Below are 72,089 nucleotides of genomic sequence, written 5' to 3'. Positions count from 1 at the left end.
TTTTCAAACTCACCTGTTTGGATGACTGACAGCACCTCCTTCGTTTTTTTTCTTCACCCCTTCTACATTGTCCTCCTTTCATGCCCCTTCTCATTCTCGGATTTAAAAGGAAGTCACGTGAAGTGACGTCAGGTGAGTAAGGTGTATGGGGCAAGAAAGGCATGCCTTGCCAAACACTGGTGCCCTGAGGCGGCTGCATGAGCAGGGGGATTGCATGGTGGCAATCCCCTCTGCCACAAATCAGGCCTTTCTTGTTGCCCGTCATTACGCCCTCTTTTCAGAACCTCTAAGCTTGATTAACTGTCTGACCTGGCAGATCGAACTCCAAATGCACTACCAGTCAACATTTTCATCCATTAGGGAAGCTGACGGACATTCAGAAGGAGGTTTGTCATCAACAGACACTACTCTCTTGCTGAAATGAGAAAACTACTCCTACACTTGAGTTTTTCCACAAAGCACTGTCCTTGTAAGCTGTGGCTCAACATCACAACAGTTTCCGCAGCATTTTTCCTGAGCAGGAAACAAAATTTCACAGCTGCATATTGTTCTCTTCAATTGGCCATCACAAAAAAACAATCAAGGGCAAAGCGGCTTTTAGGAAAACATTCACTGTGACCAGAGAGAACTTCCCCAGCTTTGTCACTGCGTGCACTAACTCAGAGTGAGCTGCTGGATGCTCGCCTAGTGGGAGACTGTGTACTATGAAAGTGCCGCTTAGCTGACCTTTTTTCCATTTTGGGAGGACAACCCCCTGGGAAATAACACTGCTCAATTCCACATCTGCTATTCTAATTGTGTATTCCACATCTCCTATAAAAAAAAACCCATGTTGATAGACTTTGTTCAACACAAACTTGCTATATTTAAAATCAAAATGAATATGTTGAAATTAATTTCCAATCCCCATCAACGTCTTAATCAATAAGCATCTTAATATTTTCTTTTCCTGGCTTTATAAATCCTCTGACATTTTCCACAGCAATAATTTCAGTATCCAAGCTGCTAGCAAATTTTATTTTTATTTTAAAATGTCTCTTAGATTTACTCAGGTACTCTTACTTCCATAGTAAACCAAGCTCAACTCATTGCCATAGAGTCAATTCTGACACAAAGTAGTAGGTCACAATTTTTTAATTCTGTGTATTATAACAACTTCCTGATTCTTTTTGTGTGTCTTTGTTTTCCATGCCAATCCATTCTGATTTAGACTCAGCCTCCTACAATATAATTATTCTCTTGTGGCCCTATTAATCTGGAGGGCGCATATCTTCCCTAAACTCTGTTCATTTTTTTATCTTAAAAATTAAAACTCGGTTATTGCTCCATTCTTTCCCCCATCCATTCCATTTTAAACCTCTGATGTAGTCTCTCAAATAAGTATTCCACTGTGTGACTTTCATTCGTATCTTTATTCATGTTATTTCAGGGCCATGCATTTTCTTTTTAATATTAGTCCAAACTGTGCACATTCACAAGGCCCACCTTTAAGGTAAGAAGAAGCCCGAGTGGTGTGCTGGTTGAGTTTGCGAACGCTAACAGAAACGTTCAAACCTACTGGCCACGCAATGGAAGATAGAAGTGGTGGGTTGCTTCTCTAAAGATGACAACCTTGGAAACCCCTTAGGAAATGGCTACTTTGTCCTGTAGTTTTACCATGAGTTGAAATTCAGCTTGACAGAATTTCAGCTGTTTGTTTGGTTGGTTTTGAGGGGGGCGGGGGTGAGGATGCTAAGACCAAACTATCTGCCTCTATGAAAACACTTTTTGACCATTTAGTTTCCCAGTTTTCTAATTTCTGCCTGAATTTCCATTGCATTTATAATCTAACCTATGTAGTATTCCCATGTATTGCTGCATTATTAGTTCATGTAGATTTCTTTGGATCCTTTACAATGTCAATGCATTATACGTAATACGTACGATGTATTCATACATACACATGCAACATACATATGCAAAAGGAGTCTTGATTAACTGGTAAATATGCATTGCCTAAATTCTCAATATAAAATATCACAGACTTTTCCAAGGATAATTTCAGACTTTTGGCCTGTGGCCCTTGTGTTATTTTAAGCTGTTTAGTATTCTGTTCCCCAAATATAATACTAGCGGGAAATGACCTACAGTATCTGTGTGTACAGCTCACGAGTCAGGAAACACATGACGAAATTTCCCATGGGAGGGAGAGCAGGAGTAAATACCCAGGTCTGGGATTTAGTTAGTAAAGAAGGAGAGAAAGAAGGTGGTCTAACCAGTGCTGTGTTACACATCTGCCTGCCTCGCTAGGCTGTCGGCATTAAATTACAAAGAACATGCTACGCACATTACTAACCATGAGACGCTTCCAGTGTTCATTCGATATGTAATAATTTTTCTAACTAAACAGTTTGTGAAATGCATTATAAGTATAGGCAATGCAGAAAAAGACCACAAAACCCACTGTTAACAGGATTTTTATCGCTTGTGCAAATCAGCAGAGAAATCCCCATTTCGATTGAGGGCGATAATGTTTAACACCTGAACTCCGATTGCACAGGTGATCACACCTGTTAGCATTCCAGGAGCGACCTTTACCTAGCCATTTCTACCAAACTCCTATATAACCTTTCTTTTTCTGCTGAAAGTGTAAGAATTTGTGCTTTTATTTGTTTTTAATATAATTCATGTCTTGTTTTAATTCGAATTAGAGTTTTGGCTACTTCTTTTATTATTGACTGTGTTGTTAGATAATTAAAGACACATTGTTATTAGATACACCTTAATATATATAAATGGAAGGTCTCGTGATGAAGTTAATAAATCGTCCACTAAGGTGATACAAAGCGAACTAGCAGTGCTTGGCTGCTGTATTAAAGTTTGAACTCTGAACATCCTGGTGTGCAGAAGGCTATGGATGGCAGTGAAAGACCAAACCCAGGTATAGAGTCCCCACACAGATTAATCCTCCATTGAATGCTTTCTAATTCTTAACCTCAGATTAAGATGCTCGTGCCCTCAGGGAGAGTCCTTGGGGACTGGATGGTTTTCACTTCTCTCTGGCCCTGCAGGACCTTCTCTCTTGGGTCTTGCGTAGATGTGTCCTTGATGGAGGGTACCATACTTGGATGGGACAGGATGTTGCTTAGTCATGAGTCATGCCTTATCAGTCCAGTCCTGTCTAAAGGTCTGGCAATATACTTCTGAAGAAACCATTCTTGAAAATCCTGTGGAACACAAATTTGACTCTGATATTCATAGGGTGACCATGAGTCATAAATGTTTTATTGTCTGTTTGTTTTGTTTTTTGTTTAATAAAGAAAAATATACCTTAACTCAATATACGAGGGGATAGTACATTTCTGTGAATATTTATTTTATAATACATTTTATTTACATGGCGTGTACGTATGAGTTGGTTATAGCACCCTGGCACCTCTGCCAACACCAAGGAATGTGGATTGAGCTTGAGTAGAACAGCTATTTGTCTGAACTAGTGGCCTCGATCTGACCTTTTCTAAGTACTGGGAACTCTTTAAAATACTTCCTTAAAGGTCACTGTAAGAGTCTTCAGGTCCTTTGCACATTTTTAAAAGAATAAATAGTAGCTGTTGCCAGTGCACCATGGCTGGCCTTTGCTGCACTTTTGACAGTCACTGTGTTAGTTTTACTAGGCAAGAGAAACAAATCCATGGACACCCATATGTGTATAAGAAAGATATTTATATACTAGGGCAATTGAACATTGAGAAAACATCCCAACCCAGTCTAGTTCAAGATCATAAATCTGATATTAGCCCATATGTCTGATACCAATCTATAAAGTCCTTTCAGACTCACTAAACACATGCAATGAAGCCAAATGCAGGACACTCACAAGCCAGTGGGTAGAAAGTCTTTGGATCCAGTGGCGTTGTAAACATCTCAGCACTGGCAGGGTTCTCTCTGTGGCTTCTCCGGCTTCAGAGGTCTGGTTGCATCCATGTGGCTTGTCTTCTGTGGTGTCTCCCAGAGAGTGGCACAGAGAGAGGTGTCTTCTGCCTCCAAGGAAGAAGTAACAGATTTCCCAGAATTCTCAGGAGAAGGCCATGCCCACAGAAGTCTCATTGGCTATCTCCAGATTGAAAGCCTAGACTCCACCCCTACAATCTTAATCCTTAAATTGACATCAGATTAGATGAATACCACAGTCACTTTGATTAATTTTGTTCCCACCAAGTCACAAAATTAAATCACTTACGGTCTTTGACATCTATGAATTGTTTTCTGTAGCTTCCTGACCACTCAAAGCTTTGAATAACATTTACACTGAAATTAAGATGGTAACAGTCAGAGTCACCGTAACACAATGGTTTTGGGGTTTCTGAACCATGTAGGCTAGCTTTGTCACAATAACCCTGCAAACAAAATACTTGTTCCCTTTTTAATCTTTATAATAAATTTCACACTTATTGTGCATTGCATATATTATCTACATGTTTACTCATGAGAGCTTTTCTAAGATTATTTTTAAGCTTGCAGAACAGGAGTTTATAGTATATGTACTGAAGACTTAAAATCATTGTTTTAGGGAGGTCAAGGAGTAAAGAGAATGGATTATTAGCAGGCTTTTAGGGGTGATATTTTAGGATGATGTGAGAAATTTGAATGGAGATAAAGACTATATATGAAGGGCCGGTTTCTCAGTGACTAGATGAAGTACTCTTTGAGTTTTGAATTAAAAATAAATACTAAGACTCTATCAACAATCTTAAATAACCTACTTATTTTTAAGCCATTCAATGTACCATTGGAACCCTCTGTGCCTTGTTTAGGAGCCCTGGCGGTGGCTTAGTGGTTACAAGTTTGGCAGCTAACTACAGCGCAAGCAATTCAAAACCACCAGCCACGCCAGGGGAGGAAGATCAGCTTTCTATTCAAGGACAGAGTTACAATCTCGGTAAACACAATGGGGCAGTTCTACCCTGTCCTCTAAGGTTGCTATGAGTTGGCATTTACTAGCTGGTGGTGAGTTTGGTTTAGCATTCTTTTGCTGCCTCCTATGGCCCACTCCTTTTTTTAAAAAACTATAATAATTTTCCTTCTGTAGTCTTCTACACTCAGCTGAGTTGTGTCTTCAACATGACTTTAAATTAAGTAAAATGACTCTGCTGAAAATGTATGGATAGCTTTTAGGTCCAATTTTAAGAGCGGTTCTCAACCTGTAGGTCACGACGCCATTGCGGGGGTCAAATGATGCTTTCACAGGGGTTGCCTGATTCATAACAGTAACAAAATGACAGTTTTGACGTAGCAACGAAAATAATTTTATGGATGGGGGGGTCACCACCATGTGAGGGACTGTATGAAAGTGTCACAGCATTAGGTAGGTTGAGAACCACTGCTTTAGAAGAAAGGGAATCCCAGCACGCTTCATGGTGCTCATGCAAACCCTGTGCATGAAACAAGAAACAGCTTTGTGAAGAGGACAGGGACTAATGCATGGTTTAAAATCAAGACAGATGTGCATCAGGGTTGTATCATCTCACCATGCATAATAAATCTGTATGCTGAGCAAATAATCAGAGAAGTTGGATCACATGAAGAAGGATTTGACACCATAATTGGAGGAAGCTTATTAGCAAGCTATGATATGCACATAATGCAATTCCGCTTGTAGAACATGAGGAGGACTTGAAACACTTGCTTATAAAGATCACGATTTCAGGCTTCAGTTTGGATTGCAACTCAATGTAAAGAAGCCAAAAATTCTCATAAATGGACTTATAGGTAACAACATGATAGAGAAAAGGTTGAAGTTGTCACATAGCTCATTTTACTTAGACCTACAGCCAATGCTCATGGAGGAGGAGTCAAGCGATCAAAGGACTTTGGATTAAATCTGTTGCACACGACACGATCTCTTTCAGAAACTGAATAGCGAAGATGTTATTGGAGGACCAAGGTGCACCTGATGCAAGGCAGGGTATTTTCATTCTGCCCATATGCCTGTGAAAGTTGGGCTCTGTATAAGAAAGACTGAAGAAGAATCAATGTCTTATAATTTTGGTGGTGACAGAGAATATTGAAAGTAGCGTGTACTACCAAAAGAACAACCCCCAAAATTGTCTTTGAAGTAGTTCACCAAGAATGCTCGTTAGTAGCAAGGATGCCAAGACTTTGTCTAATGTATGTGGAGACATCATTGGGAGAGCCCAGACCCTGCAGAAGGGTGTTGTGCTCCGTAAGAGAGAGAGACCTTGAGGACAGAGAAAGACCTCAAGTTGGGTGGTTTGACAGAGTGGCCACAAGAGCGCAAACACAAGAACAATTGTGAGGATGGTGCACAACCTGGCAGTATTCTGTCATGTCCATAGATCACTGTGGGTCAGAATGGACGGGACATAAAACAATAGGGGCCTTGATGACATAGGGACGATGCATTGAGCTGCTAACCAGCAATTCAAACCTATCAGCTGCTCCATGGGAGAAAGATGAATAGTTTTGTTCCTTTAATGGTTTACAATATCAGAAACACAAAGGGACAGTTCTATTCTGTCCTACAAAGTAACCAGGAATCACAATCTACTCAAATTCAGGGGCTTGTTTTGGTTTATATTCATCCCTCAGGGTTAAAAACATATAATCCTCTGTATATGACATGTGCCCTTAACCTATTATGAAACCTTCCCTAATTCTTTAATACAAACTTTATGTAAATTTACAATCTTCTTAAACTATTTCTAGCAGAACTCCTGAAATCCAATCAATCAAATTCTGGTCCTCCAGTAACTCCGGTCTCTTCTGAGAACTTTGACTATCCACTTCTATACGTCATACTGATTTGTCTGAAGCTGCTGTTTTTATAGTAAATAGCTTGGGGTTATTGTATTATTTTTTCTATATACTTATAAAACATGTCTGAATGCCTTTATATCATTTATATCTTATCCAGATATAAAAATGAAACTCACCTTCGGTAGCCTCTGTTGCACTTACTTTTCTCCCATTTATTCATACCTGAGGAGCAAGACTACCAAGTTTGCAGACCAAGTTTGGCCTGACCTAAGCCATGTGTTTTCAACCACCTCAGAAGCATCTGAAAGCTAGACAATGAATAAGAAATCCCAAAGAAGAATTGGTGCAATTGAATTTTAGCATCTGAGAAGAATATTGAAAATACCACAGACTTCCAGAAGAACAAATATATCTGTCTTGGACTAAGTTCCTCAAAGCAGGGATGGGGACACTTTGTCTCGCGTCCTTTGGAAATGTTAGCAGGAGAAAGCAGCTCCTGGAAGGAGCACAAAGCTTGCCCTCAGTAAGATGAGCTGCCCCAGTGGCTGCCACAGCAGGCGAACCTCACACAGCTTCTGACGGAGAAGTGTTCTTTCCTGTACGGCTGCTCTGAGCAGGAACCAATTCATTCAGTGGCACCTAGCCACAACATGCTTCACAGGTGTCTTTTTATATTGTATAGAAAAAAATGTTAATCGAATCTGGTAGAGTGGTTTGTTTTCTTCATTTTCCGTAAGAGTAATTTCCAGTATTATTTTCAGTTCTCTAATATAATCATTTAAGTTTCGTGTGAATGAAAAGCTGATCTCTCCTCTGAAAGTACCATACTATTTAGTTTTAACTTTGTGTAAGTAAGTTGAATAGAATTGGTAACTATGTGTTACACTGATACCGTGATCATCCGACAATCATTGTTATGTAGGGCAGTGTTGTCTTCTAGTCTCTTTTTATCTAATCTCATACTTTTTTCTTCCTTTTAAACACTTTGCTTTTACAGATGTGTTCACTATAGGCCTCATGTAAAATAATTCTTTTTAGGATAAAAGAATATCAGAACTATATCTGATAGGCAGATTTCAAAGATGTATTATCAGCCCAGGTAGCTGCGTGCTTCTCTGTATAGTTTTCAAAAGAAGTCTCTGTTTGCTGCTTCTGTTTGCTCGTCTCTACGGTGTGAACTCCCTGCACCTGAGCATTGTCCCACCAATTCACTGACACTGTTTCCAGATGATAATCCAAGAAGTTATGGTTTCTAAATACAACTGTCCCTTTTCAGGTTTTACCCAGCACCATAAGGACTGAATTCTCCCCGTCCATGCCTGCTAGACCTTTTGGCTTCTTTTCCTGAGTCTTCACTAAGAAACCTAGTCTTACTACTGCAGGCTCCCTTGTATATTCCCTTGTCTTCATTTTGCTCATGTATGAAAAGACACCTCTTTGTTAAATGAGCTCTCTTCAGCCAGCATGTTTTTCCCCTTCGTCCTTGTGAACAGACACACTAGCTGTTCTGATTCACTTGTTCACGATCTACTACCCGGACTCTTAGAATGATCTTTGAAAAGGCCTTCTTGCCTGACTCTTTCTTTCTCAAGTTACCCTTCATGTTGTCACAAAAGTCTTCTTCTTTCAACACAGTTGTCATTCCACCACAGATCTGGTGTAACTTTCCAGCCACAAAAATCCCAGCCCTCTGCCTCGACACTCCTTTCTTTCTAATCATGTCGTTCTGCCTTCTGTTCTCTGAAAGATCTGATCCTTTAAGACCCCTTATTTTCATTTCTTCTGTTAATACACCTCATACTTGTTTAAATTCAGGATTCAGATAAAATACCTCTTGCCTATAAAAATGTCCTTATTGAACTCGTGAGAAATTATCAAACCATCACTCCTATTTCTGCTGCTTTGTACTATGTTTGCACATTTATTATTTCACATATTGAACTCTGTTTGCTCTCTGATGACTCTATACTTTTGGTGTTACCTAAAGGTATATTTTGTTTGGCTAGCATACGAGTAGCTTTAAGGTACTAGGTTTTCCGTCTATAAATCTTCAGGGTCTAACACATTTCATATATTCAATATATTCATGTATTCCATAAATGATTGCTGATGACTTATAAGTGTTATTTAGATAATACCCTTTAAAGAGATTGTGCACAAATCAAACCCAAACCCACTGCCATTGAATCAATCCTGACTCTTAGGGGGCCTATAGTTTCTAAGCCTATAAAGCCTTACAGGAGCAAGTAGTCTCATCTTACTACCTCAGAGGAACCGTTGGCTCTGAGTTGCCAATCTAGAGATTATCAGTCCAAGACCTAATCTACAACACCACTGGAACTTGTCTCTCACTACCAACCGGTCAATTCCAACTCAGAGCGACCCTATCAGACAGGATAAAACTGTCCATGTGAGTTTCTGAGACTGCTCGTCATGTAGATACAAAGCCTCATCTGTCTCCCTCAGGGCAACTGGTGGATTAGACCTGCTGATCTTGTGGGTAGCAGCCCAACACATAACCAACTACATCACCAGGGTGCTACAGCTCATTCTCAATATATATCCATCACCTCGGCTAGTGATATATTAAAGAATAGCTTATCTGTTTAAAAAGATCCACATGAATTATTCTTTTTCTTAAAAGTTATCTGCAAAGTAGTCTGATAAACAGTTCTCAGTTTACATTACTAAGGGAACCTGGTGGTGCAGTGGTCTGATAACCAAAAGGTCAGCAGTTCAAACCTACCAGCTGTTTCAAGGGAGAAATGTAGCATTCTGCCTAAAAATCAACCTAAGAACCCATACTATCATTGAGTCAATTCTGACTTACAGTGACCCTATCTAGGATTTCTGAATCTGCAAATTTTACAGAACCAAGCAGCCTCATCTTTCTCATACAGAGTGGTGGTGGGCTTTCACTAGCCTTTAGGTTAGTAGTCCAACAGTTGGTCAGTAGCACTACCCAAGCTCGAGTACAGCTTTGAAACTCCTATGGGGTAGTTGTACTTTGTCCTATAGGATCTAGGGAATTTACTAGGGGGAATGGGTTTTGATTTGCTAAGATTACCCAGATTTCAATTATTTTTGTTCCCTCATATTCAGTCCTTGTATGAATAAAGGGTTTTTTGAGAAATAAATATAAAATACTGAATAGAAGAATTTTGTAGCTGTGAAATGGGCATGAGTATGATATGTTTTTTTAAAGACCCTAAAGAACCCTTTGCTATCAAGTGGATTCTGAGTCATGACAACCCCAAGTGTTACGCAGTGGAGCCATTCTGTAGGGTCACCTTGGCGATCATATTTTATGGGAGGAACCCTAGTAACACAGTTGTTAAGTGCTCAGCCAAAATTTGCCAGCAGCTCAGAGAAAGCACGATGTGACAGTCTTCTTCCATAAAGACTGCAGCCTGGGAAACCCCGTGGGGCAATGCTACCATGTCCTATAGGGTGGCAGCCATGTGTCAGAACGGAATGACAAGGGGTTCAACCTTTTCCATCAGTAAATTCCAAGGTGCTTCTTCCACGGAGTTACTGTGTAGGTCCCACAACACCCTGTTTGCTTTAACTCAGAAACACTATCATCAAGGCGATTCCAACTCATGGTGACCCTAGAGGACAGGGTAGAAGTGGTCCCATGAGTTTCCAGACTGGAGGGAAAAGCCTTGTCTTTCAACCAAGGAACCACTGATGATGTTGAATGGCTGCTATTGCTCACAGGGCTCCCCTTTGCTCCACTCAGGCACCCCTAAATATAATAACCTCCTTCCTGCAACAGAACAAAACAAAACAGCTACCAAGAACATTTAAAATCTTCTCTACTCGTTTTCTCCACCCCCTTGCTATTTGCAATATCAAAGATTAAACCTGGCAATTTTCTCTTCCTAATTGTATTGTAGGCAAAACAGCGTATACAACAAGTAAGAGAGTCAAATGCTCTTTACGGTTATTATTGCTGACAAATTTCCTTCCGTTGCATTTCCAGATGTGCAGAACCATCTACAGAGCCCCATTCGGCTAAGATCTTATTAGAGATCACTTCTGACTTGAGGTCCAACCATAGCCAGAAGAGCTGATTTGGGACGCTTCCAGGGATTATCTTGTTTGAATCTTGACAAAGGAGAGAGGTGAGGTGACCCCAAACTCTGGAACTTTCTATGATGCTAGGATTCAGAGTCTCAGGGCTTTTGGCTTGGACCCCGTGCCAGAGGGCAGTTGTGACTCCTCAAGCGATAGGGTCATTGTTATTGTTCTCCTGTCTCCAAGGCAAAACACACTGTGTGACCGGTCTCATATGTAGTGCCAGAAACCACCTGGAAAAGACCCACGGTTGTCACAGGGCCATGTTGAAATGTGCATAACTGAAACTGCTGACCACTACAAAACCATGACAATTTTGTTGTTGCCCTCAGCCAGATGATGGCAAAATACAAGGACCAACGTGAAGGCAGCCCGAGGAAGAGCCCAACTTGCTAAAAGTGACATTTATTTTCTTCTGACTTACTATGGCCACATGATGTTATTCTAACTGACCTATTTAGAAACATTTAAGAGCAATATAACAAGCAGTTGGTGGAGGACTGGCAATTTTCTTAAGCTGGTTCATGCGTCACTCTGCTTTTGTTTGTCCAGCTGCCAGGATAAATTATGATCTGTTGAAGTGGATCTCGCTTGGCACACTCTGGAGTTGGCCCAGGCATTTGGACCGTCACATGGATCTCTCTCAGAACAAGTGCATCATTCGACGGACTAATGTAGCTCAGATGATGCACAGATACCCGGTACGCCCAGAGACACTCTTACACTTGGGGGGAAAATGGAACAGGAAGCAGCAAGACCAAAGGACATTCATTTTGTCTGGTTTTAAATGTTACCCAATGTGCTGGGACAGAATGACACCAAAACTTCCCTGAAGAGCCCAGCCATCTGGGTTTTCCCAGAAGTTCTGACTGGATCTCTTTATTGCCAGTTCCCGTCCATATACCCCACACATTCCTGTTTACTCTTTCCTGACCAGTGCCTTCTTTCAGCTTTTCAAGCGCAGATCTGCTCCGGGATTTGGCATATGTAGTGCCAAGGAACTGGTCTGTGCCCCTCCCTGTGAGGCGTTGGGAGAGTAAGTCCCTTTGTTTCTTCTCTTTCCCTACAGCACCTCAAAGGCATGCTTTTCAAAACCCAGTGCCCTTGCTCTCTTTATGATCATCGGCTTGTAGTACAAGTAGTTCCACACCAGACTATTATCTAAACTCGCCCACATGCGCCTCAGAAGACAGGCCTAGGGACTTGCCACTGAGAGGTCATGGCCACAGTGATATCACCTCTCTTTATGATTAGCTTCCCGACCATGTATTCCTTACTTTTTATATTAGAAAATGTATGCTCTCGCCTTTCTTTCCCTTCCTTGTCCTCTCCCCCTTCCCTACGCACAGCATCTTCGTCCTCATCTCATGCTTCTCGAGTGCAAGCATAATGCCCTATGCAGACTGTGGAATAGCAGTATAGGCTCTACCCTATCATGTTTCACATACCATTAATATATGCACTGTGTTAGAGATACATGTCAAATGTATATATAATCGCTTGATAAATTATTTCTATAGGCTACTTCTTTTACTTCTCATGACTACTTCGTAGGTAAATTATTCTATATCCTTTACCAAGAAGAGATTTAAGGTAGCACCAACAGAGCTAGACAATGGTGAAGCCAAGATATGAAGTGAGACTGTGATTCTCCAAAGTATATGCTGTCTCCTGCCCCGCTCTATCACCTCTCTCGTTTCTCTCCTGTGTGGATGGAAAAAGCCTGTGGTCCATGAGTTGCTGCCTGGGGAACCAGCTCGCGGTCTTTCAGAACTCGGGACAGATAAGGAAGAAGAGCTGCTGCGTATTGTATGGCTTAATGCAAACCGACTTCTGGCAAAGGAAAGCAGAATTTTATACAGGAGAAAGTTTTGTTCAGATATTTGGTACCACTTGTAACTTCTCAGATCTTTAAAAAGTTGGCTTGCAGAGGTGGTCCTCTGCCAAGTATACACACTTGGAAGAGTCAAGGGATTATAATGCTGACGTTACACGGAGGGGGAGGACAAACATATCAGAACACACAGATTGCAAGAAAAGTGGGTAACATGGGATGATTTTCCCACCACAATGTTGGGAAATTGTACTTTTTGCTTTAATCAGGGATAGATATTGCCCATGGTGGTTTGTATGGGAAAGTTTCACTTTGAAAGTTAAAGAGACAGAAAACTTTAACAAGGGAAGTGTTACGGACGTTCTTAAAGGCTGTGTAAATCGCATTGGAGATCTTGTGAGAGTTTCTCCCTTCTCATGGTGTGGTCCTTACTTCTCATTAGCTGGGATATGGTCTCTTTCACCTTGAGATGGCTACATAGCACAAGAAACAAGAGGAGTGGGGATTGTGTACACTCATTGCTTTGCAAGGCTCTATGAAGTTATGGAGATGATTATGCTCCTTGGCATAAAGGTTTTAGATTATGTTGTAGTTAGAAAATAAATTCACATAAAACTACTTGTCACATATACATATTTAGTTATAAATTCCCTTCTAGATATTTTAATGTTTACAACATAGATTTTATTTACACAACTAGTTTGTCTGACCCTTAAGAATAATACTTCTTTTTATTATTGTTTGCCCTCACTGGGGGGCCCATCAGAGGTTTAAGAAGGTAGCATGCATGTACTAATTGCTTGATAATTGATGATTTTTATAGAAATCTCATTTTGCTCTAAAAGAATAGTGTACTATCACAACTCATATTGTGAATTTAAATAAATTACCTACTTTCATTAAGTTTCAGTTTTTTTAAGCAGTAAAAGAGAGAGAGGGGGAAAACAGAGTTATTGTAAGTTTTAAATTTTATCCTAGCAGAATTCCTCTCATAGAAAATCTCTAAATCATATGACAATAATATTTTTATTACTATGTGCAATACTAAAAGTGTTATTGTTAATACCTTAAATATTAGGTGACATAAAAAAACAAATTGATGCAATATTAAAAGAAAGACAATGGTTTAAAATAATGTCCAGGAAAATATAAACAGCCTAAGGCCATAAAACACAGGAAGATAGGCTGATCTATAATCCTGGAGATGGTGGTGAGCAAAGAAATTCCCTTGATTATTCAGTTCCTTTGGCCCAAGTGGAAAAAACTCCACAGTTAATTATAATATCTGCAGTCATATAAGAAAAATATATTAAGTCCATAGAGGAAGCTTTTCCTATTAGTTACAGGACATAAGTTTTTTCCTGAAACTTCTGGTAGTAACACTGACTGATGTGGTTGCCAACACCCTTAACACTTATCATCATCATTGATTTGCACTGTTCCTTTTCATTTGTCACTTTTATAGCAGCGACCTCGCACCAGAGCACAAGTCAGCGAAAACAATATTGTAGCAGGCTCAAGCAAGTGTGGGTCCAAAGGGTGGCTCTTCATAGGTTTGATGAAATGCAATATAACAGCTAACAACTAGGAAATTGGAATGTGTCTTCTCAAAAACACATTCTACAAAACAGCTACAGTGTTATGTGAAAGATTATATCATCTGACTCAATGATGTTCCAGAAATTAACTTTCTTCATTTCCTTAATTGTACCCCAAAGCCCTTATTCTCCTAGTAGTTGGAAGGGGGCTTGAGGAGACACAATATACTCAAATTACCAAAAGGAAGACTCTTGGGTACTCACAAATGAACGCCCTCTCTTGCTTTCCGTTCTCCTTCCCAAGATGACACCAGGTGAGAGAAGAAATCTTAAGTGAGTTCATGAGGCTTTTAAAACCTGTTTCTGTCTTTATGTTCCCTGCTACCAATTTGCTTGTATTTTAATGCCTGTTTTATGGTCTCTTTGCTGGGAGATTAAATTAATATGTGCTCTTGAGTTCTATAGCTGATTATAATTGAGCCTAAGCATATCTAACACCTGCCTCACACTGATTTTGCGCCCATGTAGTCTCTCCCTGGTTTACTGCAGTCCATCTTTTCGATTTCTCCACCCAGCCACATACTATGTCGCAGCTCTGGGGATGACTTCCCACCAGCTAACAAATTAGCAATCCCATGTGTTTGTGTTTGGGGTATGAGTGGAAGCTTTCTTAATTCTGATACTTAAGTCTTTCAGCTAATTATATGTATTATTATTTAAAGGATTTAAATAATAAATTGCCTTTGCAACAGCAGTGCATTAAATTTCCTTTATTAAATTGTTCACATAACTCAATTAAAAGTCAAACTGAGTCATCAACAAAGATCTAAATGAGATTTGAAAATATTTTTCAAATATTAGTTTATCCATTAATAATCACTAATCAATCAAGAGTATACATAAGAGTAATTTGATGAAAGATAGAGGCCTTGTAAGAAGAGTTAAGAGTTTTGGTGTCTAATGTATCAAATATTTCCATTCATAATATTATAGATGGAAAGTTTATCTTAGAAACTGTGGCAAACAAACAAAATGTTTTCAAATGTTAAAGCCTCTATTTAATTAAAAATATATAATGTCGCATATAAAATTATAAATAACATTTAAATGCTACATCTCCAAAATACGTGAGTTTTACAAGTGCGTAATATGTATTCTAATTCACTTTATTATATTACCTAGTGTTGTGCAAACAGATTCGATTATCTGCATCTTAACTCACTAATGTCTTTTACCTTTTTAAAAACAATCTTTCTTACACATCATGGCAATGGTTTGAAGTCACTGACACTTTTATTAATGCCACTGAATTGTACATTTTAAAATGGTCAAAGAAGAAAATTATATATTTACACTTTTAAAGGTCATTAAGTAAGGAGAAAGGTGATAATAGTATGTGTATAATGACATCAACTTTGGGGGGTTTCTTTTTTCTTAAGTAAAATGATACTCCAGAGCTTTCAATACTGGAAAAGCCTAACTAACAACCAAAATTGTGACCAGATTGGAGCACTGAGTGGGTTCGAAGCAATTCAGACCCACAGTGGCCTGGTAGTGCAGTGGGTTCCACTATGGGCTGCTAACCACAAGATCAGAACTTCTAACCTCAGCAGCTCCACAGGGGGAAACAGAAAGATTTCATCTGAGAAACCTACCGAGACCGTTTAGCTGTGGCCATCGGGTCAGTACGAGTTTTCAAACTGGCTCTGGAAATGTGCATGCATTCTTCCTGGGCCTTCCTTTTTCATTATTCATCTTTGCACATGTGTAGGTGATTAAAATAAAGATGCTGGGGAGATTACAGAGGATTTAATGGGAATAGAGGATTAGCTTCCCTATATGGTCCACTTACCTGACTAGCAGATAGACGCTATTAACAGAACGACCCAGTCTCTGACCATGTGAACCTCTCCACGGAGTGATTGAGTGACCTCAGAGCAGAGTGGTGGGTTCCCTAAGAGTGACTGGTTCTAGACACCATGATGGCAGAGAAATTTTTTTAGGGGCCTGTTTTCAGATATTGCATGTCAGCCTTTCCTCGATATGTTGGTCTGGGGAGATTAGGGAAACAAATCCACAGAAACTCATATGTATAAGAGAGAGTTTATATAACAGGTAAGTGTGCATTCAGAAAGCATCCAAACCCCAACCAGTCCAAGCCTATAAGTCTGACTTACCCCATATGTCCAACACCAATCTACAAAGTCCTCCTCAAACTCACAAAACACACACAATGACACTGAATGCAGGAGGTTCACAGGCCAGTGGGTAGAAAGTCTTCGAATCCAGTGGTGGTGTAAGCATCTCAGCTCTGGCAGGGGTCTCCACACGACTGTTCCAGCACCCAGGACTGCATCAGGGTAGGTCCATGTGGCTTCTCCTCAGGGATGTCTTGTAGGAAGTGAGCCTTGCCAACTGAAGCAGGGAACTGGCTAAGGCAGCTGCACCCTGGTCTGACCATCAGAGAGCAAGAGACAAGAGAACTCAAAAGGTGAGGCTCACCGAGCCATTTACCTCTCCACCACAATATACTTTTACTATCTCATGTGATATCCTTCAATCCCATTCAATATGAGAGATAACAAGAAGCCATCAATCAGAAGATGAGTATAATTGAGGACCATCTTGATAGCTGACTAAAACAGAACAAACAAAAAATCCAAACTCTTCACCATTGAACTGAGTCCACCGCATGGTAACACCAATTGTTAAGGAACAGAACTTCTTCATAGATGTTCTCGGTTATAATCTGTATGGAAATGGATCATCAGGTTATGTGTGTGTGTGTGTATGTGTGTGTGCACGCACACGCACATGTTGCCAGCATTATGGAAAGTGGTTCATTTTCTTTTTAACAAATCAAGAAATAAGCATGAAAACATTGATTTAAAAACCAAATGAAACTACTGAAAACATGAAAGTAGTTGCTTGAGGGGAGCAATAATGCAGGTGAGAATAAGGAACAAGGTTTTACTCTATTTTCCAAACTGTTGCTTTCTAGAGCTATTTGACTTATAAACTTATATACATTGACAACTCCACTAAAATAAACAAATTAATTTTTAAGAATATTAAATCAGTAAATGTCAGAGATTAAAACATGTCTATTGAATAAATAAATAGATGGCATAATTGGCAAGGGATATACAAATGAAACCATGTTTGAATTTATTTGGGATCTCTTTCCCTAGGTTTTCTTATACTACAGGAACTTCCAATTGCCTGGAGTCTTTTAATGTTATAATTTACTTGGCTCACTCCTGGAAGAATTCCTAAGTGCTTTAAATGATCTTTGTCTACCTCTCCTGTTCAACTAGTCTGAGGCTACACTTTAACGTTTTCTAGGAATCAATGCAGGAAGTGAAGCCCTGAGTGAATACATATGTATTACTGTGGCTATTTTATTGCCTTGGATAAAAAGAGGGAAGCCCTAACTCTCTTCTGAGAAATGGTGTTATTGCTTTAAAACCAAATGCTCCTGCATCATGGTCTGCCATTTACTTAGTGTCACTAAAACTTGTAGGGCCCTCTTTAGTGTTCCGACCAATCTTTAGAAGGGTCAAATAATTTTCTATACTCTTTCAGACATATTTTAGAAGTTATGGATAATGAATCTTTACCAAAGCAGGGGGCGGATCTAGCAGGATTCCTTAGCTCTACCAGAGCTCACCAGCCTATGGGCTTTTCCAGTCCTCAAAGGCAAGGAATACGAGAAGCAATATTCTCCAACCACTAATGACCAAATGCTGTGTTCTTATTGCTGTCAGAAAAGGGGTCAGTTGAAGATCTATGCTGTTTCTTCCTAAGACGATTGTAGATCCCTTAGGCTGGATGGCGACCTCTTTGGGGGTCGAACGACCCTTTCACAGGGGTTGCCCGATTCATAACAGTAGCAAAATTATAGTTATGAAGTAGCAACGAAAATAATTTTATGGTTGGGGGGAGTCACCACAACATGAAGAACTGTATGAAAGGGCCGTGGCATTAGGAAGGTTGAGAACCACTGCCTTAGGCAGTGATAGGCCCTCTGAAAGATTGTAGAAGTTATACAAGTTCACATTCACAGTGAGCAGATCAGAGATACAAGGACACTTTCTGGCATGACACATTGGTTGTATATGGGGAAACATGCGAAAAAACAAAAGCACTTTAGTGGCCAATGGAGAAGAATACTGGCTATTTGGTAGATGGGAAAGAACTCAATTGCTAGAACCATTCAGAAGTTGTATGGTTGCCCTAATGAGACAAGCAGGCCTCAAATTCTACTCTTGCCAACAAACAGTATATATACATAGATTTCTCCAATGCTGGGGTGAAGTCAATGCTAGGAAACAACCCAATACCATAGACTAAGACACTTACTTTTCATGTGTCAAAAATGCATCAAAATAAGCCCAAGAAGACGTCATGCTGTGGTCAAGTAGACTGAGACTTGAATACACATATTTGTGGCATCATTTCAGATTTTCTTTGCCTATAGTAGGTATTCAAAAATGTTTTGTTAATTTAATAAATAAACAGATGCTATATCAGCATGGCCTTTTTCTCATTCAGGACCAGGGCACACAGCCACAATAAACACAGGCTTTCCAGCAGCCATCTGTATTCCGGCCAGAATCATCCATTCTCTCCCGTTCCTTCCCTGTGAGCAAGGTCTGGATAAGCTTAGAGGACAAGTGCTGTTAGTTACCCAATGAGCACTTCCACATGGGCGGACAGCGTGATAGTATTAGAGTGCCTTGTGCTGCCATGAAGATTCATGTCACAAAGTCTGCTCTCATCCACAAGGTCATGATTCAAGGAGTACAGGCAAATGGCATTTATAAAAGGTAGTGGTAAGAGCATTTAAACTTAATGAATGTGCCATTACAGACACTACTGGTAGCTTCAGACGATCTCGTAATTAGTGTTCATAACAAATTCTGTTTAAAGATCCTCTAGCTTAGTATTCTGAAAATAATCAAAAATGGTGACATTTCTGTAATGTAATGACAACTTAAGAATGAGAAGTGCATCACACAAGACAAGTCTCTTCTAGACAAAAGAGGAAGAAAATCTTCCTTGTTCCTATATATCGGAAGGAACACCGTCAGGAAAGAAACAGGAAAAGAGATGGAGCATCCCCACCAACAGAAAAGGAATGCTTCCTAAACACTCAAGGAGATGGATTGACACCGTGACTGCAACAATGGTTTTAAGCATAGGGACACTTGTCAGCATGGTGCCGGACCAGGCAGGTTCTGTTCTGCTATGCCGAGGGTAACTAGTCTAAAATGGCCCAATGACACTCACAACAACACCATTGGCTCCCCGCCCCCTCTTAGCTTCCAGTAATTTTGATCTCTATGTGTATTGTATTCAATTATTCAAGATATATGTGAAATCATACAATATTTGCCCTTTTGTGATTGATGTGATTGACTTCACTCAGCATAATGTTTTTTTTTATTTAGTAGGATGAAAAATCTGGCAATGGATTTTAATGATGGCTGTGCAATATGATTAATTAGTGCTACTGGATTGTATATGTGAGAAGAGCTAAACTGGCAATTGTGTTACATAATCTTACAACAATTAAAAAAAAAACCTAACATAGTTGCTGGTCTTGGGAGATCATGACCATAGTCTTAGAGGACACCAAGGTACTTAAAAAAAAAAAAGGTATAGCACAAGGTACAGCACCAAACAAAACAAACACATGGCACAGAAGACATGACACAGTTGCCACACATCACTCCAGGTCGCGATCCTAGGATAAGAATCATGGATGACAAAAGAGACTTCCTATAAATGGGGCAGAAGCTAAAAGAAGTCTAGGCTTGCGCTATGCTAATTTGGGCCACTTAACAGAGAGCGTATTTCAGAGTGCCCTATCCTAGTAATCAACTCCTGTCACTATTTGGATTGGTGGTATTGTAACCTGACATAATTGAGTAAAAGAGAAAGTAAATACACTACCAAATTTCCATGTAACTATAGGTATTAGGGAATGCCATTTTCAGCATCCTTCAGTGCAGGAGAGGGTTTGGGTCCAGGGGAATGAGATAGACTTATAGCAGAAGCTGGAGGTGCAGAATCGAGGTCAAGCCTGTGGAAGAACAACCTGATATTCAGAGTGTAAGATGCTTGCAGTGTATTAAATTCCTAAATTACTTATATGTTAGGTTGAGGTACTTGAACTTGACCTTATGAGCCATGGAGAGGCAGGAGAGACTGGCAGAATCTATTTTTATTTTATTTATTTATTTTTTTTAGGAAGGCAACCAAAGAAAATGTTGATAAAGGCTAGAAGGAGGATTGTGCACTCAGAAAGGTCATCTAGAGGTAATTATATTAATCCTAGGACAAAGTCTGCGGTTGACTTTACGCAACCATGCCAAAGATCAAAGATAAAATAATAGCTTGGAGAGACATTACAGAGATAAAAATCCCTATGTTCTACCGAGATAGTGGATGTATGAAATAAGGAAGCAGAAAGGAGCAAAGGATAGCCCTCCCCCGCCCCCCTGAGATGACAAAATAAACTAATTTTCATATATTTTCCAATTAAGTTCATAAAACACTTTCTCATATACTGCATTCCATTATTTTAACAGCTATTTTAGCAGTTCCCATGTGTTAAGTAAAAATAGTCATATAGTCATCTGGCAAAGACTTTGACTACTTCTATACATTTTCTTTGTGAAGTACTCTATGTTACCACTTCCTTCCATCATTTTCCCACTCAATATAAGAGATGGACTAGTCAATCCTCTCTTCCAAGATAATTGTGTACACATCGATAGTCACTGCTTTTTCCCGTGTTACCAGATTAATGGAATTTCAACACAGCCTGTTCAGTGGGCAGGGGTGGTGCCTCTGTGTCTCTGACAACAAAGTGACTTAGATCTGTCCTTCTCAAACTTTAATATGAAAATGAACCACATGAGGCGCCTGATGAAATGCAGATTTTCATTCCCTATGTCTGAGACGGGCGTCTCATTTTGGAAAAAGAAAAAAAAAAGCTTCCTGATGATGTCAATGCCACTAATCCATGTTCCACACTTTGATTAGACAGGATTTAGGCACATGTAAACATGTACACCAAGGTTTCTTTGCTTAATGTATCTGATTTCAATTTTAAATTCACTACCTTTTTCTTACATGGTTCAAGGTGGACAATAATCGCTACCAGTTGTGTACATATTTCTATTCAGCAGCATAATTGCATTTCATTTTTGTCTTTTCTGGCGAGAATTTCCCTAAAAGTTACAAAATATGTGAATGACTTTAGGAAGCAATTTCATAATGACCCACTCCAGTATTATTTGTTCATTGATAGCCCTGTAATTGACAACTTGGATTTTTCTCTCTTAATTGAACACGTATTCTAGAAAAAACTGACTTCCAAAGTAATTCCAATACTTTTTCTGGCAATAACGTCTACTTGGAGGCTAAATTCCTCACTTTCCTTCCACCGCGTAATTCCTTTGCAATTCCATAGTCTTGTGGGTTTCCTTACTAGCCTCAAATTCCACAGTGTAATCCATGTGTGCTGAAAGACATTTAGAATTATGTCGCAGGGTGTCAGGATGAAGCAACTGTCCATTCTTCTCTCATAGAATTAGACACAAAGAGATAGTCTGTTTAGGTCTATTTTTATAAAATCCTTTTTTGAAAATTCCTCCTTCATTCCTCCATTCCCTCTAAGAAGGAGCTCATTTATGGTTTCGACAAATTTCTCACACGCAAGAATTACCTTTATAAAAAGCCCTTTGAGTGGCCCTGAATTTAAGTGCCAGGAGGTGAACAGGATTTGTTTGTGGACATTGATTGATTTCTATGGTGTCCTAAGAGAGAACACAGGATCCTGAGTGGGGCAGAAGATTTACCACTCAACAGATACCCAAAGGGTTGGAGGTTCAAAACCACCCAGTATGCTGTGCTCTACTTTTCACAGCCTTTAAAAATCCTATGGAGCCTGCTGTTGTTGGTGGTGCTAATGTAGTTGTTGCTGATGTTGTTATAGGTGCCTGGTTTTGACTCGTAGAGACCCTATCCCTGTGCACAACAGTCTAAAGCACCACCTGGTGATGTACCACTCCAGTAACTGTTCTGAGCTTGGTCTCCTTGTTGCAGTCAATGTGTAAATCCATCTCCTTGGGGGTTCCCTCTTTTACTTTGCCCCTCTACCCAACCAGAGTATAGAGAGCAATCTGTTCGATAGCATGTGGAGTCACCGTGAGTCAGAATGAACTTGATAGCAATGAACTTGATAGTCAGAATGAACTTGATAGCAATGGGCTTTCAGCCAGAATGCAGCAATGTTAGAAAAAAGAAAATTCATGTCTGATCAACCTAAGTTACATGTCCTGTTGTACTCTCTCCACTGGACAGATACATGAGCTGTATAGAAAGAAGAAGCTAATGTGTGTTCATTTATTAAAATGCTCAGAGATCTGAGAACTGAACAGCCCTCTACAGTATCCTATTGAACTTCCTGCTTACTCAGGAACTCCTAACTCTTCATCCTTGAAATTCATTCAAGGGAACATGTATATTTTCCAAAGTTTTGAGGCCATCACAGATCAGCTCTAGCTATTAAAAATTTCCAGCTATAAGCAAGCATGTATATTCTCCCAAATTGTTCTGAGGTGTCATACGGTACTCATACATATGTGTCCCTTCCTTTTCAATGTTACCAGTTAATTCCTTATTTGAGGCTTTCAGAATTGTGAAATTCTAATTCAGAATTTGAGCTATCCTAACATGGTTGCCCTTTAGCAAACCTGAACTTTGCCACAAATAGGAATTCCTAATATTCAAGACTACCTAGATAGCATATCTGATTGAAAATACCTTCCTGCCCAACCAGCTTTGTTTTACCTTTCTGTCTGGTTTTTGAGGTACACCAGTGAAGGGTCAAAGACTATTTGTTGGGTCACACCTACTGCTGATGACCCAGCTGGAAATCCAGATCTGGGAACTTGACTTTAAGCTCCCTGTGCTTCTAATCACTTGGCCACCATTTGTGATGTGCTAAGTTCTCACAGTGATTCTCCCAAGGGAGCATGCAGGAGACAACCTTGCTAACCAGCTGGCCAAGTCAGTGTGTGTAAATTACTTTCGGAGCTGTGTGTGCTTTCCAGAACTCCTGTTTGCTCTGACTGTTTTGATGGCACTGTGTGTGTGCGCTTCTTATTTTTATTTATTTACTTAGTTCTGGTGAATGTTAGTTTGAAAGTAAGTTTCTCATTGGACAATTTCTAAAACAAATCATTCAATGATGCTAGCTAAATTTATCACAATGTATCAATATTCTCTTTCATTGTGCTTTGCTTGTTCCATTTTCAGAACTCCGGTGTCTCTTCCCCCTTATATTTGATGTGGAATAACTCTTGACCTTGTGTTGACCTTGTGATCTTCTACTGATGGTTTCTAAGTAGAGCACCTTTCTTACAAGTAATATTCTTTATTTTGTGTGCCACTCTGTTATTTTGGTAAAGGGGGCTCTTGAGCTTATCTATGAGCAGAGACTACTTGTCATGTCTTAGATGATGGGTGACAAGTTTTTAAGATCCAGGACACTATTCACTTTACTAGATTGAGGCTGTGATTTTTGTAAACAATGCTATGCCAATTGACGCAGTTCCCTATGAGACTATGGTCCCAAACTTCCAAACACAGAGATAAATCTTGAAAGATATTTAGTTGTACCTGTGGAGCTTCTATGTTTCTGCCTCTAATAAACATATGTATCCATACCCACATACATCCATACTTCTATATTCTCAATTACTTACACATCTGTAGCTACCCATGTAGCAACATGACTAGATCCATTTATATGTGCACAAAATCTTGTTTTTTAGCTTGATGGTATGTGTGTGTATTTTGTATCTTCATTTATTTTTAATTTGGATTCTTTTTCTTATTTATTTGCATTTCACTGTTTTCTTGTGATCTGGCATTTTGTTTTCCTTTTTCTTTTCTTCTGAATTTTTTTCTGGTGCATTGTTAATGTCTATCATGCATATCCCAGAAGCTCTGGTGGTTTAGTGGTTACATGATAGGCTGTGAATAACAAGTTCCCCAGTTCAAAACCACCAGCTCTTTTATGGGAGAAAGGTGGGCCTTTCTATTCCAATAAAGAGTTACAGTCTTGGAAACTCACAGGGGCAGGCCTACCCTGTCCTAATAGGCTTGCTCTGAGTGGGCATCAATTCCATGCCAGTGAGTTAGGTCTTTGGTATATCACATATACCCATGAAAAACATACATTTGCCAAAATGTTTAATATATAAACAAGAGTTAACATATAAGCTTACCATAATAAATTTATTCTCAATATACTAATCATTTCTCCATATATCTTGGTATCTCTATATTAATATGACATATATTCAGTAGGCTTTATTGTATTTATTTTTGTGATGTTGGGTTGTTTTCAGGATTTAATTATTGAATTTATTCCCTAAAAACAACATACCCTTGGTCCTGTGGTGTTGCTTTCTCTGAGATCTCTCTTACAATTATTTATTTAACATTCTACCCTTTCCTTTTGGCATACTCCCTTAAATTATACTTGCCCACCTGGTCTGATATTCACGAATCTAGAGCTGTTATTTGTTTGAGAATATCTTCTTTCCCACCTCATTTTTGAGTGACAGCATTGCTGGATAATGAATTATTCATTTGCAATTGTTTTCATTCAGAATTATATATATATATATATATATATATATATATATATATATATATATATATATATATATATTCATTCCATTGTCTTCTAGTCTCTAGATTTCCAGGAATTTTTATGCAGGACATTACCTTGATATATTGGTATGTTATATTGCCTTTCTTCTTGCTGCTTCTAGAATTCTCTCCATGTCTGTTTTTTTCAAAATTTTCACTAGAATCTTCTGATTTGGGTTGACGTAGCTTCCTGTATTTTGCAAGCTTGGTTCTTGGTCCATGTCTAGGAAATTATTTGTGATTATCTCCTACAAAATTGCTTTTGTGCCTTTGTTGTTATCATGATGCTCTGGGATTTCAAGAATTCTAATAGTAGGTTTCCTAATTGGATCTTATATTTCCTGTTAGTTTTTCTCTTTTTGTTCTCTTTTCTTGAGACTTGATAAGTTCCGTTATTTTGCCCGCTACTCATTTGTTCTGACTTCTGTCCAACTCAATTGTTTTCTAAATCATTTTTGTTTAATTCTTCAGTTCCAGTGGTTCTTTTTTTCTTCTTCATGTTTTCAATCTATTTGTTGAGTCTTCCAATTTTGTTCCTCCATGTGTTTCCTGATCCCCGCTAGTTTGTTTTCTGTGTGCGTTTTGCTTTTGTTAAATATAGTGTTATTTTCATAGGAGTAATTTTCCCTTTGTATTTTCCTTTTGCCTGTTCTTTCTTCTCTTGTGTTTCTGTGTACTTTACTATTTTTTTGTTGAGTTGAGGCCATTTTGTTACTCACATGCGAGCACGCGCACGGGCGCGCGCGCGCACACACACACACACACACACACACTTTAAATTTTGTATTCTAGTTTTTGTGAGAAAATTTTCTGAAAAGTGGTGCCGCGGGAGTCAAGCATCCATCTGTCCAGGGAAAAGCCAGGGGTCGTGCCCATCAGTCTCTCTGTGGGAGAAGGACCTTGCAGCCATTTCTGTAAAGACTCACAGCCCTGGGAATCCGACTGGGAAGTTCCACTTAGCCCGGGACGGTCACTGTTAATGAGACTCTGCCCAGGAGTAGTGAGCACTACAGGGCACAAGTATCTTTATTTGTTTTGTTTTCATCGCCGAGTCAGGAGTTATAGATGCTTAATCTCTGGAATTCCATTTGCATGCATGAAGATAAGGGCTTCAGTAGCTACAAACTTTGATGTAAATACCAAAATATAAATAAAAACTCACTCGCATTGAGCCAGTGCTGACTCACAGTGACCCCCTTGAGGATTTCTGAGACTGTTTACGGGAGTAGAAAGCCCAGTCTTTCTCCCGTAGAGCTGCAGGTGGTTTCGAACTGCCATCCATGTGGATTGCAGCCCATCTCCTAGCCACCAGGTCTCCTAGCAGGCTCAAATTCACTGTAGGAACTTTCTATGACTTTTCTTCATGGGCATCCCTGTACAGACTTCCACGTTAGTCCCTCTGGGCCATTTCTCCCTGTGTTGCTTGTCCATCTCAAGTATGCCACTCATCTTACTGCCTTTGCAATTCCTTCTGGTCACAGAAAGATTCACCAGCACATTGTTGCAGTAGCTGGGTCTCCTTCCACCCTCTCTCATTTGCAAGGCCCTCAAGTTCCCGCAGCCAATTCACACTGCCTTTTAAAGAGACAGGCTACAGCTTCCTGGGATTAGTTCCTTCTCTGAGCTCCCTGTTTAGGATGTTTCCCAGCCCCAGCCCCAAATGGCAGCAATGAGCAAGGTTGCCCACGCTAGGAGAACCAAGTAGGTTCTCCAAGCTTTTGTGCGTTCTCCCCTTCTCCCTTCCTCTGCTTCTGGACTCACCTGAAGCCTCACCTGCCTTCTAAGAGTCTGGCTACCACTGTGCTTGTTTTGTTGTTGTTGATTGTTATTGTTGTGTAGTGGGTTACTATATCCACTCACTTCACTGCCCCTTCGATGGCATCTTTCACGACAAGTCACCTAAACCTTCATATTCTTGCGTCTTGCCCTGCCTGCCACCATTTTTGCCCCAATAGTATCCCCTTCACAAGACACTGTTGACTCATGGTGGTGACAGCTGCAATTAACTTCTTCATGGCTCTTGTGCTGTGCCCTCTGAATGCTTCCTGAGAAGCTGAGCTATTCTCTGCTTCACATTTCCACTATATGCTTCTAAAGCTGAAACAGATGTTATTCTGGCTGTTGCGACTGTGGCCATGAGCTTCTTTTGTCCTATTACAGGCAAGGCAGGTAAAAGGCAGCTGGTTATTGGCCTTATATTTAATAGAGAAACAGAAAACGCCGGCAGGATAAAATTTAAAAAGAGAAAGAGAAAATAAATATATAAAGTAGAGAAATAAAGCCACACAGAGACAGAGAGGAATAACCACTTAAGTATCTATTATCCTAATATCATCTGCTATAGTTTGGTGGCTACTGATCTGCCTGGCATTCCTGTAGGATCATATTTGTGGCCATCCAGATTAACTATGTGGACTGATCTCTTGATTTAATATCAGCTTGCTCATTTCAGCGCCCCTGCCATTTACTGTCTTCAAAAAAATGCAATTCTTGTTGCTCAGCCCTCTGTGTTTCCAAGAACTAACGGTCTCTCTCTCTCTCTCTCTCTCTCTCTCTCTCTCTCTCTCTCTCTCTCTCTCTCTCTCTCTCTCACACACACACACACACACACACACACACACACACACTAGTCTGGGAACAGTAACTGGAAAGCAGTCAATAAGTAAAATAACCACTCACAGAAAAGGTGGAAGCTCGGGGGGGGGGGGGGGAGAGCTTGTCTTTTATGGTTTGTATTTTTGCAAGCTGTGGGTGTGACTCAATTTCCTCACCACCCACATAAAAAGGTTGCCACCCAATCACTGTGTTTTCTACCCAGGAGCCCTCCCTCTTTGAATTTGGCTTGGAGGGACCTTACGAACGACTGCCCTTTCTGGACACTGCAAGCTGTGACATATAAAAGCTGTTGGCAGCCCCTGTAGCCCGCAGCATTCAAACCTTGCAGAGTTTTGCTCTCAGAGGTTGTATTAAGACACACTCTTCTTACAAGAGTTCAAACTACAGCCTAGCAAAGAACTTAAACATTTTGGAAGAGCAATATATTCATTTTGGCATTGTGCAGAGGTAAGCTCTTTAGCTCCCAACATTTATTTTGCATGCATTGATCTTAAAGTAGCTCACCCCCCCTTTAAGAAACGAGAGTGGAATCTTATAAATATTTTTGTATGTGTTCTTTCACTTGGTGTACAGACATGTCTGGGAGACATTCCCAGCACATTATCTGTTACCTGTGATGTGCCTTTCTTTCCATCTCCACTCTCAGGGTGAACTTCCGTTCCTAGAGTGCTTCCATGGCAAATAAAGAGTCGGGATTGCAGTCTGTAGTTAGACGTTTAGGACCAGTGGTTCACCTTCATTTGGGGTCAGTAGTCATGCTGTTGGATTTTTTTCCCTCCAGCGATCAGAAGGTCCTCCTAGAGGTCTGTGTCCTATCAGTGAAGTAGCACAAAACCTGATTGCTCTCTAGGCGTAGCTTCAAACGTGGTTTGGAGTGTTGGAGAAAATTAAAGCAAGCAATCCTTGTAAGGGATGGCTTGTCAATTCACCTCTTTGGCCACCCCCCCTTCACCCCCTTTTATTTTTCTTTCTTGACCATAATGCTACCTTTCTGCTTTCAAGCAAACTAAACTGGGTGGCCTCTCCTTCTCCACCCCCAAGATGCTAGCCATCTCTGCTGTCAGCGGGGCGCTCCTGTTCTCGCTGCTCTGTGAAGCCAGCGCCGTCATCTTACTCAATTCCGCTGACTCGTCCCCGCCAACCAATAATGTCACGGGAATTGAAGCAGCTCTCGAAGCTCAACTAGACTCTGCGGAGATCCCCAAAGCTCGGCGGAAGCGCTACATTTCACAGAATGACATGATCGCCATCCTTGATTACCACAATCAAGTCCGGGGCAAAGTGTTCCCACCAGCAGCTAACATGGAATACATGGTAAGAAGACCTCTTCTTCTTTGAATTTGGCGGGATGGAGTTTGTTGTTGTTGTTGTTGTTAAGTTATATGAACTTAGAGGGATATGTCAGAGACATGGGGTAAGGGATGGGGTAATGCATCTTAATTTTCTTAAAGCTTCCTACATGTCTATTCATCTTCAGTACTGTTTCATCGTGGAATTAAAGGAGGGGGGTCAACATGAATTTTTAGTCTGTGAAAGCTATACTGAATGATAAACCAACCACGTCTTGCATAAGGAACACAGATAAAGTGTGAGCTGTGTTAACAAATAACCTTAAGATGATCCAGTTTTTGTTTTCTTTGAGATTTAACTTTTACTGTACTTTCATTATCTAAGTGTTATCAGTTAAAACATTTCTGGAGCTAGTTCTTTAAATTGTAGGTTTCATGTGCATGATTGATTCCCTGGTTCGGTGTCTCTAAAGCTGTCCCCCACACCACTCGATTTCTAGTCGAAGAAAACAAGCTGCCTTCCCTCACTGTGACGTCCTGCTCTTCCCTTTAGATAACAGTTCAGCCAGGACGCTTGCACACGTTTCCACTTACAGAGAACAAGTCCTGTGCTCTCTCGTGAAAAATAGGCTCTCTCTGCTTAAATCATTTTACTTAGGATGCACACACTTCAAGTGGCTATTGAAAGGAAAAGCTTGTCTTTGAAAACTCTTTATTTCTGATTTTAAATTTCTGAGACATTATGGTTGGACACCCAGCATCTTACAAGAGGACAAGTTGGAACCTTTAAAGGCAGCGAAGACCACAAAGATGGTGTTTATCAATGGGACTGGAGGGAGATGGTACCACTAACACATTTTTAAAGTCCTAACCTTACATTGTTTTTGTTTTTGTTTCCGATCAGATTCTGATTTCATCTTTTTTTTATTCAAATAACCTTTCTAAGTTTAACTAATGGCAGATGTCAGTGTCTTAGAGAAATGAAAGATTTTCTAAAGGCCAGGAGCCATTGTGCAACATATTAGAATTTAGACAATATGCAAATGGATTTTCCTAGTATTTCTTAAAACAAAACAAAAATGTAGTTGGTTCTGCTTTATAGCGGACAATAGAGGGCCAAGATTCAGGATATGAACTCTGGAACCTAACAGTTTGGGTGCAGATCCTTGTTCTGGAATATATGAGGGGCCTTCAAAAAATCCCGTATATATTTTTCCCATATTTCCCACAAATTGTATGAATTCATAATCACACTATGCTCAATTTTCATCATCTATCTCCAATATGAAGATTAAAGAGGTTTGTCATAATGAATGTATATGTTGGTTAGCCCTGGGTTGGCACAAACCTTTAAGCACTTGGCGACTAAGGTTGACAATTCAAATTCACTCTAGAAAAATTCACTTTAGAAAAAACAGACTTGGCCAACTACTTATAAAAGGTCACAGGTAACTGAACTCTTATTGAGCAGAATTCTACTCGGAAACACGTGGAGTCACCATGAATTGTATTTAATCAATAGCAGCGACCCCACCCCCTCCCCTCAATTTATAGCAGTGAGACCAGCGCCTACAGTAAGAAAACAGTTGATTTGGGGGGAACTTTTTAAGAAAGATGCTCAGTGAAATCAATTCAAGATCTAAACATAGAAAGCATTACCCACATTGAAAATGTGTTATGTGTTCATAGAAGTTGAGGCCCAAATAAATGTAACATTTTACTATAAACTATGAGAAGATTATGGAAAAATATCCATGAGGGCTCAGAAAGCACATAACCAGACTGAACTTACAGATACCTTCTTGGTAATGAAGGAACCCCGGTGGCACAGTGGGTTACACATTGTGCTGCTAACCCTGAGGTCAACAGTTTGAATCCATTAGCCAATTCCATAGGAGAAAGAGGAGGTCTTTTGCTCCCATAAAGATCGACAACTTTGGAAACGCAAAAGGGACGCTCTTCTTTGTTGTGTAGAGTCATGAGGAATAGGATTTGACTCTGTGGCAGTGGGTTTGGTTTTTCCTGGTGGACAGAGCAGTGATCTCCAGATGAAGAAACTAATGACTAGGTCAACTGAGTCACCTAGGCGCCAATCTTAACTCTCCCGCCTGTGCTGTGACCATGGATTGCACCCAAAACAAACTTGCTGCTGAGTCCATTCCAACTCATAGTGACAATAGAGGACAGAGTCGAGCTGCCTCTTTGGGTTTCCCAACCTGTGACTCTTTGTAGGATTAGAAAGCATCGTCTTTCTCCTAAGGAGAGGTGAGCAGTTTTGAACTGCTAGCCTTGCGATTAGCAGCATATTCACATAACCCACTATGCCGCTGCAGCTTGTGTGTTACTATACACACATCTCTAAATTTACCATAGATGCAATTTCTTTTATCTATAAAATCAGAAGAATAATATAGGTAATACATCTTATTTCCAATCAATATATTCTAAGCAATGAATAACGTGGTGGTTTTTCTTCTTCTTAATGATATTGCGAACAAAGGGAGCAGCATGAATCAAAGGCAGGAGAGATAGACTGAAGAACGGTTTGTGATCATTGGCAAAGCCAAAGGTTGGCAGTTGTAACTTACTTAGAGATGCCCCAGAAGAAGGAGCGTACCTGGCGAACCCAATGCCACTGTTTGGCTCTGCAGCATGTGGGCATTTCATGGGTGAGAATCAGCTTGGCAGTAACTGGATTGGTTATGGTTTGGCCGTGCATAGAAGGTAATGAGACTATGAACAGAATAAGTGGGTTGTAGTGTAATTGTCATTTTTTGAAAGGCTGGAGCTTGATCAGGAAAGGGTTTCCTCAGAAGGCATAGGAGAGGGTGAGGGAGTTGAGCTTTCAGACAGAGGGAAGGGAAAGACTTTGAGGAGGGGAAAAGCGGATTGGTTCAATTAAGGGGGAATGAAGGTACCTGATTTTAAAAAATCATAAATTAAAAGAGTCATATGAGTCAACTGACCAACGAAATTATAAAGTTCATTGGAATTGCTGATGGAGCCCCAGGGAAACCGTCAAGGGAAATACAGTGGCTCAGTTAGCTTGGAGTAGCAACCGGGCTAGAAACCCCACTGCTGCCGAGTCCATTCTCATGCTCTGAGACCCAGGCTGAGGAGAGCAATTTGAAGGCTAGGTCATTTTCTAATCCACACTACCAAACCCACTGCCATCAAGTCAATTTCAACTTGCAGTGACCCAAATAGGGTTTCGGTGACACCGAATCTTTAGAAGAGTCGTCTTTCTCTTACAGAGAGGTTGGTGGATTTGAACTGCCGACCTTGGAGTTAGCAACAATTTAGGACTTTCTGATTATTTTTTGGGCACCTTACAAATACCAATGGCCTGAGACCCTACTCCTGGCTTTCAGTTACCCTCATCAGAAGATGCTCATTGGTCCAGGGCTTTTACTAACGGCATCAGCATGATGTCTCATCTCTTTCATTCACAGATTTCTCTCCGAACCTTTCCCATGCCATGTCTTGACCTGCTAATTTCTCCTCCTTAATTTATTAAACTTATCATCCTGCCCCTCAAGATTTATATCAAAATGCTGCGTAGCTTATCAATATAAGTATTTCTTATACTCGCAGCCGTACATCTGCTTTTGAACTACTGCCACTGTTTACAGCCGTCATATGGTTCTCATTGCAATCACTCATGACTTACAGTCATGGGTGCGTGGTTTTCAAACTTCCTCTTTTTAATCTTTCAAGATGCTAAATCTATATTGATTCATTGGTATATCTCTATTAGGTTAAATAATTTCTCCCATGTAGATAGGTGTCAGCCATCATTTGTTACATTTTAATTGAAATTCCTCATGAATTTTCATATGCTCACACATGTAACATCAGTACTGGTGTTATCCCAGATTCTCTTCTCAAGCAATACACTTCAAGGGCAGTCATCACTTCGTGGTCAGTCATAGCATCTGTGTTGGTTGATTCTGAGCAGAATTCTGTGGAGTTTCCAGATTGATCGACTACTGAGGCCCTCGTGATCCACTTCTGAACAATGAGATAACACTCTAGATTACATTCACCTGGTCCACACTGGACCACAAGGATAGTGCAATCGAGCACTAGCTCGCGACGAGCGAGGAGCTGACTCCACAACCGCCAGCAACAGCAATGTAATTATTTTAATATCATTTTCCTCCCACTTTTAATATTTTCCAATCTTATATGACACAAGCAAGTGGCACCTCAATGCTAAGAAAATAAAATCTAAAAAAATAACTAGTTTTATATTCTCGAAGTCTTTGGTGTATGTGGTGACACAAGCAAGTGACTGTTTCACTGCTTATCAAAAGATTAGTGGTTCAAACTCACCCAGCAACTTTGCTGGAAACAGACCAGATATTCTAGCCAAGATTATGGTCAACAAAACTCTACTGGGGCAAGGGGCGGACGTTACGGAGCAGTTCTACTTCATCCTATGAGGTCAAGATGAGTCACAATTCCCTCGAGGGCACTTGGCAACAATCAGCACACTGGAGCTGGCCTTCAAGTTAGGGGTGGTTAGTATTCCCCTTGGACATTTTGTTACTGGTTCTAGTAAATATATAGTTAAAATATTTAATTTTCTAAAACAGTGGCTTTTCAAAAAATATTAGAGAGAGAATTTAAAATGTGCAAGTTGAACTTCTTTTGTTTTGGTTTCTATTCAACAATTAGTTTATTGACTAATTTCCAGAGCTCTGAGGCAACAGCTGGTTTTCATTCTTCCTAAGGGCAGCTTAAACCACAAACCACATTCGTTTCTTAGAGTAAGAATTTCCTCCAAAAGAATGAAATTGCAAGACACACATAGAGTGAAATTTGGAGACGATTCCCTGAATTCATATCAAGTAAATGAATTAATTTGAGCCCCCTCCATTATAGCAAGGGTCCTGGGGAGGCACAAAGACTAAGGCATTCAGAAGCTCACTGAGAGACTGGAGGTTTGCGTCAACCCAGAGGCACCTTAAAAGAAAGATTTTTGGGAGAGGCAGCCATTGGAACACTCTATGAAACACAATTATAGTCTGATAAACACGGGGTGCCTTTGAGTTGAAATTAACGCCATGACAACTGGTTTTAAACCATAAATGCTCCTGGGGAGGAACCGTGGGGGAAGAGTGCTCAGGAAGGCCAGGGCTGGTGTGACACTGGGAAATGCAGCGATGGCAGTGTTACAGGAGAAGAAAAACTTCACATGTTAGCTAAATTTTTAATGAGTTTGAAAAAAGATTGAAGAGCACTTAAAAGCCAGTGGGGAGACTCTGGAAATTTTACACCTCGTGTTGGAGCTGCAGAGCCTGGTGGCATAGCAGTTGCACCTTGACAAGGTGGCAGTTCAGAACCACCAGCCACTCCATGGGAGAAAGATGAAGCTTTCTACTCTCATAGAGAGTTGCAGTCTCAGAAACCCACAGGCAGTTCTAAGCCGACCTATAGTCTCCAGGAGTCACGTTCAACTGGATGTCAGTGAATTTGTTTCATTTTCATCAGAACTTCACTTTAGAAATGTGCCTCTGGCATTTGGTGAATTGAGATTGGCGGTAAAAGTGGCTGAGAAGTGGTGACATGGGCACAGTGATGTCACCCCTTGAGAGTGTAATGTTTAGACAAATGGAAGGAGGACCCACATACCTACAGGCTGACTGAATCGGAGTGGGTGACGTGTTGTCACGTGGTGCAAAAGCAGCAGATGGAGCGAAGAACTTAGGATGGAAATGAACTCCAGAACTGAAATCTGGAAAAGGAAAGGATAATGTGATTTCAAGACGCCACAAAGCTTTACTGATATATTGGTATAGGCTGCTGTGTCACTTTCAATGCTCGGCAACTCTGGATGACAGACCAACTCTCCTCAAAGCTTGTCCAGACTGCCATCTTTATGGGTGCAGATCAACAGGCTGTTTCCCTTGGAGCGGCTGCTGGGTCTAACCTTCTAACCTTTCAGTTACAGTGCAGTTCTTAATTACTGTGCCACCAACACTCCTTATATTAATGTTTTTTTTTCGGGCAGGGGTGTATGTAAATATTACTCACAGATCTAATAAGGCTTCCTTTTCTGAAGGATCCGTGGTAGCAGGGTGGGTTACTTGTTGGACTGCTTATTGCAAGGTCAGTATTTCAAACCCATGTGCTGTTCCCAGGGAGAAAGATGAAGCTGTCTGCTTCCGTAAAGATGTACAGCCTCAAACCCCCTCTCCCACCCCACCCCCCACCCAAAGCAGTTCTCTGACCTGCTGGGTTACTCTGAGATATTACTGACTGGATGGCCATGGGATTGGGTTTTGGTAATATTTCTGTGGAAAAGAAAATATATATTCTAACTAACTACTACAGGTAGTAAAATCACAGAAACAGAGCTGAGTGAGTGAATAAAGAGTAGATTAATGCACTCAAGGAAACAGTCGATAAATTAGGTGCCTAAGATGAGAGATCATTTGTAACAAGGGATAAAGAATTTTTTTTCTTTGTACTTCATGTAGAAGATAATGTGGACAATGAGGACAACTTGTCTGTTGTTTCCAAATTTTATTTAGCAGTTGACTTGTGGTATCTATTTTTTTAATGGCATTTCTCATCCCAGCCGGCACATTGCTTTTCATTTGGAAAGAACAAATCAATTTTCTTGTTTTAAATATGAGAAATTTGATGTTTCTAACCTAAATCTTCTCAATGAATGATTTTCTGACCACTAGAAAGCTCCTGAGAAGTGTTCCCAGAGAGCAGTGAACCAAGAAAGGTTGCTGACAGGCAGGCACTTCTCCAGCACATTCAGAGTCTGCATTCCTGCTCTGGATGGAGAACCTTGCCAGGGCTGGGCTGCTAGCAGAGATGAGGCACATTGGGTAGGGCTTTTCTTCCCAAATGCCCATTTCTTAGTACTGTTGTTGCCACTAGATGTTCAGTCGATGTTGACTACTAACAACCCCGACCATGGACTACAAATGCCCATGAGACTTTCTCGGCAATAATCTTTATAGGAGCACACAACTAGGTTTCTCTCCCGTGGGGATACTAGGGGGTTTGAATCCAACCTTTTGTGAGCAGTCAGGTGTTTAACCACTGTCCTTCCCGGGCTATTTTGCTTGGTGCTATGTATTCTGTATATTTTGGTCTCTCCTGACGTATGTCCAATGTAGGACCAAGTCTTGCCATCCTTCCCTCTAAGGAGCACTCTGGCCTTCCTTCCTCCTCATACAAACCCATCTGTCTTTTAGCCATCCATCGTGCTTTCAATATTGTTCTCCAGCACCACAATTCAAATGCATCAATCCCGTTTGTGCTGAGGACTAAAATGAGGGAAATACAGAATGGTGTGAGGTGACAGAATCCAGGCCAGACTTTGGCTGGAGAGCACTTGGAAAACATCCGGAGGAAACAAAAATTTCAAATGTCAAATAAAAAAAATAGATACCAGTATTGGAGTCCCTGGGTGGTACAGATGGTTTACATGCTGAGCCACTAACCGAAAGGTTGGTGGTACAAATGTACTCCAAGACACCTGGCAAAAAAGACTGGAAATGTACTGAAAAATCAAGGATTGATGGCCTGATGGAGCCCACGATTGACACACATTGGATTATCATAAATTGGATTAGGCTCTATGGCAACTCATTTGTCCAGGAGGGAGCTCGGAAAAAAGAAGGATGTACACTGGTGTGGGCAGGTGCTCTAAGAGAGAAAAGGGTGAAGCAGCACCTACAAAGCCCCAGAGCCAAGAGGTGTCATGTTGCATTCAAGAAGCATGTAAAAATTCCTGAATGGTTTGTTTTACTGCACGAAAGAGAGATTGTTGGTTGAGAAGACTGAGGGAGGAAGTAGGGATGCTTATACTTTAAGATCAAAGGAATTACAAAGGAAGTTTTAAGCAGGGAAGTGGCATGTTAACATTTACATTTCATTGAAAGTCGTTCTGGCCACAACATGAGGGATGGACTGGAAAAAGGAGGGAGTAAAGAACAAGCCATTAGTCGCAAGGCTGTTATGAAGTCTGGGTACGAGATCATTGGAGCCTACACCCATGAGGCTTGAGGCTCTGAGGGTGTGAACAAGTGGATGAATGCGTTGAAGGAGTTAGGAATCAAATCATTAAGACTAACTGGTGGCACCGTGGGTTACCTGTTGGGCTACTAACTACACAGTCAGCAGTTCAAACTCAACAGTCATGCTGCAGGGTACAGGTGAGGCTTTCTGCTCCCACAAAGATTAATACTCTAGTTCCTAAATGCTCCCCCCCTCTCCCCTCCACTATCATGATCCCAATTCTACCTTGCAAGTCTGGCTAGACCAGATGTGTACACTGGTACAGATAGGAACAAGAAGCACAGGGAATGCAGGGTGGATGATCCCTGCAGGACCAGTGATGTGAGTGGCGATACTGGGAACATAGAGAGAGGGTGGGTTGGAAAGGGGGAATGGATTACAAGGATCTACATGTGACCTCCTACCAGGGGGACAGACAACAGAAAAGTGGGTGAAGGGAGACGTCAGACAGGGCAAGATATGACAAAATAATAATTTATAAATTATCAAGGGTTCACGAGGGAGGGGGTAACGGGGAGGGAGGGGAAAAATGAGGAGCTGATGCCAGGGGCTTAAGTGGAGAGCAAATGTTTTGAGAATGATGAGGGCAATGAATGTACAAATGTGCTTTACACATTGATGTATGTATGCATTGTGATAAGAGTTGTATGAGCCCCTAATAAAACGAATAAAAAATAAAAAGATTAATAGCTTAGAAGTCCACAGGCAAGTCCTGGAGGGTCCTCGAGAGTCAGACTCTACTCAATAGCAGAGAGTTGGGGTTAGAGTTAAGGAATTTATACAAAAAGTCGAATGAGCACTTTGTCAAGTGGGAGACTCACTTTTTACATGAGGTGTCAGGGTTTCTCTGCGCTAGGGAGCCCAAGAGAAAGGGTAGCTTTTAGGAGTCTTTAAGTTGCTGCAAGGTTTATGTTCCAGGTGACACACTTTGGGAAGTTGAATAAATTGTTAGTGGGTGGAAGGAAATGTTCTTCGATTACAAAGGATCTGGGATGAGAATGGTAGTCAAAATGAGCCATTTCTATGTGTGGAAGGCACAGGGCAGTATTAGGAGACAACATGGACAGATACATTTATGCACGGGAATTCTACTCAATAAATTTTGTACGAATGTTTCCTATGTTCATGTTTTAGATGCAGTGCTGAAAGTTAAGTGATCCCTAATACAAATCTGTTTTAAGGACCTATATAGCAGTAGGTCACACAAAGTGCTCCTGACACACGGGGGATATGTTGTTCGTGGAAACTAATCAAAGGACTTCAGATACCTAGAGGATGACAAGTCTGACTAGCTCATATCCTGAATTTACTATATTTATGAACCATTGTTATCAATCAGTGACCATTAAATGTTTATATAGTTGAATATTTAGTTGTCTATGAGAATTTCTGAAGAAATGTTGAGAAGGTAGGAAACAGATGAAAACTAAGAATTTACACTGGTCAAGAAAAGCATTTGGCATAAAATAGATCCTAGATTGAGGTTTGGAAGGAAGAGATTAGAATATTTCTAGTCCATGCTACCCATAGCATCTAAAATCAGGTAGCAAGCATTTTTGCTTTTGACATGGAGATGGGAAAATGCCCAATACGTTGTGTATTTAGACTAAACTTTCATGAACTCTCTTAAAATTTCACACCACATATTCCAAATTGAAACAACCCAGAAATGTTACTTAAGGATACATGCTTTTTTCTACTAAAAAGTGCATAGAATTCATATTTCATAATTTAGTTAAAGATAAATGTTTTACCAAATCATTCTCTCTGCATTCCAGCGAGATCATGTTTTCAGCAGCAGTAGGTAGGCGGAAAGGCATTTGAATTCTTCTACCAAGGAGCCAGTGGCAAGACATGGTGTTTGCTTGTGTCACACAGGATACTTCAATAATCAAAAAATCAGTTTCTGTCATCAGAATTGGTGAAGAAATGTAATCACCCATGAAAATATCCTCCTGGCTCACAAGTCCAATGTGGAATGATAGTCCTAGCGGGCATCCACAAATGCTCCTATAATTTAAAGGTAAAACATATGAATCCAAACTGAATTCACCGCCATTGAGTTACTTCCAACTCATAGGACAGGGTAGAGCTGCCTGCCTGTGGGTTTCTAAGACTATGTCTGAGAGTAGCCAGCTGCAGCTTTCTCCCCAAAGTATACAAGAGGGCTTCAAAAAGTATGTGGAAAATGGCATAAATCAATGGGATTTTTACACAAACTTTATGTTAAAGAGGGACTTTATGTTTTTCCTCTCTTTATGTTAGAGAGAGACTTGAAGCGGTGCATTCATTTTAAGACTCCTGAAATGTTCTCTAATTTTCATAGTCCACTGTTGGGTGTTATGTACTCCATAAGCAAACGCCCTCTCATGCCACAATTCTGGTTCCGATCATTGTTTTAGGATTCACACACTGTCATTTCGTCCAACTGGCCTGTGCTTGAGAGGAAGCCTCCAAGTCTCTGAAACATCCGATGGCCAGGTACTGTGACCCAAAGTCCACCACTCACTGCCACCACCAGCCTTCCAGTGCCCAAATCTCTAATAAAAGTGATGATAATATTTTTTGTTGTTGTTAACTGCCCTGATTCATGGGGAGCCCATGAACAATAGAGCAAAGCACTGCCTGCTTCTGTTCCACCCCCAGGATGGGTTGTTGATCGGAACATTGTGAGCCAAAGGATTTTGATTGGCTGCTTTTCAAAGCAATCATCAGAGCATTCTCCTTAACCTGTTCTTGTCTTGGACCTCTGCTGAACTCTGGTCATGTCAAAGCAATACACAGCCTATACCTACAGAGGGGTGATCACTGCACATGAAGGAGAGTAGCTGGAAATTGGACCTGGATCTCCCACAAGGAAGGTGAGAACTCTGCCACTGGACCACAGCTGCTCCTCAACGATAACAACTGCTGACCTTACGCCCACCTAAAGCCTGCCCGAGCAGTTGCTATTTCACCTCACCCTCATAAGAGCCGTGGGAGATGCGCTCCTTTTTCTCTTTTTTAAAGAAATCGGACATGGAGTTCAGAGAAGATGAGTAGCTGCCCCACTTTCGTACATCGTGCAAATGAGAGGCAAGTTCTACCTGGCGACAAAGTCAATCACAGTCCCCTTAAGACGATCATGCACCTCTTCGTGCATTCATCTCTCCTACTTTTGTGCTCCCTCAACAGGGAATTCCCCTACATGTGTTTTATCTGGGGACATTGCTGAGCTTTCAAAAGGATTAATATAAAATCAAATCTTTCCTCCGGTATTATTTTTACCCTCAGAAGATACACGGGAAATCTTGGCACTGTGATGTAGCCTTTGAAGGCTATGAGCATCTTTGTCCTAGACCCTTGGCTCCCAGTCTCAGAATCTCTCCTGCCCTCTTCTGTTAAATATTCACCTTTCTCATTAATAGTGTTGCAAATCAGCCTATCAGAACACAGTCACTCTCTGACGATCCTGGATATGGTAAGAAGAGATTGTGTCATTATAGGAATGGAAAAGCAAGATACTTTTCACACACTTATATATCACACCCACACCCGTAACCAATAACCATCAAGTCTGTCCTGATTCATGGTAACCCCAGGAATGTCAAAGTCGATTTGTGCTCCCCTGGATTTTCAGTGGCTGCTTTTTCCTAAAGTAGATTGTGAGGCTCTTTTTCTAAAGCATTTCTAGTGGACCAGAACCTCTTTTTTGGTTGGTTTTTCTTTCAGTTTGCAGCTGAGCTCAATGTTTTAACTCCCCCCAGGGACTCCACATGCACACACAGATGATGTCCATTAAATCCTCGTAGGAGCAAGGGGTGCCTTTGACCCTAGTTGTCCTCTCTGTTGGGCTCCAACAGGTGTGCGTCTTGAAAGGCCCCCAGCATTGAGGTGACTGGTCAATATAGAGGAGAGAGAACTCCTTCCTGTCCAATTGCTCTCGTTCAGTGGGTGACAGCTAACGTGAGGTTAATGAATTCAGTGGGCACAATCTCCTGTGGATTCACATTCTCCTGAGTTCTTTTGCTTGTTGTTCAAATGCGCATTCTGGCTATAGGCTTGCTGTGAGTATAAGAAAAGAGAGTTCCCTAACTTGCTGGAAATGTTTAAACATATTTTTGGGGGGGTAATAATTATTTTTGAAAGAAATATCATTAGAGATTTCAGAAAGTTAGGTATGTATTTCTCCTACCTAATGTACCTGCTAGCTCCCTTACCTTAGCCATCAGTGTTTCCATGATGTCTAAACACGGTATCTGCAGGGTATGGGTTTCAGGAGCATTCCTCCCCATAACAAAATCCATAGCTGCTCAAGGTCTTTATATAATATGGAACAGTATTTGCATATTGTTCTCTACTAGAGAAGAAACAAAAATTTAGAGGTTGATTAAAATCGTGTTGTTGTCGATTGGTTACATCAAGACGGTTCCAATTCATAGTGACCTGACATACAACAGAAAGCAACATCTCTAGGTGCTGGGCCAGCCTCACAATGGTTCTTATGTCTGGGCCCATTGTTGCAGCCACTCTGTCCATCCAACTTTCCCAAGGCCTTCCTTTTGTGTTCTCTACCAAGTATGATGTCCTTTTCCACTAAAAAGGACATGTTGTCTCCTGACAACATGCCCAAAGTAAGTAAGATGTCTAGCATCTCCTCCCTTATATTTTAAATCATCTCTAGACTACTTAAAGTACTGAAGCCCAATGTAAATAATACATAAACAGCACTTTAAGCACCCTCTGAACTGTTGAGGATTTCTTTGAGAATTTTACTGTCCCTCACCCCTCTAAAGTTGTTCTCTATCCAGAGTTGGTTGAATCCAAGGACTCAGATCCATAAGCACCACAAGCACCACCTGCTAGCTCAATTCTCACATCCATGTAGACATAGACTAAATGCTCGCTTTGATTAGAATTGTCGCCCACAAAGCGGATGATAGTGGCTCAGTTACACAACATGCAGAGTGAGTTTCCCCATCTCTCACCCATAATTCTGTGTTCCACAAACACACAGAATCAGCATCCTTACAGATTTTAGCACCCACTACCCGACAGTGGGTGGCCTTTCCTGAAAAAAATGCTATTTTTACTTTTCCTTTCATGTTGGGTCATCTGTAAGCCAGAGATGAAAGGAAGAATACTGATCAAAGTGATTTTGTGTGAAAAAGTCACCAATGGTGACTACTAGTATTGCCTGTATTTTCCTCAATTTTCCATGAGGTATGGTAGTGTGTTGGGGATGCCACATCCTTATTACTGCAGAGAACTCCGGGCCTCTTTTCCTGCTCTGTCTCCTGCATCCCTGCACACGCACACACCACATAAACGGCCATCTTCCAGTTGCCTCTAACCAGAGGAACATGTCATCGCATCTTTGTAACTACAGGTTCATGAGGGTCTGATTGGATAGCTCTGGAATCGTGTTCGGCATCTGCCTTTTCAATCGTTCCGAGGAAATTCTGGAACAATTTCCCAAGGTTACAGTTTTACAGAATTCTAAGTTAAAGCCAAGGAAAATGTTATGTAACTCAACTACCCACCTATTAATGTATAAAGAAGCCATATAGTGAAAGAGTTACCTGTTAGGCAAAAAGGCAAGGTCTCCTAGAGATAATTTCCTTTGTATCACATAATTTCACTTGAATATGTATTCAGCAGCAGTGAAGCAAACAATTAAGCACTTGGCTGCTAATTGAAAGGTTACTGGTTTGAGTTAATTCAGCAGCACCAAAGAAGAAAGTTCTCGAGGTCTACTTGCCAAAATGCAGCGTTTGGAACCCTATGGAGCGCTACTGAGCTCCCCTAGTTGAAGTCAGCTCAATGGCAACCACTTCTGATTTGTCAGGTGTTTCTCCAGCACCTACATTTGGGAATCATCACTCAGGCTCTGTGAGTGAGGGACAGGTGTCTTCAACATGAATGTCCTCCGTGGAGTAGGGTCTTGAAGGACTAAGAAAACTTCAAAAGAAGTAAAGGTTTACATACCAGGTGATCCTTTTATAAAGTGAATCCTTTATAAAGATGTCTTTATAAATGTAACGTACTAGCAAATGTGCATTTATTTGTTTGGTAGTATCTACATTGTCTCCCTCCCCCATCAAATTGTAAATCACTAAATGAATGGATTTCCTAGGATCCTATTGGTTAATATATAAATGATCAGCTCTTACATTTTCCACTGCTACGACACAGCAGCTGGTTTCAACAGGCAAATTATATCAAAGGAGGATTCAGTTGAAACACATCAATTCTTCCTCAGGATAATTCCAGGCTCATTCTTTCCCCTGAAGAGAGAGAACAATTCTTCCATTCCAGCATAATGGTGCTAAGGATACCTTACATCAGAGGCCCACCAACCACTCCCACAAAGTAGGCATGGTTACTTGGCTCTGCATAGTGTTAAAATGAACATTTTACATGTAAACCTTCCACACGTGCATCAGTATGTCTGTGTGATCTTGAAAAGAGTAAGATCTGGAAGCAGTGGGACTGAACCCCACACATCAGAAATTGGTTGAGGAGAAGTGGCTTATTTGGGTAGAGAAAGCAAACTGACCCATTCTCCCAGTCTCTCTCTTGATGTTTATAAAACTGCATAACTTTCTAGAGGTCAAGCAGCACTTGTATGCTGCCTTGCTGTTTTTAGGTTCCATCCAATGGCTTCCAACTCATAGAGACAGCAGAACAAAATACTACCCAGTCCTGTGCCTTCTTTAAGATTGTCCTTATGTATGAACTCAGTGCTGTGGCCATGGTGTCAATCCATCTCCTCAAAGGCCTTCTTCTTTCTCATGGCTCTTCTACTTTACCAAGCATGATGCTCTCCTCCAGGACTGGGCTCTTCTGATAACCTAGGCAAAGTGCGTGAGACAAAGTTTCGCCATCCTTACTTCTAAGGAGCATTTTGGCTGTACTTCAGCCAAGACAGATTTGTTTGTTCTTTTGAAAGTCCAGAATTTAAATGTATTGATTCTCCTTACTCCATGTCCAACTTTTACATGTATATGACACAATGGAAAATACCATGGGTTGGGTAGGCACACCTTAATCCTCAAAGTAACATCCTCACTGTTCTATAAGAGGTCTTGTGCAATGCATTGTTTGATCTCTTGACTGCTGCTTCCATTTGCAAGGCGCCTGGATCCAAGCAAGACAAAATCCTTGGCGAATTCGACCTTTGTTCCATTTATCATGATGTCACCTATTGACACAGTTGTGAGGAGTTTGGTTTTCTTTATATTGAGTTGTTATCCATACTGAAAGCCAAGTTTTTTTTTTATATATTCATCAGCAAGTGCCTCAAGTCCTCCTCACTTTTAGGAGGCAATGTGAAGGCAGTGCATATCTTTGGTTGTTAATAAGCCTTCCTCCAAACCGGATGTCACATTATTCTTCAAATAACCTAGCTTCTCTTATCATTTGCTTAGCATACAGATTGAATAATTATGGTGAGAGGATTCAACCCTGGCACACACTCTCATGATTTTAAACTATTCCCTTGCTCTGTTTGCACAACTGTCGCTTGAGCCATGAACATGTTCTGCATGAGTACAATTAGATGTTCTGAATTCCACATTCCTCTCAAGTCTATCCTTACTTTGCCATGATCCACACAGTTGAATTCTGCTTTACTTTTTTTTAACCAGGACGTTCTACCACTTCCCTAATTTGAGTTTGAGTTTATTTTTATAGCATTTTACTAATGAGAAATAGCCATTCATAGATTCAGAGCATTAACAATTTCTTGTTTTCCTAACCATAACATTCTGTCTAAATACACTTTCCTCGGTATGTTTTAATTTATCCACGCCATCATTAATCTACATATGATAATCTTATTGAGCACTCCTCCCATTCAGAGGTCCTTTCAATAATCTGAGTATCAAAGAATGGTTGGACTGACAGAGGTGGCGGAAAACCACAGGGGTGGTGAACAATAGTTATAGGAGGGGGCACTTGCCAAAAAACGTAAGAAAAGCGTGGCTTGGCAGAGCTTTCGTAGTATGCATTTTCCCCACAAATGAGCATTGAGCAACTCTGAGTTAGTGCACCCAGTGGCATCACCTGGGAAGATTCTCTCTGTTCACAGTTTTTTTTTTCCATAAAAGCACTTTGCTTGAACCTCTTTGTGTGTGTGTGTGTGTGATGGCCAACAGAACATGCAGCTGTGAAATTTTGTTTCCTGCTCAGGAAAAATGCCACAGAAACTGTTGTGGTGTTGCACACAGCTCACAAGACAGCGCTATGGGAAAAACTCAAGTGTATGAGTAATTTTCTCATTTCAAAAAAGGTAAAATATGGATTGATGACAAACCTCATTCTGGATGTCTGTCAACTTCCCAAACTGATGAAAATGTCTACTAAATGTGTGCATTTGTGCTCAAAGACTGATGACAGACCATTGAAGAGACGAGGAAGTTATCTGGACTTCCTGTGAGCTCGGTTCAGCAAATTTTAATGAAAGATTTGGGAATGAGAAGAGTCACTGTGAAGTGTGTGTCTCAGGTTCTGACTGATTCGGAAAAAGAGTGTTGAGTGGAAACAGCTCTGAAGAACAGCTTTGAAAGAACAGCTCTGACGCAACCCAGATGTTATTTCCAAGGTCATTACTGGTGATGAAACATGGTACTATTCTGATGACTCCAAAAGCAAGCATCAATCAAGCCAGTGGAAGACACCATCGTCACCTCACCTCCCCAACCCCCTCCAAATTCATTAAGTGGAATCAAAGTCAAGATGATGCTCATTTGTTTGTTTTTTTTGATGTGAGGGGAATTGTGCATTTGGAGTTTGTTCCACCATGTCAGATTGTTAATCAAGCTTTCTATTTAGAGGTCTTTAATAGATTGTGTAACAATGTGTGACAAAATGTCTGATTTTTGGAAGATGGGGGACTGGTTTTGCCACCACATTAATGCACCTGTTCATGCAGATATCTCAGTGCATCAGTTTTGGGCACACACACACACACACACACACACACAAATCCCATGAAAACAAAACAGCATGCCTCTCTTGCCCCATGCACCTTACTCACCTGACCTCACTCCCTGAAACTTCTTTTTGTGTACTGAAATGCAGAGGGACATGAAAGGACAGCAGTTTGAGGATGCAGAAGAGGTGAAGGAAAAATGAGAGAGGTGCTGTAAGCCATCTAAGCAGCTGAGTCTGAAGAATGTTTCCAGAAGCGGTATCGCGGATTTGACAAATGTATTCAGTGTGAAGGAGAGTACTTTGAAGGGGATAAGGTTGTTTTGGAAAGTAATTCACACTTAGCTTTGAAAAAATGTTCGTTTTTTTGTACTCCTTCATATTCTGGATTCACGGGATTTTGAAGGTTTGGTCACCAAGATTCAATGATGAAGCAGATACAAGCTATGAAAAAAATTAAAACTAGGTCTTTGGTCTGAGCAACTAGTATGGTAGTCAGTGAACTTTTTCAGTAAAGGGCCTGATAATAAATCTGTTCAGGCTTCCAGACCTTATGTTGTTCCTTGCAACTGCCTACCTCTGCTGTCATAGCACAGAAACTGGCATAGACAATATGTGGAGCAGGTTTGCCCATCACCAATGGTTTACTGACCACTGAACTAGAAGAAGGACATTATTTGCTACCTCTCTGCTCAATTTTGGACATGGTGAGTATGACTTAAAGTAGGTCAGTGGACAAATTAGTCTGAAATCCAGGGGAAATATCTGGAGATCTAATATGAAATAATAGGGTTTGCATGTAAGCTGTTTCGATTCATGAGACTGGACGAGATTATGAAGGCAATGGATGTCATTCACCAAAAAGAGAAACGAGCCTGGAGAGCCCATGAGCACTCTAAGATCAAGGAGATGAAGTGGAATGAGCTAAGAGATAGAGAATCAGCAGTCCGAGAAAAAACAGCAAATGTGGTATCATGACACCAAAGATGAAAGCATGTCTTGGAGGAATAGGACTTAGTTATGCTGAAAGTCAAGGATTGGTCAAGTAAGACAATGACTAAGAAATGACCATGATGTGTTTACTTCAAGGAGTTTCCGTAAAGTGATGGGATCCATCTATATTTAAGACAGAAAAGGTGAAGAAAAATGGAAAGTTTCAAGTTAAGACAAATCTAAAGAACTCTTATGGTAAAAGGAAAGAGAAAGAGGATTCAGTAGTGGGAAAAAGAAAAGAGGTCATGAGGCGGGTTTATTCTGTTCTTTGTGTTCCTGGCAATGATCCAATTCAGAAGTCCTCAAGAAGTGTGCACTTTACATCATCTTGTTATCCAAGTTACCGCTCCTACCTGCCTGAGAAGGAGCACTTGCTTTACCTGAGGAAATGATTCATTATAATTTCAACATGCTTAGAATCCAGCCTTGATATTTCACAATGTAATGCCACATTTTTTTAATTTGTTTTTGAGACTAAAAGGATTTTTTTAATGAAGGCGTTTGACCCTCTCTCACACTTACAAAGTAAAAACATTGAATATCATGTCATTAAACTAACCAGTTCCTAGATAATTCTCACAAATTATTTTCTTCATCAGTCTCTCATCTCACCCACCCCTCCTCTAGCCTTAAGCAAAGCTCAGATCCGATCCCCCATCTGGTTTAACACTAGTTCTCACATATTCAACTCTTCCCTGGCATTCGATGGGGATAAACCCAAGAATATTAAAACAGAACTGCAATCATGCCTCTGAAGTGTTTTTAAAGCTTTTGGCTTCTCTCAAGGGAAATAATTTTGTCATCACTATTTATTTATTTTTTTAATGGCTGGTTTTCACGTCTACAAATCAGCACTCATTTCCCCACCGGACGAGCCCCGAAAAGGATTAAATAACCCAAACAAAATGTTTTTTTTAAAGCTACTTTACATAAAATGCCTTTACTTTATACTGCATACATGAGAAGAAAATTGCACAAATGTCCGAGGAAACTCATTCCTGTGTGATGTCATAAAAGCATTCTTATGACAGCATTCATAACAATGGCGAATTTAGAAACTTCCCAGAATTCCAAGTGTGACCTTTGTATGTTAATTTTATATATCCTGGAGGGCAGTTTCCGTGTGGAGAGTAGATGCTACAGATGTCATTTTAAAATTAATATCCCCGGGTCTCTTAAGTCTACGATTTATGGGTCCAGAGCAGGGTTTTCCCATCCGGTTTTTAAGGCGCCCTCTTCCTAGCAGATATTCAGGCCGGCCTCTCCATGTGTTCCTGGGTGGGTTCCAACCACCAACCTTTCAGCTATTTTTCTGTTGGTTTCCATTGAATTACTGTGACTCACAGTGACCCTATGTCTGTCAGAGTTCGAATATCTTTGACCTTTCAGAAGCAGATAGCCAGATTTGTCTTTTAAGGAGCCGTAGAGTGAGTTAAAACCTGCAATCTTTAGATCACATTCTAGCGCCCAACTCTTTGCTCTGTGTAGGGACTCGTTGGTATCCAGGACAGGAAATAATATTGCATATTGGCCACTCTTTCCAGAAATCCTGTTTTCCTTGGAAATTCCTATAATTATTAAATAAATTATCATTTCAAACCTCAGACATCTCATCATACTCGTGAAATTAAACACTACTGGAGATTAAGGAGATAAATCCTTTGGCTGTCTTCTTCTTGGAGCCTCAGCCTATAGAGAAAGACAGAGACAATAAACATACATGTGTTTTACCAGTGGACATAATGTGTGTTGGGCCAGGCTGACTAGAGAAATAAATCCAATGGTTCTTATATATGTGTATGAAAGAGCTTTATATCAAGGAATAATCAGATTTCAAGAAAATAGCCAAGCCCAGTCCACATCAAGTCCATAAGTATGATACTAGTCCATAAATCCCTCTTCAGACTCACACAGCTATGTGCAATGATAGAGACCGCAGGAGGATCACAGGCTGGTGGGTGTAGTCTTGTGGATCCAATGGCAGTGAAAGCAACACAAGGCTCTGGCAGGTCTCAGCCACAAGGCTCGCCAACAGGAAAGTGAAACAGAGAGTGTGTGTGGCTCATCTCTGGGGAGGAAGAGAAAGAGGCCTGCCTTGGTGAGCCGTTTATCCCTGTCGCCCTCCAATCAAGCTGAGACCTTACTGACAGGCAAAACTCCATCCACATGTTCCTATGGGAGCCATGTTGGTACCAAAAATACCTATCATACTATGCAACCTCCAAATTTCAGGGTTCCCCTATCAAATTGGAAATTCATTTCTGTAGGAGATAGGTCTGAATCCCACCTGGAAAACCATTGTTTAAAGAAGGCATCACAAGAGAATAGATCACATCTCCCATATGGAGTCAAAGGGATCTGTGGGAGCCTACCACACTTCCCAGCATATTCTTTCAGAGAAGTAAAGGTAAGCAAATGTTTATAGCACTCATCTGTTCACCAAAAGTTTGACAGTTTGAGTCCATCTGTGTTAGGCTGTGTTGACTAGAGAAACAAATCCAGAGACACTCATATGTATATGAGAGAACTTTATATCAAAGAGAAACTTTCCATTAAGAAAACATCCCAGCCCAGTCCAAATCAAGTCCATACATCTGATATTAGCCTATTTGTCCAATACCAGCCTATAAATTCCTCTTAAGACTCACTCAACACATGCAATGACACCAAATACAGAAAGATCACAGGCCAGTGGGTAGAAATTCCAGAGATGATGGAAGCCTCTCAGTGCTGGTGTGAGTATCCACTTGGCTTCTCCAGCTCCAGAGCTCTGGCTTCATCAATGTACTTCCTTCTGGCTTGTCAACAGAAATGTGTAGCAGGGAGACAAGCAGAGAGTGTGTCTGGCCTCCAGTGAGCTATTTATCTCCATTGCACCTCCAGATGAAGTCATCAAGCTATGATCTGATTGAGAGGCTAAACACCACCCCTTCACTCAATAGTATCAAGTTGACACCAGATTATGTAACTACCATACCACCCAGAGGTGCCTCAGAAGAAACGCCTGGTGATCTCCTGCCCTTTGAAAACTCTGTGGAGCACAATCCTTTTCTGACACACATAGTGTTTCCATGACTTGGAATTAAATTAGCAGCATCTGAGTTTAGTTTCCTAAAAGAGATAATTCTGGAAGAAAGACAGACAATACACGCCTATCTGGTAATTCAGTGCATTCTCCAACAACTCATTTATGATACTTGCAAATAAGAAAACCTAATTGAGAATCAGTAACACTTCAGCTTCTACATGCCAAATCCCTTTTAACAATGTCAACAAAAGATGCAATAATAAGATTTTTTTTTAACTTGAAATTCTTGGAGAACCGATCTCAGGGATCTACATGTAACCTCCTCTCTGGGGGATGGGCAACAGGAAGGTGGATGAGAAGAGATGCCAGGAAGTATAAGATAAGATAAAATAATGGAGGGAGGGAGAGGGATAAAAAGGAAAATGAACTGGTTCCAGGAACCCAAGTGGAAGGCAAATTTTGAGAATGATGAGGGCAATGAATGTATAAGGGTGCTTTACTCAATTGATGTATGTATGGATTGTGATAAGAGTTGTATGAACCCCAGTAAAATGATTTATTAAAAAAATAAATTCTTGGTTTGTTTTTTAACATTCATAATAAAAGTACAAAGGAATATAAAAGTAGGATATGTCTTATTATTCTAGTGGCTGTCAACTCTGACTCATGGAGTCTCCGTTCATATCAGAGTAGAACTGTGTTCTCCAGGATTTTTGATAGTTGATTTTTCATAAGGACTTGATCAGGTCTTCCCTGGGGACTCCGGATGGACTTGCTAACCTTTGGATTAGCAGTCAAGAGTATCAACTGTTTTTACCACTCAAAGAAACAAAAGATAGGATTCAACTATGCTAAAATCTTTTTAACTGTTAAATACCTTAAATTAAAAAAAATTTATTTCGAAAATAATCCAGACTGACTCTCTCTGGTGCTATGGAATAAAACAGAACTAAGCAAGTCATAGATCAATACAACATAATGTCTGGCCTTGAGGTGGCAGTATGGAGACTATATTTACCTAATGAAAAGTCAAAGATGAAAGAGAAAGTGGAGGTGACCTTATCTCATCTCTGTACATAGCAAATGAGTTAACAGAATGCAGAGATAATAAGTGGCATGTTCTCAGTCACAAATCCAGGATAAGAATGCAAGAGTCTTTATTCCCAATGTAAATTGTCATGCTGCATGAAAAATCAGTGAGTTAGAGGTTCAAGTTTACTCAAGGATGTCTTGTTAAAGACCCTGGCCACTTTTGTGTCCTTGAGTGTTATAAACAATTAATATTCTTGACTGCTAACCCAAAGGCTAGCAAGTCCATCCAGAGTCACCATGGAAGGCCTGGCCAAGAACTATTAAAAAAAAACTATGCATTGAAAATCTTGGAGAGCACTGACATACGTGAACTCTCCATGAGTCAGAGTTAGCCAGCTCAGCCACTGACTATGGTATGCCACCCAGTTTTACTCTGACACATGTGAAGTCACCATGAACTGGAGTCAATCACAGGCAACTAGTACAATCCTTTCCTGAAACTGATGTGCAGGCATTGTGAAGAGAACATGGTTTCCTGTGGTGTGCCATATTGTCTTAAGTTGCTGTGCAGTTCGCTCCCATTGGGTCACAGTGACGCCAGCTCATCGTGGCACGTGCCTCGACAGAGGAGCTGCTCCAGAGTTTTCAAGGTGGTGTCCGTTTGGAAGCAGTGGATGCAGCCTGTCTTCTGACGTGCTTTGGATGGGTTCATTCACTCCAGCATTTGGGCTTGTGACTGGCCACCCTGGGACTCTGAGTGCTTTGTGGAATTTTGGTGTGCATTGTCTCTCCTTTGCTTAAAGTAATCTCAGAAACTACAATGAAATAATCCTAACAAAGAGTCAACTTGTTTCTTTCCTTAATTTGTATTGGTACCAGAAAAATCAGTGAAACTGAAGGCATTTTTCTCCCCTAGGTTTGGGATGAAAGTCTTGCAAAATCTGCAGAGGCTTGGGCAGCTACTTGCATTTGGGAACATGGACCTTCTTACTTGCTGAGATTTTTGGGTCAAAATTTATCTGTACGAACTGGAAGGTAGGAACAGTTTTAATGGTTCAATTTATTCACCTGGCTTTATTTCTTCTGAAGCCCGATGTAGAGTGACACCAATTTTAAGGCATGTCAGCAAATATTTATTGGCGTGCTCACAATATTTCAAGGACAGGTGCTTTCCCTGTGAATACTTTAGATGGGTTCAAATGTTATTCAGTTAGCTAAAAGGGTCTAATAAGACCCACCTCCCCGTTCATTCTCGGAACACTTTCCTAGCCTGTGTTCTTTCTTTCTTTCTGTTTGGTGAAATAGTTTTATTGGGTAGAATCAACATGCGCTTCCGCACATCAGTCATTGTAAGAAGGGTTGCGCATTCATCACCCAACCGACTCTGGGACCTTGCATTCCTTCTGGTCTCCTTGCTGTTTAAATTCCATTCCCCTTTTCCCAGCTCCCCCTTCCATGCTCCCAGGTAATTTTTCATCCTGTCCTGTCTTCATAGAGCCACCCATCCTGACTTCCCAATGCAGAGAAATACATGAAACAAGACTAAAAAACAATAAAGAACCCACCCAGCAACAATGATCAAAGAAAACTGAGAAAAACCAATTGAATAGAAAGCAGAAAATATCTTAAAACCAGAATAAATTCAAAATGGCTCAAAAGGGAGAGCTGATGATAAGGAGTTACAGTCCAGCCAAAGACACTGACTAAAATCCCCTTCACGACGTTCTTTGTCTGATATGCAGACTACTTACATTCCTAGATTATGATCAGCGGGGGTTCACCCGAGACTCAGGGACCCTGTAAATGGATTTTTGGCTTCCACTATGTCTATAATGTTTCACAAACTGGGTGTTTAAAATTGAGATTCTAGTACACCCTCCTCTGAATTTCATTCTTTATCTGAGTCACATAGAAGCACACCAGCCTGTGTGATCCAAAGATTAGCCTAGGTCCTTCACTGCCCTCCACAAAATTTTTGGAATGATCAGCCTATTCCATCTCCGGAAATGTGTGTAGGCTCTGGCAGAAGCCAGTCTTGCATTTCCTGCAATACAATATGGATTTGGGTGAAGAATTAGGATGAGAAATTATAACATGATTGTTTCCAACTAAAGCTGCAATAACTGTGATTAGAGAGCAGAGACCCTCTAATCCTGTTATGGCTCCATTCAGAACTAGGTAATTGTAACTATGGGTATTTGTTCTCATTGATGGGATAATATTCCTATGGAATGTCATCATCTCACATTTCAAACTGCCATTCTCTTCCATACAGGTTGAATGAGGAAAATAAGCACACAGCTCTTCTGGTATCTGTGACCTATTAAATTTATTGATCTAATTTTTGTTTATAAAATTCTCAGAGAGGAAAATTGGTGTTGATTACATTAGATATATGTGATAAATCCTAAAAATAATTGCATTTCTGTTTTTAAAACAACCCGATTCATACTTCGAGAACTCTAGTATCACAGCAACCAGGCATGGGCACTTTCATCCTCCTGGGAAGAAAGGAGGATTCCACCAGTTGGTGGTGGTAGTGATGAGAGAAGGCTAAATTCTTGCCCAATCATGACTAATCCACACACCAAGCATTGATTCCCAATTTAACTTGAGTCGACAACTTTTAGCCACTGCTATACTTAATATTCTCATATTTTACCCTTTCATACCTAGGTATCGATCTATTCTCCAGCTGATCAAGCCATGGTACGATGAGGTGAAGGACTATGCATTCCCGTACCCCCAAGATTGCAACCCCAGGTGTCCTATGCGGTGCTATGGCCCCATGTGCACACATTACACGCAGGTTATTTGCAGTCCTTTATTCATTTCGAGTTCATATATGAAAATAAATCGCCTTGCTGTTTTGGTGGGCAGGCATTTTGTTTTTGTAATCTCTGACTTCAATGACGGCATTTGTGTTCTAATTTCATAGATGGTGTGGGCCACCTCCAATCGGATTGGATGTGCAATCCATACTTGCCAGAACATGAATGTCTGGGGGTCCGTGTGGCGACGTGCCGTGTACTTGGTATGCAATTATGCTCCAAAGTAAGTGCCAGTGTGAGCTCTGCTTCCCAGATCCCTGCATGAGGTTAAATATCTACAGTTTAATAGATATTGCTACAGGTAGAGAATATGAGTGAGTCTTAAATATGCTAATCTCTAGCTCTCATATTCATCGTCACTTCTATATTTCTGACAAAGAGTTTCTTTCACAAGAACAAGCTGAGCTTTACATTGTAGACAAAAACAATTGGGGATACTTGTAATTACTAAACGCTTCGTCATCATCATCCTTTTCTTAATCATGGTAAATGGAAAAGCAACTCTAATTAAACACAGGCTGACATGGATAGCTAGATAAGAGGCATCTCAGAAACTAGTAACTTAAGACACTTAGAAACATCACAATGTTTTCATCTATCAGGACTAGAATGTTGACTTACCTTTTCACCACAAAAGTAAAATAGTGGGAATAAAGTTTTTCCTTAATTTTTTTAGACTAAGATTAAAAGTGATCAAGTACCAATATCACAGATAGCCAAAGTGTGAGATTTAAACATTATGAGATTTTTAAAAATGAAAACTTTCCCATGCTTTAAAGAGAAGTACAACTAAAATTACACAGAAATTTCATCATTTGGCATGTATAAAAATATTAAGAAAATTATTCAAAAGAATCAAATATGCTCATATTTATAACCATTCTCTATAAACTAGATATAAACAACTTACAGCATTTAATAATGCCTTCCTGATAACAGCTGTTCAGATGATAAAATGCTCTAATATTTAGATATGATTCTATTCCCATTTGGAATAAATACCAAAAATGTGCAAAGGATTTATTATAACTGTGGTGTCTTCCAAAGCAAGTTCCAAACCAACAGTTTCTCCAGCTATCTATCCTAGCATGAGGAGGGAATTAGAAAATGCTTACAAAATAACTGCATTACTCACTTGTGTGGTAGGGTGCCATTGGCAATATCTTTCACAAAGCCAGAAAAGATACACAATTTGCCCAATGGCCTCCTCCTGAAAATTTTTTAAATGAGGATGTTTGTAAAGTGGATTATGTCTGCATTACTTTATAATATATTAAAGTCATACTATTGTTCTACATTTTTTCTGCACATGCTTTTCTTAATAAGACTTTACTCCCCTGACAGACAGATGCCAAGTAGTCCCAAAAGGTCAAAGAGGTTATTGTGTCGTCATCCAATAACTTGGTTTTTGTTCCATGGCCTGAATTTGCTAATATTTCTGAGTTCTCTGGTTTATTTTTTACATGCTTTTTGAAAAGTGTAAAATCTTATCATCGTTTCTCTAAAGTGACATATGTGACTGAAGAGAAAAAAAATAATATTTAATTTCCATTAAAATTGAAGATTCACTCTATTGTGAAAAATTACAATAAAACTGTGCAGTATAACTTTTTCCCCTAGATATTTTAATAGATAAAAATAACAGGTTTTTTAAAGGAATAGTCAACATACTTTTTCCTTATTACTTAGAAATTATTGTTTTGTCAGTTTGAAGGAAAAGAACAATTTTTGTTCTCTGCTTTGTGTTCTATCTCTTTGTCAGGAAATATAATTTTAATCATTGTTGAATAAGACAAAAATATGTCAGTGAATCTATTGTGAAAGACATTTACCTTTAGATACAATCAGCATCGATATTATAGCGATGATAATTACATGTAACTACAATGATGATATCTTAAACACACATAGTATAGTCATACAAACATATCATATTTAATGCCATAGGAATTCACTAGGATTATCATAGGAAACAATATCATAGGAAATCAATAGGACTATGCATATTATGAAATCTCCAGGTAAAATGATACTCAATACATAATTCATGATACATGATATTCACTAGAAGCAAAGTTAAAAATAGCCTTTAAGTAATTTCTGTTCTAATATATATTGAAATAAAATAGAGAGAATATCTGATGATGTATCAAAAAATAGTTTTGACTCCCATTGAGTTGATACTGACATATCGCAAACCTGTTGTCAGGTTAGACCTGCCCCGTGAGTTTCTGAAACTGTAACTATATGTCCAGGAAATAAAGACAGTGGGTTACCATGCTAGAGGACTACACCGGTAAGCATTCCGGTAGAGCCACCACCATGGAATCCATTCCAATGCATAGCAACCTTATAGGACAGAGTAGAAGAGAAGAGCCTGATAGGACTCCCAAGGCTATGCACGTTTACAAAAGCAGACTGTCACATCTTTCTCTTGTGAGTTGCCTGGTAGACTGAAATCATCAACCTTTTGCTTTGCCACTGTATGCTTAACTAATGTGCCAACAAGTGTCCTACAGTTGTAATGAAAAATGATGATTCTGTAACCTAGGTGATGGAGACCACTACTTGTCTGTCAGTCGTATTGTGTTGGCTTGCCTGTTGTTGTGATGCTGGAAGCTACTTCACTGGTATTCAAATAACCAGGTGGATCACCCAAAGTGAGAATTTCCAGATTAAGAACAGAACAGACAATGAAGAAGAAATAGACTACATTTTGTATGAATTAGCTACTGAAAACCTAATGAATAGCAGTGGAACATTGTCATACATAGTACCAGAAAGATGAGCCCTTCAGGTTGAAAGACACTCAAAATATAACTGAAGAAGAGCTTCATTCTCAAAGCAGAATCAACCATAATGACATGCATGTAATAAGCCTTAGGGCTTTATTTGCTAATGGGGTACAGCAACAACAACAGCAACAACATGAGAAGAAACAGCTGCAAACATATCAATATAGAAGCTTAGAATGTACAAAGCACAAGTCTAAGAAAATTAGAAGTGGTCAAAATGAAATGGAGCACATAAAGATTAAAATCCTAGAAACCAGTATGATGAAATTAACTGGTACTTAATTCTAAATCAGATAATCATATGATTTAATATGACAGTAATGACAAATTCAAGAGGAATGGTGTTCCATTCGTTGTCAAGAAAACATTTGAAAATCTGTCTTGAAGTGCAATGCTGTGTGTGCTAGCATAATGCCTGAATGAATACAAGGAAATCCAGTTAAAATTATTATTCAAATTTACACACTAATCAGTAAAGTTAGTGAGGGAGAAGTTGAATAACTACCAAATTCTTCAGTTATAATTTGATCAAACATGCAATCAGGATACATTGATAATTTCTGGCAGTTGGAATGCAAAAGTTAGAAACAAATAGGAAGAAACTGTAATTGGAAAATATGGTCTTAGTGATAGAAAGGATTGTGTGATATACTTTTTCAAGACCAATGACAGCCATTCAAGTAGATCAAGGGAACACTATGTGTTTTACAATCAGGAAAGTTTGCACTGGGGTTGCTTCATTTCACTCTTACTCAATCTGTATGCTGAAAAAGTGATACAAACTGGGTTATTCAAAGAGGAATGACACATCAAGATTGGAGGAAGGATGAACAACCTGTCATATGCAAATGATGCAATTCTGTTTGCTGAAATCAAGGAGGACGTGAAGCACTTGCTGTTGAAGATCAATGACTCCAGTATTCGTTATGGATTGCAACTCAACATAAAGAAAACTTATATCCTCACAAGTGGATCAATAGATAATAGTATCATGAAATATGGAGAAAACATTTAACTTGCTTGCATCCATGATCAATGCTCATGGAAGCCACAGTCAAGGGGTTGAAAGACATTGTGGTTGTTACATAATCTGGTGTCAAATTTGGTACTTGTGAGGATTAAGGGTGAAGGGATGGAGTCTAGTCTGTCAATCAGATCATAGCCAATGATGCCCCCCATATGGGCATGGCCTTCTCCTGAGAATTCTGGAAAATCTGGTTTTTCATCCTTGGAGGCTAGAGAGACTCTGTCACTCCCTTGGAGATGCTCTACTGACAAGACACATGGCACTACACTGATGGACCTCGTGCCCTGGGAACTGGAGAAGCTGCATAGAGACCCCTGCCAGCATTGCGATGCTTACACCGCCACTGGATCCAAAGACTTTCTACTGACTGGCCTGTGATTGTTCGGCATTCGGCATCATTGCATGTGTTTCATGAGTCTGAAGAGGACTTTATCGATTGGTATCAGACATATGGGCTAATATGGACTTGAACTGGACTGGGTTGAGATGCTTTCTTAATGTACAATTACACTTTATATAAAACTCTCTCATAAACATATGAATCTACGGGTTTGTTTCTCTAGTCTGCCTGGACTTATGCAGACATATTGCATTGAGCAAGTGTTACAGAAGGCATTTTTAAAGTGTTGAAGAACATGGATGTCACTTTAAGGACTAACGTCCACCTTCCCAAGCAATGTTATTTTTAATCACCTTATGTACATGTGAAAGTTGGACATTGAATAATAAAGACTAACAATGAATCTATGCATTTAAATTATGATATTGAAGAAGAATACTGAAAATAACATGGACTGCCAAAAGAACAAACAAATCTGTCTTGGAAAAAGTATAGTCAGAATGCTCCTTGAAAGGGAACACAGTGAGACTGTTTCATGTAACTTAGACATATTATCAGGAAAGTACATCATGCTTGGTAAAGTGGATGAACAGCAAAAAAAGACGAAGACTGTCAGGAGATGTATTGACACATAGCTGCAACGACAGCTAAATCTAGAATGTTAACTGACTACAAGCATGTATTGTCATCTTTCTTCGTCACATTTGCTTATGCACCCATTTGTCCTCTGCGATCATATCATGGAGGTGTGCAGCCAATTATATGATTTTTTTGTTCTTTGATGCCTGATAACTGATCCCTTCGGGACCACGTGATCACACAGGCTGGTGTGTTCTTCCATGTGGGCTTTGTTGCTTCTGAGCTAGATGGCCGCTTGTTTATCTTCAAACCTTTAAGACCCCAGACACTATCTCTTTTGATAGCTGGGCACCATCAGTTTTCTTCACCACATTTACTTGTTCACCCACTTTGGCTTCAGCAGTTGTGTCAGGAGGATGAGCATCATAGAATTCCAATTTAATAGAAGAAAGTATTCATTCATTGAGGGAGTGCTTGAGTAGAAGCCCAAGGTCCTTCCACCACCTTAATACTAAACCTATAAATATAGACACATAGATCTATTTCCCCATCCTCATATATATATTTGCATGTACATGTCTTTGTCTAGACCTCTATAAATGCCCTTTGCCGCCTAGCTCTTTCCTCTATTTCCCTTGACTTTCCTCCTGCCCCACTATCATGCTCCATCCCCACCTGGGTTACAGCTATACCTCTTTTTTAGGTAACCTTACCCTTGATCATTCCCTACCAGGCCTGCCACTACCCCCTCACCACCAATTTGGATCCCATGGTGTTCCCTTGTTCCTGGGTTTGTTAACACCACTTCCTTACCCCCCACCTCACCCTAGCCCAAGTCTCCCTGGAACTGTCAGTCCCGTTGCTTTTCCTCCAGATAGTTCATCCAGCCTGTCTTATTTAGACAGACCAGTAGAGATAATAACATGCAAAAAAAACAAGACAGGGGAAAACAAAGGGTGCATAAGCAAATGTGGCGAAGAAAGCTGATGGTGCCTGGCTATCAAAAGAGATAGTCTCTGGGGTCTTGAAGGCTTGAAGGTGAACAAGCGGTCATCTAGCTCAGAAGCAACAAAGCCCACATGAAAGAAGCACACCAGCCTGTGTGATCACGCGGTGCCAAAAGGATCAGGTATAAGGCATCATCATCAAAAAAAAAAATCTTACCATAGTGAATGAAGGGTAAAGTGCAGAGTGAAGACCCAAAGCCCATTTGTCGATCATTGGAGATCCCCTCACAGAGGGACCTAGAGGAGGAGATGAGTCAATCAGGGTGCGATGTAGCACCGATGAAGAATACAGCTTTTCCCCAGATCCTAAATGCTTCCTCCCCCCCAACTACCATGATCTGAATTCTACCTTGCAAGTCTGGATAGAGCTGAGGTTGTACACTGGTGCATATAGGAGCTGGAGGCACAGGGAATCCAATCCAGGGTGGATAATACCTTCAGGACTAGAGATGTGAGGGGCGATACTGGGAGAGTAGAGGGTGAGTGGGTTGGAAAGGGGGAACTTATTACAAGGATCTACATGTAACCTCCTCCCTGGGGGATGGACAACAGAAAAGGGGATGAAGGGAGACGCCGGATAGGGCAAGATATGACAAAATAATAATCTATAAATTACCAAGGGCTCATGAGGGAGGGGGGAGCGGGGAGGGAGGGGGAAAAAGACTTGATGCAGAGGGCTTCAGTGGAGAGCAAATGCTTTGAAAATGATTAGGGCAATGAATGTACAGATGTGCTTTATACAATTGATGTAAGTGTATGTATGGATTATGATAAGAGTTGTATGAGGCACTAATAACATGTTTAAAACAAAAAAAATGTATTGTCATGTCCTATACAGATACTCTTATAATTCATGTCACGCTTTGCCATTAGTTACATCTTCAAGAAGAAAAAGTGTTGTATTTCATACTTTGGGTTTTTAATATTCTATTGAGTTATCTTCAATTCTAACATTATATCATTAATACCTCAACGTTTCCTTTACCAATTCAATTTCTTTTATATCATTATTTCTAGATCATCTATTTAGTAATCATTTTACTGAAAATAGTTACCTTTCCCTTTGTAATAGAAAGAGCTTGGTAACAATAAGGTTATGTTGACTATTGCTTAATGTCCCCAATTTGCTGTTGTATTCATGACCATCAGTAAAAATAAAGAGTAGCACTGACTATTCAAAATCAGACATATATGTCCAGCTTATTAAAAACTAATAGCACTAAATAAAATAATAATAACAACTATAAATTTATATATGGAAATTGGTATAACCCTAAATAGTTTCTGAAGTCTTTATTCTTGTATTATAGAAATCCAGTTGTTTTTATCTCTGAATTTTATGGAAGATTGTCAACTTAAGAGTGCACAACTTTAACAACAAATATTGTGGATATTTGAAAGCTATTGTTTACATGGATTGTATTTCTTACTCATGTAAACTTTTCTGGGACTACCAGAAAACATTGAGGTTTTTTAAATTTTACTTTATTTCTTTTTACATTTTTAGAAGATTGGCATGATTTTAAGAAAAATAAGTGTGCTTGATTATGGTCTGACTAGACGCTATGCAACATAGTTCTGCTCCGACACGGCAGCCTATTATAGGTTTGCTAGTTGTTTGTACTGTGTCTGGAAAGCTTATTTAGAAAGGGACAGATAAGGTGACAGGAGTGACCATTGTGTATAACAACATCAGATAACTAAAGTGTTGTTTGCTTAATAGAGCTTTAGCTTTAGTTACCTGTGAAGAGAGATAACAGTATCTTACTCAGAGGAGAAGTATTAAGGAAACAAGAATATCTTATTGTTCAAAGAAGAAATTGATTTTTAGTGTCTTTCTAAAGCTACAGTCTTCACAAGATGTGATCATATATGATCAAGTCTTTAAAGACAATCCACTTTCCTATTTTGGGGAATAAAACATATTCTTCTTTTGATTTTCTTCTAGGGGCAATTGGATTGGAGAGGCACCATACAAAGTAGGAGTACCATGTTCAGCCTGTCCGCCAAGCTATGGAGGATCTTGCACTGACAACCTTTGTTTCCCAGGAGTAACGTCAAACTACTTGTACTGGTTTAAATAAGCTGATCTTTTCCTCCAGGAAGTATATTGATTTCTGGAAATAAGCATATATATCTATTTAATTTTGCACATATTATACATATTTTATGATAACCTTGTTTTATTCATGTGTATAAATTAATGTTTATTTAGGATGTTTGTTTAATACATTGAGATAAACAAAATATATTGTTTCTATTTTCTGACCTCTAAATCTAAATTAAAATAATGTATGTGTAGTACTGATATAATAATAGACATGTCCTATTCCAAATTTACTTTCTAAAGGGATTAGATTTTTATGTTCCTAAAGAATAAACTGAAATGTGACACACACATACTATATCTATAAATTTATAGATATAGATGTTATACACTATATCTCTATGTATACACATATACAGAGATATAGTGTCAAATATATGTGTATCATACATATGTCATAGATATGATGCAACACACATATAATATTAGTTCATCAATTTTGGGATATTAAAAATAAATTAAAAATACATGTGAAGTGATAGACATTCTCAGCACCCCTTTCTATAATACCTACAACATACAAGTTTTCAAAGTAGCAATCAATTATATCTGGAAATAATAATTAAGCAACCAAATATTTCATTCTGGAAAATTTTTGTGTAGGTCCAGTAAAGAAAATGCTCAACATATGAACATTTTCAAGTTGTGGCCTTTGCTTGTTGTTGCTGTTTTGTTGGGTGCTGTTGTGTTGGTTGCAACTCACAGTGATCCTGTGTCCACAGAACCAACCACCACTCGAGCCTGTACACATGGCTGTGTTTGAGCCCATTCCTGCAGCCATTGTGTCAATCTCTATCAAGGTCTTCCCTTTCATCACTGCCCTTCTACTCTTCCAAGCGTGATGGCCTTTCCAGGGACTGGTCTCTCCCGCCGACCTGTTCAAACTCATCATCCTCACTTCTAAGGAGCATGCATGCATTTTTTCCTGGGATAGTCTGAAATTGTTCACAGATTTTATAAACTAATCTGAGATTTTGTGACATTCAGTGGTGGCTGAGTGACACAGATTTTCTTTTTCCAAATCATCTATACACTGCTCCTGACTCCTAAGAACAAGCCAAACTCACTGTAATCCAGTTGATGCCTTCTCAAAACAACTCTATAGGACAAAGTAGAACAACTGCCTCCTGGGGGTTTCTGAGACTATAACTCTTCATGGGAGTAGAAAGTTCTGTCTTTCTACCACAGAGAGGCTGGTGGTTTCAAACTTCTATACCACTAGGGCTCCTTCTGCTTCTCACTAGAGTCACTGAATCCAAATACATCAAGAACTGGCCAGACTACCTTTTCATTTTAGATGAACCTACATTGGTATAGATCTATATTTCTAAACCAAGCAGAATCATTTTTTTTATTCTCTGTCAAGTTTGGCAGTGGAAAGAAGCAAATGAAAATCACAGTGGACATTTCACACATGTGATTTTGGAGATGAAGAATATTTTCATTCAAGAAATATCATTCAGAGAGGAGAGCACATTGGAGTCAAAACAATGGGACATTGCCTTTCAAATGCATGCGTGTGTGTGTGTGTCTGTGTGTGCTTGTATCTGGGGATATATGTTTTCCTAGAATTATAGAACAAGTAAACATGGTTAGTTCCAGAGTGTAAATACAGAAGGAGTCTATTTGTGTATAAAATTCCTTACATGTGTAGTTTCTTGGAGAGGATGCATTGAAAGTTGACAGCTAGTTAAATTCATTCAATAGGGAAGAAATCAGTCATGTTGAGATTATGCCTACATAAGGCAAACAACTGGTCTGATGATGGTGACAAAAATACTTTGATATCATGTTCCTCTGCATTTGTGAGCTAACATGTAGATCCTATTACAAATAATTTTAAAAAATGATATTTACTACAAATTTCAATTTCCTGTAAAAGGAAAATATCCATATGAATAGAAATTCATGAATATTGAAATTGCCATCAATAACTTTATATTTGTTCACTTTTTTTAAGAGTTCCTCTTTGGCAAGAACTCTATCTAATTTGACTTTGCATGCATCCCAGCTTCTCACCTTCCTGGCTGTGAGTCAATCAATGTTTAATCCATGGATTTTGAGAAGTGGCTGAAAAATTTCAACACTTTAGAGAAATCTTACATTTTCATTATTTCCTAAGACAAAAATGTCATAAAGGCAAAGCTTTACAATGTATCAAAAATTCAAATAAATCATTAAACACACATTAAGACTAGAACTATAAGTTCATTTACAACTTAATGAGCCTTATGAAAATATGAAAGATAAAGTGCTATTCTCTGTACCTTTAAAAGTAAGTAAGGCACGATGGCCATGTGCAATGTTTAATTTTTCCAGGCTAACATCAGTAAAAGTTTGTTTTTATGGATCCCTACTGAGGTGGTGGGCTTTGGGCTGCTAACCACAGGTCAACTACTTGAACCCACCAGCCTGTCCCATGAGAGAAAGATGAGGCTTTCTGCTCCCGCACAGATTTACAGCTTTGGAAACTCTAAGGAGAAATTCTCCTTTTTCCTCTGGCATTGCTAGGAGTCAGAATCTACTCAAGAGCAGTGAGTGGTTGGGATATTTTTAGTTTAAATATTAACACAGTGTGTCCTATTTCTTACAGCATGCAATAGTGATGCTAGGACAGCTATTTCTGACTATAACTTCCAGAGGTAGCAGGATCTAGGTGTAAACTGTTTCCTAAGAAGAGCATTTAACAGTCAACATTGAGGTTGTCATTTGGATAGACGTCTTTCAAAGCAAGTAGTCATTGGCATCCATCTGTAGGCATCAATCCTCTCTAGGATACAGATTGCTTCATAGTATCCCTTGCTGGGTGCCATCAAATTGATTCTGCCCCATAGTTCTCCCATAGGGTTTTCTAGGCTGTCACCTTTGCAGGAGGAGATGGCTACAGCCTTCTCCCAAGGAGCTGTTGGGTGCGTTCAAACCACCAACCTTTTGGTTAGCCATCAAAAGCTTAAGCTTTGAGTCACCAGGGGTCCTTGACTATCCTTTAGTCAGTAGAAACATTAAAAAATAAAGACTGGCATAATACAGATATGCTTCCCTCCACATCATCCAAAGATTGAAATATATATACTTAGTAGCTAATATATGTACATATATATACATATATGTACATATATTAGCTACTAAACTGATAGATCTCTTCATAGATTTTTCCAAGTGTTATGTGGCCACAGCTTACATATTCCTGGCTGTGATAGATCCACTTCCTTTAAATTATAGTGGGAATAATTGTAATCATTATAATAATCATCATCATCTTGGGGCAAGCATCTTCATTTTTATGACCCATCAGAATTGCCCTATAGAATTCCTTTGGCAATTAAAGGACAGTTTATGGAAAGTGACATGCAGTTTTATCACATAGTGGACCAAATATGAATTAACAGCATAATTTCCTCAGAATATTTGAACTGAAACATGCATTTTCTTAGGGAGACTTGGCGGCGCAACAGTTAAGTGTGCGCTAGCTCAATGGTTGGAGAATTTAATCCAGTGAGTGATTTCCCCCCAGGAACCCTGGAGGCTGAGTGGGCTGCTTATTGAGTGGTTACCCATAAGGTCAGCAGTTGGAAGCCGTAAGGCTTTCTTCTCCTCTAACGAGACTACAGCAATGGAAGCCCGGGGATGCTCTGCCCTATCATGTGCCTATGAGTCAGAATTGAGTTGATGGCAGCGAGTAGCTGTGGTTTCACAGAAGGTCTGGAGATGCCTTCTCCTGATGATGTGCTTCTGTCAAGATTCCAGCTTAGAAACTCGTACAGGGCATTCTCTCCTGTCACGTGGAATTGCTATGAGTTGATTTCACCAGATGATATATAACAAAAACAATATACACGCTTGTGCTATTACATTGACACAAATGAATCTAATATACCTATTAAACCAGTTTAAGTAAATACACATAAGTGCAACAGGTAATTGGATTAAGTCTACGAATGAAAGTAATGCTCAGACTTTGGTCTCTGCTTTGCTCTTGTGTAACCATACTCTTGAGGTTCCGTAGTTACATAGCAGGAAAAGCTTGACCTATACGGAAACGTTCACCTACGAAGTATTAAGTTAGATTTCTATTAATATCTAAAATTACCTTTATTTTTGATGCTGTTATTTCTTTCTTTTGGTGTTGTCGTTATATGTTTGGGGTAAGACATTCAAACGCAGGCATTAGTTACCAAAATTTCTTAAACCTACGCAAAAATATTTTATAAGAATTATGTTATGGTTTAACATTCACTTAGAAGTTTCACTTGAAAGCTCGGAAAATTTAAGAATTCATTGTTTTCGTGGTGCTAGAAACGTATTTGTAACTACCGTGCTCCGGCTGCAACTTTGAGGCGCTCCTTTTTTTGCAATTAAGGTTTTATGAAGTGTGAACTATCAATATCTGCTTCGGTGCTAAATAAATGGTGCTAAATAAATGGTTAGTGTTAAGAGATTTACTGACATTCTCTTCTGAATGTGTTAGGTTGATCCTAATTCAATTATTGACTCAGAAATATTCAATACAATTCTATGTTAAATTAATTTTAACCCAAAACATGGTAGCTGACTTTATTGTTCTCTTCAACACCTAAAATTATTTAAGTGTCACAGAATGTAAATACATTTTCTTAGATGTTATCCGCTTATTTTTTATTATGATGATTTTTAAGCTTAGCAGCTTTCAGGTTCACCTACCATTCATGGTGCAGGCACCGGCGCCCTCTGGTGGCTATTAGACAGATTCTTGAAAGCTGGTGGTTTGAATCTGTATGGACTTAATGGAAGTTAATTTGGTTTGGGGGGACTGGCTTCCTGAATAAATGTTTTCTTGTTTAATTAAAATATGTAGTACACTACCAGGGGCGCTTCAAAATTTCATGGGAAAATTCCATTATCTTTTTATTCCATTTATCCACCAATGTTTGAAGCCCCCTTCTATTAGAATTCTGTTACTCTCGAACTATAAGACCATTTAAAAATTCTTACCTCTATTAATGTACTTTTTAAGTGAGAGAATGTATCTTGGCATCCATTGCCCTAAATAATAAAGTTTTTTGATGGTTTTTCACTTTTGTGGAGCTTATTAAATAAAGGTTTTTGGTGTTTGTCTCCCCACTCCCCCCAATTTTAGACAAGATGCTGGTAAATATATATTTTTCTACTTCATTTATGTCATAATTGAAATTACCATTATCATTAGCAAGTAGAACTATAAGTCTCTCTCACATTGAAGAGCACTGTTTTGTTTGTATTTTGAATGGAGCACACATTAAAAAGACACAAGAATTACTCCCACATAAATGTACGATAGCTTCCCCTTTTGAATATGGTCTATCCTTTGACAACATCTTTGGCCTGTACTATTAAACTGATAATGAAATTCTCTCCACATTGCTCCCAGACTAAGGAATGTTTTATGTAAAGGCTTGGGATTATATCACCTATAATTAATAAAGGCAATATCCTTCAATAACTCTTCAGTTGAACTACTAAATTGACTGAATGTGAAATTCTGCTTCTAGCAAAGATATGTCTGAAAATCAGTTGGTATCTGAAACAAACTATCTCTGACACAGTTCTACAAATTCATCTTTTCAAGCAAGAGAATGTTTTGTGCAATTGATGGCCTATTCCACAGTCAGCCCCTGGCCTGATTTTAGCTGCTGATACTGAGCTTCTCCATTGTCTCTTTCTATGTATTTCATCTGGAGAAGTCTTTATCTATAATCATCTTTTGTGCTGTTAAAAAACACTTGTTTGCTGTGAACAAGTTGTTGGTCTTGCAAAATACTATCACGAGACTTTCAGCTTTGTTTCTATCAGCAAGTCCGTATTCTCCAACACTGATCCTTCATGTTTGATTCTGCTCCTTGTATTCTAATCAATAATAATTATCAATATATCTTCATTGGATGTTTGGCCAATTTCTGACAAAAATTACTGGTAGAATTCTTCAAAATTTTTTCAACACTAGCTTTTATGGTTGCTGCATACATTTGAATAATAGTTGTACTTATTGGATTTCCATGAAGGCAATAGATATAATCCTATTACAGATAACATTGTATTTCAAGATTGATTTTGTAATGTCCTTATTGACCAGTAATGAATGCCAAGTCATTCCTCTGGATTGTGTTATTTCCAGCCGAGTAAATCATGATTTTCAGATTCACAATGGCCAACACCCATCCATTTAATCTCGCTAATGCTTAGATATCGATCTTTATGCATTTTTGACCACTTGCAATTTTTTTGACCACTTGCAATTTTTCTAGATTCATACTTTGCACACTCAGTGTTCCAATAATTAGCAGACTTTTGTATCTGTTTCTTCTTGAGTCGGGTCCCATCAGCAGATGGAGTTGCTGAAGCCTCCACCCACAGGCTTTACTCCATTCAAGTCTCCCTGCTCTACTCCACTCCAAGAAATCAGCTCCCTCTGATTCCTATTTTGAGTGTCCTCCAACTTGAGGGCCCCGTCCTCTGGCACTATCTCTGACAATGTTCTGGTTCTGTTCATTAGGTCTTCAATGTGCGTACATGTTTCAAATCTATGCATAAGGTTTTCAGAGGCTCTCTCCTCCAAAGTGGGGACTCTAGTGCATCATCTTTGCTCTAAGTCTGGAAGCACCTTTTCCCTTTGGGTGGCCCTGCTGACATTTGAAATACCATTGACATCGCTTCCAGCTTCAGGGCAGCACAAGCCACCACAGTAGGAACATATTTGATAGACAAGTGGTGGAAGTTAGGTAGAAGTGAGCCAAATGCAGAGTTGAGAGCCAGAAACGCCAAACGTCCAAACACCCCAGCAGATTTTCTTGCTTCTACCAAAGCTCAGTCAGGTCTGCCTTTCCAGGTGATTTGTAAGTTAACAAATCACAATTCACAAATCACAATTACCTGCTATTCAGTTCTCAATAAAATCAAAGTGTTACTAGGAGATAATCCCCAATATATGTCATTTACACTGTTCAAATAGGTCTTTGGATCAAAGGACACTGTGTGAAGTAGAAGTTGACTTAAGTATTTAGGACAGCACAAACTAAATACATCCATTGCATACTTTCTCTATCTCTGCCTAGGCAGTGCTACAATAAAATATCCTCATTTCCTTATGGGTCAGCAGAGTGAAGAGTACTATATGGTATATGTTCTTTATCTCAAAAACTTGAGATGACAGGGAAAAGGGAACAACAAGTGATCCAAATCTGTGGTGAGGAGGGTGTAGGAGGTCTGGTAGGGTGTGATCAAATGTAATGTAACTGAAAGGAATTACTGAAACCCAATGAAGGCTGAGCACAACAGTGGGACAAGAAGAGAATAAAAGGAAATAGAGGAAAGAACTAGGATGCAAAGGACATTGATAGAGGTCTAAATAAATGCATGTACATCTGAGGATGGGGAAATAGATCTACATGCTTATATTTATTGGTTTAGTATTAATGTAGCAGATGGACATTGGGTCTCCACTCAAGTACTCCCTCAATGCAAGAATACTTTGCTATATTAAACTGGCATTCTATGATTCTTACCTTCCCAACACAATTGCTGGAGACAAAGCGGGTGCATAAGTAAATGTGGCTAAGAAAGCTGATGGTGCCAGGCTATTAAAATATATAGTATTTGGGTTCTTAAAGGCTTGAGGCAAACAAGCGGCCATCTAGAAACAAAGCCCATTTGGAAGAAGCACACCACACTGTGTGATCACGAGGTGTCGAAGGGATGAGATATCAGGCATCAAAGAACAAAAAATGATATCATTGTGAATGAGGGAGAGTGTAGAGTAGGGACCCAAATCCATCTGAAGGGAACTGTATATCCCCTTACAGAAGGGTTGTGGGGAAGAGATGAGCCAGTAGGGTGCAGTGTAGCAACAATGAAACATACAACTTTCCTCTAGTACCTAAATGCGTCACACACACACACACACACACACACACACACACACACACACACCCTGCACTATCATGATCCCAATTCTACCTTAAAAGTCTGGATAGACCAGAGGATGTACACTGGTACAGCTAGGAACTGGAAACACAGAGAATCCAGGACGGATGATCCCTTCAGGACCAGTGGAGGTACCAGGAAGGTGGAGGGAAGGTAGGGTAGAAAGGGGGAACCAATCACTATGATCTACATATAACCTCCTCCCTGGGGGATAGACAACAGAAAAGAGGGTGAAGGAAGATGTTGGACAGTGTAAGATATGACAAAATAATTTATAAATTATCAAAGGTTCATGAGGGAGAGGGGAATGTGGAGGGAGGGGGAAAATGAGGACCTGATGCCAGGGCATTAGGTGGAGAGCAAAGGTTTTGAAAATGATGAGGGCAAAGAACACACGAATATGCTTTACACAATTGATGTATGTATGGATTATGATAAGAGTTGTATGAGCCCCTAATAAAATGATTTAAAAACAAACAAACAAAAAACTTGAGATGATTAATAAGAACAACTAGTATCATTTTTGGAATCAGCAGGTAAAATATACCCTGAAACAAGTCTAACATTGATGCACCGAAGTGTATATTAACCAGTGTTATCTAAATAAATAAATTTAACAGTATGATTTTATATGAGGAAATAGGTTGAGTGCATTGGTCTTCAATTGTTTCATACTTCTAAAGGTTACACATCCTGCAAGAGGAGTAGGATCTGAATAGATGGTGAGATATGTCTGTCAGCTATTCTCTGTATTTCTTGTGCCGATGTTTACTTTTAGAGTTTCCTAGTAATTCATTTGGTGAAAAGAATCTACTGCTTTTGAAACCTAACTTTCACTAAATGAGATCTCACAAAATTGACAAATATCTTCAGAGAATTTGTGCAGAAGCATGAAAGGATAGAAAGCAGCAAAGAAATTGAACAACTGATTACTACCCTTCTTCTGATCAACTCTCTGCGGATCATAGGGTGAGGTGAAAAATGATCATGAGCTAATCAGATATGACAGCTTGGCTAAAGAATTCAGAATTTGCAAGGCTCTTTGGAAGGATAATTTAATGCACTATCTTTGGTTATGAAGATTTGCCTTGATGATTCTTGTATTAGCTAACAACAATTAAACTACCATGACTAACAAAATATTTGATAACCAAAACAAATGTATACACTGAAGCCATTATTTTTTTCAGAGTGCCCGGGTTGTGTTAGTTAATGTACTAGGTTAGTGTAGGAGGCAGCTAGTTTGAGTTCACCCAAAAGCATTTAGAAAGAAAGCCTGGCAATCTACTTCCAAAACATCAGCCACTGAAAACCCTTTGTAGAACAGTTTTATTCTGATAGGCAAGGAGTCACTATGAGTCTGAGTTGAATTGATTGCAAGTGATTGGTTTTATTCTATTTTCATGAAGCTTAAAGAATAACTAGGGATCTAAGAGTGCTGGTAGCATTACATAGAATAGCTAAATGTGTTAGACAGGGTTCTCTAGAGAGATAAAACCAGATTGATGATAATTATATGTATTTATAAAGAGATATATAACACAAGAAATGAACTGTTAAATTATATACAGATAGATAGATATATAATACAAGAAATGAGCAGTTAAATTATAAAGCAGTACAAATAGCTCAGTTCAACTCACTCTCAGAGAATTGTGAGACACTGGCAGTCCTTCAAGTCTTGTAGAGAGAGCTAGGCTATCTCAGCAGAGGCAGCAAACAGCAAGGCAGGTCATTCCAATCATGTCATTCCAATCATGTGGTCATTCCAATCATGTGGTACATTCCAATCATGTGGTCTTAAAAGGACCTCAACTTACAGTGACATAGTCCACAGGCTAGGCATCCCACAGGTAGTGTAGCCTGTAAATTGAGGCACAGAACAAGCAAAGCAGCCACACACTGGTCCAATGATCAAAGAGCGAGAAACAAGAAAGGCGAGGTTCACTGAGCTATTTATCTCTCTGCCCTTCAATTAATCCCACTTGTGTTTATCGGCCAGGCTGGCACAACTAACTATCTCCCATCCACCCCTTGCCAACCTGGCACCTGTACAAAATTTTTTACCCATGTATACTTATTTAATTTCCAGACATTGATGAAATCACACTTATACTCATCATCAATCATCTATCATACATATCAATGAAAACACACTGAGTTCAATTGTATCTGATATATCATACCTGAACAAGGGAAAGATATGCAATAAGCATATAAAAAGAAAATACATTGACAATTACAAACCTCGCTTTTGCAATTGATGACATGGTCGTAATTGATAGGTAGAACAACCTTCCTCTACTATCCATTCTGTATTACCTTTGCCCTTAGCAAGCACCTCAGCTTGTTGTGGCTTTTTGCCTGGTGGGGTGAACCAGACCTTCATTCCTGAGGGGTCTGGGTCATTATAAATCCTGTCAGGATTGGGTTGCTGTAATTTACCATTTACTTTAATCACAGGGCATGGTAGTACTAAGAGTCGGCCTATGGGGTCTCCTGGATTCCAGACATATTCTTCTTTACCTCCATTATATAACACCAGTCCAATTTCTCCTTGGTAATCAGGATCAATCACACCACTAGTACAGTGACACCCTTCCTGA

At 39.7% G+C, this 72,089-nt stretch overlaps 1 protein-coding gene across 1 annotated transcript; it reads left to right on the top strand.

The window, feature by feature from the left end:
* The first annotated feature begins 28,602 nt into the window (after window positions 1-28,602).
* Window positions 28,603-61,704, top strand: PI15 (peptidase inhibitor 15). The gene is made up of 5 exons (XM_075550644.1): window positions 28,603-28,875; window positions 51,779-51,897; window positions 53,539-53,671; window positions 53,801-53,916; window positions 61,390-61,704. Exons 1-5 carry the CDS (start codon window positions 28,603-28,605, stop codon window positions 61,523-61,525), a joined length of 777 nt encoding a protein of 258 aa, XP_075406759.1. The 3' UTR covers window positions 61,526-61,704.
* The last annotated feature ends 10,385 nt before the right edge of the window (window positions 61,705-72,089 follow it).

This window comes from Tenrec ecaudatus, chromosome 5, assembly GCF_050624435.1.
Source record: "Tenrec ecaudatus isolate mTenEca1 chromosome 5, mTenEca1.hap1, whole genome shotgun sequence".
Classification (NCBI taxonomy): Eukaryota; Metazoa; Chordata; class Mammalia; order Afrosoricida; family Tenrecidae; genus Tenrec; species Tenrec ecaudatus.
The sequence above is the reverse complement of the archived record's forward strand: the minus strand, read 5'-3'. Positions and strand labels throughout refer to the sequence as shown.

What these genes read in the sequence shown, in the direction of transcription:
- PI15 (XM_075550644.1), top strand. Translation starts at nt 28,603, where the DNA reads ATGCTAGCCATCTCTGCTGTCAGCGGGGCGCTCCTGTTCTCGCTGCTC. An exon ending in CAGCTAACATGGAATACATG is followed by an intron (nt 28,876 to 51,778) that starts GTAAGAAGACCT and finishes TTTCTCCCCTAG; the next exon opens with GTTTGGGATGAAAGTCTTGC. An exon ending in GTATGCAATTATGCTCCAAA is followed by an intron (nt 53,917 to 61,389) that starts GTAAGTGCCAGT and finishes ATTTTCTTCTAG; the next exon opens with GGGCAATTGGATTGGAGAGG.